The sequence below is a fragment of the Mercenaria mercenaria genome, chromosome 19, assembly GCF_021730395.1.
Source record: "Mercenaria mercenaria strain notata chromosome 19, MADL_Memer_1, whole genome shotgun sequence".
Lineage (NCBI taxonomy): Eukaryota > Metazoa > Mollusca > Bivalvia > Venerida > Veneridae > Mercenaria > Mercenaria mercenaria.
In genome coordinates this window covers 7,974,547-8,046,635 of record NC_069379.1, presented here as the reverse complement: position 1 = coordinate 8,046,635, position 72,089 = coordinate 7,974,547, and the positions used below count along the sequence as shown (strand labels likewise).

Here is a 72,089-nt window from a genome sequence, read left to right as displayed (position 1 = left end):
TGTAATAAGCCAAATCACGCAACTAGCGGAAGTCTAAAAAGTATTTACATTAAAACATCATAAGATAAAACCTTAAGGTGAAAAAACATTAACTACTAAAATGTTATACTATAGACTAATTGTATTTAAGCAACGTTCAGTACATTATACACGTAAATAGAGTGTACAAAGGCTAACTGATGGGGCAACAAAATGGCACGTTAACAAATACAGCGTTTATAAAATATGAAGGACGGTAAAACTGGATGATGTACAAGGTCAAAACAGAAATGTACAGAGGCCAAAAATACCCCGTGTACATGCCGTTATGTCTGAAACCCTCAGCTCCAAGACAAACTGTTTGACAAGTGCTGCCTGAGATAATATCTACCTAAAGGTTATATACACGTTAAGTGAATTAAACAAAAATGTATGACACAAAATGTGGCACTGACGGCATAATTGAAATGAAAAGAGGCAAAGATAATACACACAAAATTTGAGACAGAACAGTAAAGAGGCCAAAATACCCCATTTACATAGCCCTAAATTCCGAGCAATCATAAAGTGATGTTTAAACTGAGTTACATTTACGAATGCAGAAAATGGTATATACAAGAAGTAATGCATACAAAATAGAATTAACACAAGAAAGGAAGAATGAGAAAATATACATTAAAAGTGGTAGTTACGAAATGTACAGAGGCCAAAAATACCCCGTGTACAGATTATTTTGTCTGAAGCCCTAAACTCCAAGACATTCAGTTGACTATTCCGACTAAGTTACAGGTGCACAAATGGTAAGGAGCCCTAAACTCCGAAACCAACCTAAACCTGTAAGGCTTGAATTCGAATATATTTACGAAATGCCGAAGATTTCCATCGGCCCATCTGCTGTATAATTGTTTCGGAAATTCCCAGTGCTGCGGCAGTTGAGGCAGCGCCTATACGAAAGCTGTGTCCTTTAAACCTGGCTGTATCGCAACCACAGAAGATCAGAGAGTTTCGCAGTTGCACCGAGAAGGCAGAACGCGAAACCGGGTTGTTATCCAGAAAAGCAAAGAAGGGACCTGACACTCGGCCGCGTACTTGAACATAATCCCATAAAGCTTGAACAGGGCACATTTGCACATTACTAGGTTTTGCAGTAACATTAATTGTGGTTGACCGACCTTTGTTATGTTTATAGTTACTGAGTAAGATATCTGCTGAAAGCAAGGCACGATTTGAGTCCTGGTGGAAGGTTACGTCAGAGAGTGATATAACAGGTGTGGTGCCTGGACTACCTGTAATTTCTCCTATGCGCAAGAAAGCGTGGAAGGCTAACAAGTACATTGCTTTAAAAAGCTTACGTTCAAATGCCGAACCACTCGTGAATGTCAACGAACTAACCAGTCTAGAAAGCAACTCGGCCGAAATAGGCAGCCTTTTATCCGGTGAAGAATGTTCCTTCGCATAGCCTTGCAGACACTTCTTTACAACAAAATGCTGTGTTGGGTCTGTTAAACCAAGCAGTTTGTGCACATATGCAATTGCCGAGATGTAGGTTAACGTCGTACTTGTAGCCAAATGCCTAGTATGACAATCAGCTATAAAGAGCAGTATTGTATGGACGGAGACCGGAAAAGTTCTTGCAACACTAGGAGTCCGCTGAAGAAAGTCTTGAAATCTTGAGAGAGCTCTGTCATATACACGTTGTGAATTTGGTGAGAGAGCTTGCTTTAACAGTGTTTCTGCAACCTGTGTTAAAGTGACAATTTGTCCACTGGAATGTGTTCCGGTATTGGATCTGGAAACGAGCATGTCTCCAAAAATCTGGGAACCTGTTGACGAGATAGAAGGTCTGCTAAAGTATTGTTTGTGCCAGGCACATGTTTTGCTTGAAACAGAATGTTACACTTTAATGATATCATGACTAAACGGCGCACCAGACGCATTAACACCTTATCCTTTGAAGATTGTTTGTTAATGACATGAACAACTGCTTCATTATCTGAATTGAATATTATGCATTTGTTTTGTAAGAGAGTAGACCAAAGCTCCAGAGCCAGAACAATGGGAAACAATTCCTTCACAGTAATATGCATCGCATCCCAGAAAGTATCCGCAGGCCAAACACCGGCAAAATAACGATTTGAAAGGTAGCCACCGAATCCAATATTGCTGGCATCTGTAAACAGCTGTAAACTTTGCGAACTTTCCCAGCGGTCTGGCAACATTAAGGAAATGCCATTAAAACCATCAACAAAGATACTCCAGGCCGCTAAGTCTGCTCTTGCCTCTGTATTTAAACGAATCTTATGATGTGATTTTTTCACACCCACTGTCAAGTCAATGAGACGCCTGAGGAATGCTCGGCCAGGTGTTACAACAGAACACGCAAAATTGAGTAGACCTATCAAACTTTGCAATTCTTTAAGGGAGACCCTCCTCCTGACTTTGATACTATGTAGGGTGTCACGTAGTTTGTGTACTTTATCTTCTGGAAGGCGTTTTTCCATGCGGACTGAATCAAGTTCAATACCAACAAAAGACATAACAGTGCTAGGGAGTAAAGTTTTATCCTCCTTAATAGGTAAGCCAATTTCATCCGCCAACTGGAGGAATTTCTGTAGATCACGTAAACAGTTTGAATAAGATGGAGCAACAAACAAGAAGTCATCCAAAATGTGAGTGCATGAGTGTATTTTCAGCCTGTTCAGAGAGACCCATTGAAGGGCACTTGAAAAACGTTCAAAAAGGTGACATGAGTGGCTTAAACCCATCGGAAGCGTTTTATCATAATAAAACTCACCACAGAAGGAAAACATAAGTAAATGTTGTGATTGAGGTGCTATTGGTATCAGTCTGAAAGCATTTTCGATATCGGTCTTTGCCATGAAGGCGCCATTGCCACACTGCTTAATCAACGCGACAGCATCATCAATGTTATTGTATTGAACAGAGCAGTCCTCCCTAGGTATATGGCTATTAACAGAATCACCCTCAGGAAATGAAAGGTGGTGTATGAAACGATACTGACCAGGGTTCTTCTTTGGTACAATACCAATTGGTGATAGAATAAGATCGTTAAAAGGCTTTTCCTTGAAAGGCCCTGCAATCCTTCCTTTTGAAACTTCTTTGAATAGCAGTTGTCGTAGGATGTCAGGCTGTTGTTTGGCAGATGTAAGATTGGTAAAGGAGTCATTTGGAACCAAGGAGTTACCTTGAAAGGGAATATGGAAACCGTTTGTAAATCCACGTATAAGAAAATCTCTCTCAGCAGCATGAAAGCCGTTAAGCCAAAAGTCTAATATACAGTCAATCTTGTGTTAAGAGACCACCCAAGGGACAGGCAAAAAGTGGTCTCTTAAGACAACGGTCTCTTAGGACAAAGTACGGAAATTGGGCATAATATACTGGACTTAAGTTTTCACGTGGTTTTCACGTGGTGTATGTAAGAGACACATTGGGTAAGGATGCAGATAAAATACATGTTATTCATATCAATTTAATAGTTTGAAATTCTCTTCATTTTATGCAAGTGTTTCAGAATAAAGATTAACATATGCATGAAATATTTACATACATAAATAGAACTTTAAAGTGTAATAAAGTGTGTGTTTTACTTCAATAAAATCAGCTGAATTTCACACAACGTTATTACGTTTCAAGAACGAGGCATTCTCCTAGCAGTCACGTTCTTAAACCACTCATTTACCAAATTGTTTACATCCCCGTGAACAGTTACTCTCCTCGCACATTTACGATCACCTGAAACATTGTTTTCAATATCCTCCAACACTTCTGCTTTCCGTTTCAGAATGTTTTCGATCTGGGTTTTTGCTACGCCCATTTCTTCAGCCAATTTACGAGCACTTTTGTTCTTACTTAATTCCAACACACGAGCTCTATCATCTAACGTTAACACTTTCCGTTTAGACATATTCAAGATTAATCAATTACACATCTAGGATAACTTACAATACATGTATAACACGATATGCGATTTTCCTTATTTATCAAGGTCAAGTTATTATTGGAAATAATGGGCGGATCTTAAAAACAACGACGAGTTAGATTGGTCATATCGGTCTCTCGCTAATAATTATGCAGTGATTGCGGGATTCCATCAGCTGTTACTTACATTTCTCACCTTTTGCAATCGAGAATTAAGTGTCAACACATTCTCATAATTAATCGGTGGCAGTGTTTGATGTAAAGATGACTTAATATGGACATAGTTAAATTTTAGCGGTCGCTTAACCAAAAAAGGTCAGTCAATTTTGCCGAAAATCAGCGGTCGCTGGTCGCGTTAGACAAAAGTCGTTCAGCACAAATACTTTAATAGTAAAATTGTTCAGGGGGAATTCAAAGTGGTCGTTAAAGACAAATGGTCGTTGAGGACACGTGGTCGCATCCACAATATTGACTGTACTGGGTTTTATTGGAGTGACAACAGCTGTATTAAGGTTTAGGTGGTCTTGTAATGGTAGCTGGAACTGATTTGCTTGGGACTTGGGTTGTTTTTTGGATGGAAGATCCTGATGAAAGCCCTGTGGTTGGTGATGGCCCAGACTGTTGGGAGAAGAGAGGCTTCTTGGGACAGTATCGCTTGGAGTGTGATCCCCTGCATAACTTACAGATGTGAGAGAACCTGCAGACTCGGCGTAAGCATTGGCCATTGTTATTGTAGTTGAGGCACGGTAGAGGTGCTCTTTTGGCACGAAAGGACTGGTTGCTTTGAGATCGAAAACGGAAGCTTAGGCTGTCAGCCATGGCTTTGTTGTAAAGCTCTGCATTCGGATAGTCCCAAGGATGCATGTTAGGATCGGTTTCCCTAAGCTTGCGGAAAGATATGTCGTACTGAAGGGCTGCATAAGGACCTGCCTGTTTAGCCAGTTGTTGAATTGTGGAGGAATATTTCATCAATGACGGAGCAGCATGGGGCAGACGTTCCGTGTATATACCAGTAAATATGGTGAAAGCCTTGTGCCATCCTTCCATTGATTTAATGTCTTCTTGTTCGGCTTTCTGTAGGCCAATTGAACCATCGGGGTTTTGCCTGAATGTTAAAGAGCCGGATTCTTTCGCGGAAATCAATGATGCAAAAGGAAGGAACTGTTCGGCCCATATCTTGGCCTTCAACTTTGTATCGACTCCCACAGATAAAGCTATGCCAGGGTTATTAAATGATGGAAGATTAGTGTTCGAACCTGCTGCATCCAACGAAGAAAATGCCCCAATGGTTATTTGCCGTGTAGATTGATCTAGCTGTAATTCTTGTGTGTGTGTGGCACTGGCATCAGACTGTGAGGAAGATGAAGCTGGGATAATGCAGCTGCCCTGAATATTTTGTATGGATTGGTTTGCAGGCTCCGGTGGTGCAGTCACATGAACATCTACGAAAGTGCTTGGACCTGGTCCATTAGAAGCTTCAAAGCTACCAGTGGTTGAAGTGGATGTGATGGCGGGATGAGGTACCGACACACCGGTTGTATGATCAAGCGTAGATGATGTCTGTGAACTAGCAGCAACAGGGACGGGTTGTTGTCGAGGAAGTACCCCCAGATCATGCAGTGACTTCATAACTGCGGTTGTAACCTGTGGCACAAGACGCTCTGTAAGTTCTTCAATAGATGGCGACTCATTGGGAGTTCGTTTCCTTTTACTCATCCTGAAAGTCACAGAAAGATGGTAAAGGATTGGCCTTGACCAAGCGCGTAAAACTTAAAAATTGGGCCTGTAGATATGTAGCGATAAAAACCTGTGCGTTGTATATACATGATGGGTAAACATTTACTGGCTGATAATGTATGAAATAATTCATATGTGTTGAGACTAAAATTAATGAAATATTGTTGTATGTATTAATGTCACGTTAAAGTCTCTTTATGTTAACTGACATGAACATGACCGAAATGTAAGGCTATTATTGACTGAAGCTATGGCATCAGAGTTAAAAACATATACATATACATCTATCTATCAATCTATCTATCTATCTAAATATATAGATCAAAGCTGCCTTAGTCAAAGTAACAAATGAAAAATTTAGTTAATGGGTAAAACAGTAATTGTGAACCAAGGCCACATCAGTCAAAGTCTAAATGTAAATAAGTAACACCTGAAAATTCATTAATTTTTTTAAAAAGGCCCTACTAGTCAGATTTACATGTAGAATTTTACACTAACTGACAAGTCATTAAAAGTGGGCGAAGCCTATCTTAGACTATACGGAAAGTTTCAACCATAAAAGATACAAGTAGTGGTTTAAATAACATGAAATGTGGACCAAGGCCAGAACAGGCCATCATAAATTATGGCCCAAGGCCACATCAGTCAAAGTCTTTATGAAAATAAGTGCTTGTAACAGCCTGAAAATCAATTAATTGTGGACCAAGGCCACACTAGTCCATGTAAAATTAACATTGATTGATAGTGCATAAAAAGTGGACCAAGGCCACACATTAGGCTATTAGACAAGTATTGTTTGTTAACGGAAATTTAACACACTTAGTGATTTATAATCCATAAAATGTGGACCAAGGCCACATCAGACAAAGTGTAAGTGTAAATGTGGACCGAGGCCACACTTATCAGTGAAATAGGTTTAACATGGGGACCAATGCCCCTTTACAAAACAGTACTGCAGGACCAAGGCCATGCAATAGAATCATGCAATAGAATTATGTTTGAACTATATACTAACATAGTTCTTGATTTAAGCGGATACATCTTTGATATTGTTTTAATGCAAAGTTTCCGGCCCCGCTCCTTAGGAAAAAGACAGAGCTCGGGCCACAACCAAGGCGCAAACATAATAACGAAATAGCTGGACATTGATAAACATGCACCAATGCCATACCCGAAATTAGCGTAAAAATGCCATACCAAAAGTAGCGTAAAAATGCCATACCCAAAATAAGCGTAATTCTTTAAATGTAATTGTATATGACTACAGGTTTCACCTAACCTGAATCCTGATGTGAAAAAACGTTATGTAATTGAATTGTATTTGTTCAAACCTGTGTATATTGATAACTCAAATGACTTAATATGTAACATGCTTATGCATTAACACTTTCATATTAAAAGGAAGACTGTTTTATGTAACAACATTAATTTTGTCTTAATTTGTTACATGTCTGTGCATAATTTCCTTATTAAATCAATTAAAGGTAGTCTGTATTGTGAAGTACTGAATGTACGCAGATAGCTAATAATTATTGTACACGTAATACAGGTACTGTACACATACCTGAACTTTAATAAATCTACCTGTTGAAATAAAGCCGACGTTTACAAATATGTAATTCAAAAGGTTGAAAAATTGTAAAATTGGACGTGATATCCACATTGCAGGCATTGATACCTATACAAAATTGAGTAGACCTAAAAGACCAATCACCTTTATCGACATGAATAACAAAATAGACAATAAAACAAAATAGTGTAAGCCAAAAATTAAAGACTTTGCAAAAGCTGTCAATTGACACTAAACAATGCTAAAAGTTTATACAGTCTTGTTACATTACACCGGTTGAAATACAAATAACTTATGAAAGTTCTTGTCCATCCAGAAATAACCAACTGATAGAACTTTGTAAAAGAATGTCAAGTAAAACACGGTTATTGGTAATCTTTCATCCGGAACCAGCATTTGCACCATGGAAAAGTCAGTGATTTCGAACAGCCTGTACGACCGCACCTCTGACGTTGAAAAACAGACGTCTCATACCATTTTGGTTCAAATGTACCCCGTCAATATAAATACCACGTGAAACATCTGTCAGATGACGTAAATGCCAGTAGTGTATATTCTGGAAACCTGAACATTCCGCTTTGATTATACGATTAAAGTCTTTGACCCTATCGTTGAACAGCTGGCTGCTGATTGAACGTGTTCGCCGACGAGGCATTTGCTGGAGAATGTACACATTGTCCAAAGAATAGCGCAATGACCATTGGCTTGCCAGTGCCAAAATTCTGGCAGCAACAGCTTCTACCGAGAAATCCTGTTCGAGGGAATCCAGATCATTGCCCCCAATCCATAACAGGACACAACGGGGTCTTTCAGCACGAAGTAGTTGGTCGAACTGCTGAACAACAGGATTCTGACAGATTTTGCCAGAACTTATGCCATGAAATCTAACGTTAAGTCCTTCACGAACGTTCAAATTGTTTGAGTTCTGACCAGATAAATATTGTCCAAAACGACGAACGTGGGAATCCCCCAAAACAAGTATGTCCATCATTAATCCAACACGATATAGCCAGAACAAAGAAAGTTATTGTGACGTAACACGATTGTCCACTTCGGCGTAAAAATATCCTTTTATATCAATGTTTATATATAATCCGTTGAACGACAATGAAAGAAAACTAATATATAATAAATAACATCAATTTACGTTTGTATGTTGAAGAATTTCTACGTAATAAGCTTCTTTTACAGAAAATTAACGTTTTTTGTGTAATCGCATAAATTATAGACGGTGTAATGATAAAAGCTACGCGTGAGAAAACTTACAAAGCTAAAGGTTTAGAGTACTAAATTATAACTGTGTGGTAGGTTAAGTGTACTAAATTTTATTTCGCAAGTGTGAAAGATAGAGGACCCCGAGTACATAAACTGATTTATTCGTTTTTGAATAAATAGATTTATCTCAAATTTTGAAAAAAACCTGGTATAATTGGCTGTAGCCCTGCAAGTTTTATTTTGATTAGTTCTGGAAGACAAAATTTATGATCCTTAATAAATTTATATTACATATTATATACATATTGCTTTGGCCTTTATTTAATCCTTTGTTCCCTGTCTATCAGTCTGTACTCTTGAATCCCTTGGAAGATTTTGAAGAAACTTGACACAGTTATTCACCCCACTAAGAAAACACGCAGAACACAGTTTTGGATGGCTCACTTCAAAGTCAAGGGCACACTTAGAAGTCCAAGGTCATATTAAGTTTGTGACGTGTCTGCCCTGTAAGTTTTAAATTGCTAATCTGTTCTTGTCAAACCTGGTTTGAAGCGATATGCTTTCTTAGCTTTTCAGCTCACCTAAGCTAAAGACACATTGTGAGCTTTTTTGACCTCTCAATGTCGGTCGTGTGTCATGTGACACGTGTCGTGTATCCATCAACATTTTCTAAAAAAAGTCTGGAAAACCACAGGGTAGAATTACACCAACCTTCAAAGGAATGGTCTTTTAGCAGCCCCCTTTCAAAATGGTTTAAAGAATTGTATGGTTGCCATGGCAACTGAAAAGAAAATCTTTAAAAATCTTCTTGTCCAAAACCACAGGGCCTAGGGCTTTGATATCTGGTGTGTTGCGTCATCTAGTAGTCCCCTACCAAATTTTTTTAAAATACTTCCCCTAGGGTCACATATGGCACCAGCGCGGGGGTCACTTGGTTTATTTAGGCTAATATAGGGTAAACTTTGAAAATCTTTTTGTACAAAACCACATAGACTTGGGCTTTGGTATTTGGTATGTAGCATCATCTAGTGGTCCCCTACCAAGATAGCTCAAATTATCTCCCTAAGGTCAAATGTTGCCCCGACCTGGGGGTCAAAAATTTTACAGAGACATGTATATTAAAAAAAGTTTAAGAATCTTTTTGTCAGAAACCACAACACTTAGACCTATGATATTTGGTTTGTAGCATTGTCTTGTGGTCCTCAATCAAAATTGTTCAAATTGTACCCCTTTGATGAAAAGAGTCTTTGCCCTGGGGGTCCAAAGTTTATATAGAGTTATCGAGTATAAAAAACTTTAAAATCTTCTTGTCTGAAACAATACGACCTAGGCTTTTGATATTTAGTATGATGCATTGTCTAGTAGTACTCTACATTTTTGTAAACAAACATAATTCAGGTAAGTTTAATTCTGTTTATATAAATCTGTTTTTTATGTCAACTTCTAAATTGAGGACTGAAACGCATTGCAACCCAGAACATGGTGGATTAGACACGTGTAGGGGGAGATGGGGGCAGAAAATAATATGGTGGTACTGGTCAGGGAAAAGTATGGTTTAGTCATTGAAAGGTTAGGGAATTTTATTTTCTCAACGTCGTGGCGAACCAGATTATGATTTTACATTTTTTTGTATTTTTATGTTAGGCTGGCTGAACAATTTTGAAAATCATTTGCTCAAGTTATTTCAAAAGTTTTTTAGGGTTGAATAAACATAAAGTTGTAATGAAATATGTGATATTTAATTCTATCATATATGTTGAGGCAGGCTGAACAATTTTGAACATACATGTTTCAAATCATTTTAAAAGTTTTTTTTTGGCTAGCCTAACACAAAATTGTATGGAAATATGTGATATTTAAGTCTTTTTGTCAGGCAGGCTGAACAATTTTGAACCTATATGTTTCAAAAGTCTTTTTGGCAGGTCTAACATATAGTTTTATGTAGATATTTGACATTGAAAAATGTTTTTTGTATTTGTTATACTGGGCAATTTTGTAACACATTTTTTCAAATCATTTTTGAAAATTTGTTCGGCGAGCCTAACACAAAGTTGTTTTGATATGTGTGATAATAAACTTTTAAGTCTTTCTTGTATTTTGTTAGGCTGGCCAAAAACTTTCAAATCATTTCAGCAGCGTGTTTGTGTGGCCAAACACTTGGTTGTATGGAGATATATGATATTGAACAGTCTTGTATTTTTGTTAGGCTGGTCGAACAGTTTTAGAATTCTTTTTTTTTTAAATAATTTCAAAGGTCTGTTGGGCCAGCCTATCATGATTTTTGATATGATAGGTGATGTTGAACAGTCTCTTGTGTTTTTGTTAGGCTGGCCAAACATGTTTGATACTCATTGTTTCGAATCATTTCGAACAATGTTCGGCCGGCCTAACACAAAGTTGTACAGATATACGAGGAGTGTTCGATATGAATTGCTTATTGTCCTCTAGCTCGATATCCACGTGGGGCACGATAAAAACCAATACCTACCTGTATAGGGTTATTCAATACCTACACAACGGTGTATAAATGTTCATGTTAGACTAAGTGTAAGAGATAAAATTTGCCATTTGAATACACGCAATCATTGACCACTGTAGTAAAAATGGTTGGTAGAAGCGTCGACAAGAAAGATGAAATACGGGCTTACATCAAAGCTCGCTCAAAACTTGGTTGTTCTTTGAAGCAGCAGATGACTGAACTTTCTACTGCTTATGGACCTTCTTGTGTGTCTTATGACACAATTCGGCGGTGGAAAAAGAAATTTGAGTCTGGTGTAGAGTCCATCAAAAATGCACCGAAATCAGGTAGGCCAAAATCTGCATCTCGTAAAGAAATCGTTTCCAAAATAAAGGAAATTATTGAAGGAGATGCCAGATTTACAGTTCGTGATATTGCACGAAAGGTAGGCATATCACTATCAACGGTTCACCTTATTTTGAAGAAGCATCTGAAAGTCAGAAAGATTTCTGCTAGATGGGTGCCACATCTGTTGACTGATGAGCAAAAGAGGCAACGGATTAAAGTGGCCAAAAAGCTGCTTCAAATGTTTCCAAAATATGACAAAAAGCAGTTTGCCAATGTCGTCACAGGTGATGAAACCTGGGTCCATTATTTTGAGCCCGTCAGAAAGGTTAGCAATAAGATCTGGGCCACTAAACACAGCAAACGCCCAATAATTGCCAAACGTTCTTTGAGTGCAAAGAAGGTTTTGTATGCAATCTTCTTCTCTGGTGAAGGAGTCGCAATAAAAGTGCCGGTGAAAAAGGGCAAAAGCATCACCGGAAAGTACTACAAAGACGTAGTACTAAAGAAACTGAAAGAGTATTATCAGAAACGACGCCCTGCCACTGGTTTTAAACATGTCCGTCTTCTACATGACAATGCCCCCGCTCATACCTCCGCAATAGTTACGGCGTTTTTGAAGAAAGAAAAAGTAACTGTTTTGCCTCACCCCCCGCATTCCCCAGACCTTGCCCCATGTGATTTCTTTTTGTTTCCGAAATTGAAATCATTCCTTGCTGGGTGGAAATACCAGTCCCGACAGGCACTTGGATCTGCCATTCATCAGTACCTTATTACTGTGCCCTAATCAGCGTACCGTGACGCCTTCAAGAAGTGGATACATCGGCTGAAACTTTGCATTTCTAGCCACGGGGAGTACTTCGAGGGCATGAAATGAGCCCTTTTGGGCTAACTTGAAATTTGAAGTCTCCAGATAGTAATAAGCAATTCATTTCGAACATCCCTCGTATGTGATATTAAAATCTTTCTTGTATTTTTGTTAGGCTGGCCAAGCTGTTTTAAATCTTAATGATTTCAAATCATTTCGAAAATTTGTTCCTGTGTCCTAACACACGGCTGTATGCAGATATGTGATATTGAGCAGTTTTTCTTGTATTTTTGTAAGGCTAGCTGGTCGAACAATTTCAAAACTCATTTTTTTTTTCAAATTATTTCAAAAGTCTGTTTTGTCAGCCTATCATAATATTTATATGAGATGTGTGATATTGAACAGTCTTTATATTTTGTTTATTTGTTAGGCTGGCTAAACAATTTTGAAACTTACTGTTTCAAATCATTTCGAACGTTTGTTAGGCCAGTCGGTTGTGGTATTTGTATTAGGTATGTCATGTTGAGTCTCTCTTGTATTTCTGTTACATGTAGGTTGACCGAACAATTTTGAAACTGTTTCAACCCATTTCGAAAGTTTGTTTCGCTAGCCTATCATAATATTGTATGAAATATGTGATATTAAACAATCTCTCTTGTATTTTTGTGAGACTGGTTTTAAAATACATTTGTCAAATTATTTCAAAAGTGTTAAGCCGGCCTAACACAAACTTTTCTGAAGATGTGTGATATTGAACAGTCCTTCTTGTATTTTTGTTAGGCTGGTCAAACAGTTCCTTTTTTTGAAATTATTTCAAAAGCATGTTCGGCTAGCCTATTTTATTTTTGTTAGGCTGGCCGAACAATAAAGAAACTCAGTCTTTCAAACCATTTCGAAAGTGTGTTCGGCTGGTGTAGCGAAAAGTTGTATGTAGATATGTGATATCAAATACTTTCTTTTATTTTTGTTAAACTGGCCTAACAGTTTTGAAACATTTTTGTTAATAATTTCAAAAGTCTGTTCGGCCGGTCTAACACAATACTTATATGTGATATTGTATTTTTGTTACGCTGGCCAAACAATTTGAAACCTATTTTTTTCCAAATAATTTCAAAAGTCTGTTCGGCCGACCTAACACAGTTGTATAGAAGTATGACTGATATTGAACAGTCTTTCACGTATTTTTGTTGGGCCGGCCGAACAGTTTTGAAACTCATTATTTTAAATCATTTTGAAATTTTGTAAGGCCGGCCTAAATGGTCTGTATATGAATTGTTAGGCTGACCGAACGGTCTTTAGTTGTTTTTAAGACTGTTCAAATTTGTGTTCGGTCAGTCTAACACAGTGTTTTATCTGTGAAGATCTATATCATTTATGTTTTATCAAATATTCAGCTTTCATATTTATGTATTTTTGTTAGGCTGGCCGAACAGTTAATATCCTTTTTTTCAAATTATTTTGAAATTTCGTAAGGCCAGACTAAATGGTCTGTATATGAATTGTTAGGCTGACCGAACGGTTTTAAATTGTTTTTCAGACTGTTCAAAATTTTATTTGGTCAGCCTAACACGGTGTTTCTTCTGTGAAGATCTATATCATTTATGTTTTATAAAATGTTCAGCTTTCATATTTATGTATTTATTTGTTAGGCTGGCTGAACAGTTAATCTCCTTTTTTCAAATTATTTTGAAATTTTGTAAGGCCAGACTATATGGTCTGTATATAGATTGTTAGGCTGACCGAACGGTTTTAAATTGTTTTTCAGACTGTACAAAATTTTGTTCGGTCAGCCTAACACAGTGTTTTTTATGTGAAGCTCTATATCATTTATGTTTTATCAAATGTTCAGCTTTCATATTTATGTATTTATTTGTTAGGCTGGCCTAACAGACATATATTTGATGCATTTTATGTTCATTTGAAATAAAAACCGTGAAACACATCTTGTTTTTGTGAAGTTTTGTTCAACATGTATGAAAATATGGGTACATATTTACATGGTAATTTTGAGGAAATTGGTCATTTATTTGGGAATTTGTGTACTTTCCCTTTTGATAATGTACTCTGTTATACTATTTATATTGTACTTTGTGTTCTTTGGAACTTTATGGATATTTACATTTACAACATCCGTGCAGTCTGATCATGATCGGCACTATTCACCATTCAGTCAGTATCGTTTTGGTAAGCACCCATTTTAATAGTTAATGGTACTGTCCAAATTGAAAGACTGAGAAGATCATTATAGAAATTAAGCAGGGCAAGGGTTAACAACAGATAAAGAATGTAGAACACCCCTCCCCGCTACCCGCCCCCTCTTTATTAAATCTAACCGCTGCATTCACCATCGTTTGATATTGTCAAATAAAACTTTCGATTTCAAAGAATCAATAGAAATAAAAAATAACAATTATAAGATGATTAATATTTTTTGAATACGGAATGAATTGGTCCCCATTTGAGTATAATTGGATACAAAATCAAAGACTGGACATTGAACATTCGTTTTTAGCTTCATCTTTAAATCATATTGCAAGTACCAAGTGAGCTTATTACCGTAGTTGGTAAGTTCTGTGAGATCATGTTAGGAAATAAAATAAAACCTTTATAATTACGTTATAAATTCATGGAAAATATACAAACATGTATATTTTTTCTTAACCTAAATTTGTCGAGATCAAAATTGCTGCAAAAAAAAAAAAAAAATAGTTTATTAATCCAAAATCATCAATGGTAATACGCATTAGTTAAAGTATATCAGGTGTGGTTTTGCAAAGTTATTTTTCTTTATATTGTGGTGGATATTTACTATAAAATAAATTCCTGATCGAATAGATTGAAATACAATATAACTCTAACGTAATTTATATTGTGCGGTCAAGTCTTTTTGCCCTACATAGATTGCGCATGCGTGAAAATTATCTCCCGTTGCTAGGGCAATAGCTCTCTGTAAAAAGATCTATACTTGCGTTACCGTAAAGCTCGATTCTTTGAGCTCCCTTTTAGTAAAACGTTTTCTTAAAATGTCGTCAGATGACGTACTAATTATATGCACTACTTCCGCTCTAGATTTCCCTAGTATTCTCAAAATTGTATTTTAATGGCGTTTTTCGCACTTTTATCAACGCAGGCATTTGCGTGTTTTCAGCCCAATGTCCCCATAATTTGTAAATTTTCCAAAGAACCGATGTCATGGTGACGTTATTTCTATTTCCTATTCGCTACGTTATACTGGTTTTTTGGAATATTAATGCCAGTATTTCAAGTATCTTTCTAAAGTTTATCTATCGGAAGAATATGATCATTTAGAAACTTGAGTGATAATTTAGAGCAATAGAATGACGTTCTCTCTTCCGACTGTGCAGAGAAAAAACTTCTCGCCGATAGGTTTGCCTTGTTAGCTTCTGGCGGATATTTTCAAATCCATCACCATGTGCGTTACCGCAAAGCTCGGTTCTCGAGAAGGTCTGCTGTTAAAGTTAAACAGTCTGTTTGTGCGAAAATTTCATACATCTGTTAAGATTAGCTTTTGCGTAAATTTTATAAAGAAATTACCGATTTAATGAATCGAAACTATAAGCGATTAGTATTGATAAATAATGAATTGGGATTGTTTCAGGTATGTCTGCTTCACTACGATTGACAAAACTTGCACATCTACTTTCAAGCTGGCTTTTCTCCCGTAATTGGAAAAGTGGGAGAAATCCACCTGCGGGACCTCCAATGGGTTAGCAAAAATCCCATGGGAGGAAAAAATACTCCCATGGGAGGACCAACTTTGAAAACCTCCCATTAATTCATTCTTTAACATATAAAGATGGAAACGACAAATCATTACTCTATGGGACTAGAAATATCGTTTAATTTAAAAAAATCAGAGAAAAGTCAAAGGCAAAAGGTAGCTGAGTTTGCGAAAATTCCGGATTTGAGGACTAAATCCGGAGACTGTTATTATTAAATCATTCTGTAATATCTTCCAGGATGCAGAGAGGATATTACATAAACAAATTCAGTTTGGAAAAAATACAAATGTAATATTCATTGACATGTACATTTTTCCCACTGACACATCAAGATTTTCCTTCTGTTCCTATTGCAGACCAAGTTTATTCTACCAAGGTCTCTTGTTTTAAAACGACGTCAACGTCAATGTTTTTTACACTCATTTTATACCAAAATTACGTATTTGTTTCATTTCACACGTCAAACATGTGAGAAACACAATTCATGTCATTAATTCAAATCCCCGTCCGTAATTACTTTTTGAAAAAGATGTAAGAACATACGTTTGAAAATACAGAAAAAATAATGAAATACTAATACAAACCATGGACTACAAATAGTTATTTGCAAGTTAGGAAATAGTTTTCAGCGGACATAGAAAAAATGTAGAGATCTACAAGTCGCCCAACATGACAAAAATGAAAATGTTGGAGGCATTGTTTGATTGAGCCTGCTCTTGGAGGGTGTGACAATGGAAGCAACCGTCCTCGTCCTCTAGTCACGGGCTGAGCAGAACGTAACATTTATACGACTTATAAGAACCGGAATAAAATACAGAGACAGCCCGAGATGTATTCAGTTGAGATATTTGTGTAAATCAGACTACATAATATTCATAGAGGGCCCCAAGGTAGCTCATCTCACTTATGATTTACGTACCATGTGAAATAACAATTAAGGTCTACAATAACAGTTCTTGCAATTAGCTCAGAAAAATATTACAAAATAACATATACAAATAAACTATGAAATCGTCATATATACATTTGCGTTAAGGTGTTTATTTATTCTAATATTGTTAGCTTGTTGAATTTGCTTTAAAGCAGTAAGTATCACAATTTCTTTAATAATGCCGATATCGGAATATCAATGTAATTGACTTTAGGTATTAATGAGCATGACATGAAGTGTTTATTGTTTTAATTTCAGATGAGTCGTTTTTCTTAAACATCACGTATAGCTTTCACTGATATCTGGTTTCTTGGCAGAACATCAACATCTATTTTATAGATTGCATGATTCATATATAACGAAAAATTACTCTTCCATGTGAATACAGTTATAATTGAAATATTTTAGATTTGTGACCAAGGATTGCGAAACGTGTAGGAGCTTTGTTATGCCGGGTGTACAGTAAGGTATAACCTTTAACATTGTATGCAATCTTTAAAGTTGTGTTTTGGTGCTCGGCGATGGTTTCGTAGTATGATATATAAGTTTGATATCAGGTTATTGGTGATCAAAATAGAATTCAAGATAATAGTTGTCAAAACAGGTGTGTTGGTGCAGCAACAAAGGGAAACATTGCTATTGTTTGGAGGATGGCTGAAGATTTTTTTTTACAAAAATAGTTCACAATATAAGCATTTTAGAAGCGAGGGTCAAGCACATTTTTACTGAACGTTCTATTGTAAAGAAAGTTCGTGCTAAATGAGTCCACATTTGTTGAAACTAGACCAACAGTCAAAATTTTTCTATAGCGCAAAAAATGTTGCTTAAAAATTGTAATCCTGAGAAATTTTCTGATTTGCTTGCTTGAGTTAAAATTTTGGTCACCTGTTTTCAGCCCCAGCAATGCGTAGTAACAATTACTAAATTGTTTGAACACCCCTCGTTTATACCAACATAGCTAACCCCTTTTGCAATCTTAGATACAATTAGTTTTTCAGCTATTCATTTATTTCTTACAATTTTGGATCAAATTTATATCTGCAGCGTGTTTTCAGAATTATAAAATTTCACCTGTTTTGCCAATAAGAGCAAGAAAAACACATGCTAATATCAATCATTACAATCTCCATGTTAAAAATTCAGCGTTTCAATGTTTTGCCTGGATGAATATTTCCGCTATTCGGCCGCTATAAGGGTTTAACATCATTGTAACAAAATCAATTAATAAAGTACCCACTATAATATAATTTGGTATTAAGTATATGTAGACAAGTATTTCCTCATTCCTTATTGTTTTTTGCCCACATTTTCCAGAAAATTCCGACGAAAGAAAAATAAAGAACAGCTATTCCAACAAAACAAATAGCGTTGATATATGTCAATATCTGAAAAGAAAAAAAAAACATTCATAAACGACCACGTTAAATGAGATGTAAATATAAACTTTTATTCCTATAATTGCATATTATTTCCGACTGTATTACGCTTGCTATGATTACACTTTGAAATATAGGCAAACATTTGCTCTTACAAATACATAACATTAAAAACCCATGAATTCAAACTCGATTGACAAATGTTTCAGCTAAAATACGTCTATAAGTATTTGTCTGAATAAGAGATCTGGTATTAAATATTTATCTGTTTTAGCTTACTTGACTACGCTGGTATTCGTTAAACCATTGCTTTCTTTTAGCAACATCAACAACGGCATATCTAGGATCGTGATCTATCTTCCATTTTACTCTTTCCCATTTTGAAAACCATTTCATTGTAAATGTCTTCAGTTTTTCCTTTAACAGGCACTGGAAATTTTCCTTTTTCTTCTGCAAACATAATTCTCTCTTATTGACATTGATTACAGTTGTCACTTATTTCGACAAAGTATCACGATAGTAAATTTAAATTCTTATACATAACTAAGTATTGATTTTGATCTTTCAGTTGTTGAATCATAGATATCAATATTTACGTGGTACTGTACGTACTAACACCAAAGCTATTTACACTGATATTAACACGATCATACCTTGAATTATATCAGTACATCAGTGTGTTATATTCGATGAAAAAGAAGTGATCTGACTCGTATGTCACAAACGTAATCCTAACTTTATGATTTGAGATCAATAAACTAAAACTGAAACTGAATGATTTGATTAAACGCCTATTTTTATACAATGACATATTCAATGGTGTTATACAAATAATCTGACTACTTTAAAATATCAATGATGGAAAATAACGCACATAAAATTGAAAATTAACACCTGCTATTATCAAATATATACATCAATTATTTAAATAAATTTGAAACAATGCTATTAAGTCCCTAAAAATATTGTCTTAAAACATTACATTGTTAACCAATGTAACAAGTGATATACCTTTGCGTAATGCTAACGAAAGTTTATTCCACAGCTTTTGACCAATAATGCAGAAACTTATGTTGTTAAATGCGTTGCATTTGTTGTACGGAACAACATATAGACATTAAGAATTGTCTGACGATATTAAATCTTATCTGTTAGGAACATATTCTGAAAGCAGTTCTGTTAAATACATGTGTGAAATAACTAGACAAAACTAAAATTTCAGTGGCTGCTTTGGTTAAATACTTTCGGATGTTCTTAAAACGTAGGTAATTCAACACTGCTGTATGTCATTTTCGATTTACAGGATCTTTAAAGTTCAAGGATTCATCAAGAAATCAAAACGATTAACACGTCATTGTGTTTTAAGTTTAATATTATCACAATTAAGGTTAATCGAAATTGTAAAATATTTATTCATTTGATGTCTACTACCAACATAATACATTCAGTTCTTGAAGTGTTCATTTTCAGTTTGTTTCTTGTCATGCCGTCACTGATTGTAACTGCGCAACGGCCGAGGACTTCGACTGCTTGTGATTTTACGGAAGCAAAAGAGGAAGAAAGCTTTTATTTGCTAAGTGGTCATCAGCAGCAAAGACGTAGACTGATATGATGAATTTGGGAATGATATCAAAAAGAGTTCCGGCCAGGACCAAGGCGCCTGTATTTTAGCACGCTGTATTTGAAATATACAAGTTCATGATATATACGTATTTGATTCACCAAAAGTCAGTTAAAATACAGAACTCATGTACAATTGATGCATATGAAAACTGTTTTTTTTTTCAATAAAATCCAAGGAACATTTGTAATTTTAAGTATTTGTAACAGTCCAGCATTTGCATAATTTGCATAATATGCACACACAAATGTTGAATACCAATGGAAATGATATTGATTTTCTTGTCCAACCGACCGAAAAAATGATCTACAATCACACAGAGGGCGTATTACAAAATATACGAACTGCTTGGCATCGGCGCAATAGCAAAAAGAACAGTACGGGGTCATCCCATTCCCTACAGAAAATTCATACTGGGATCCCGATTTTTTTTCCACTAAAGTCCCGGTAAGATTCCAATACAATCAAATAGGGATCGCAATTTATCTCACTGGAATCTCAGAATATGTAGACTTTGTAAATAACCGGGACCCCAGGTCGTGAAACAAGTTATTACGTAGAAAGAACTAATGTCTTTGTACAGGTTTGAAATAAAAACCACATTTTATATATATTATTAAAAATGAAGTTAAAAATTAATTTATTGTAACAGTCCCCTTTGTTCTGTGTCTTTTTTTGTCATGAAACCACACAGTGATAATGTTAAACTACTCAAAATGATACATATGTAACTAGAGAGAAAAGAACGTTAGCATGAATAAATCAAACCTACGAATCATAGACATTAAATGACGCACATTGTTTAAAGTGCCATTATAAGAACAATGGTTTTGTCAATAACGACACGTTACAGATAACAATTATATACTAACTATTATTTGATGAGATACATGTGTGTGTGTATATTGATGAACATTTGGTTAATGTTTTTCATTTCTGAGGGCACTGTCTGACAGTCTTTTAAAGATATTGGGCTGGAATGGTTACCTAATAATTATCCTAATTGCCTTTCCTTCTTTTTAAATGTTATTTTTTCTATTACTTTAAAGACACTGGCTCTGGTATGCAGGGTGTGTGGACTGTGGTGATGATACTGTATGCCTATTGCCGGTAAGGGCCGGTATACATGGCTGAACCATTGATAGACTAGCTTCTATCTAACATAATAAGCTTTTGTATAGCTACTGTGCAAATCTCATGTGACACTTCACGCCTTTATGGCAAACCAGTTCCTATCTTTACAATGAGTTTAGAAAGCTTGATTAAATTATGGCTAAACGGACAAAGTGATAAGATAAAACATAGTTTTTAATAAATCAAAATCTATTACAAGAGAATTGTGGCTTGAGTCCCTGTATTGCTACTGGTACATTTTACAGAGAAAATGTCTTCTCGACTACTACCCAAGGACAGGGGCTCATAGTATCAATCTGCTACATGATAACGCCCCGTTCAGCCGTACTTCAGGAATATCTCAAGGAGTAATTCCTTGAGGGTTTACCACATCCACTGCATAGCCCTGTTCTCTCCCTTTTGGATTTCGGTTGAACCCTTACTAAAGTTATGTTTAATCGGGCGCCGCTTTGAAAAGCAAAACGCAGTCGGAAGTGCTCAATACCTGTGTATTAACAGTACACCGTAAAAGCGGATTCAAAATGCATTTCTTTGGTGACTTGTGTAAGGTCAGTACAGTCAGGCGAAGATTATGTTGAGGTATCACATATTCATTCCTTGGAAAATGACTGATGTATGGATAGCCCGCCACCGGTGCCACTACTTTGCTCATGTCCCTTGTAATTTTGACATAGCTCTTACACAAGATATATGCAATTCTTACTTTTCAAATACGATAAGATAAGTATTGTGCGCGGGTGCGTGTGCGTTTGTGCGCGTGCGTCTGTATGTGTGTTTGTGTGTGTGCGCGCGCGTGCTTTTGTGTTTGGTTTTAGGAAATTTTCCAACAGTTTGTATTTATATAATCGATATATTTTTCTTTTTTTGCTCACAAATAGTTTAGTTTGCACTGTACAAAGTTCATTTTCACTTTTTATCATCAATAAGTCATAAAAGGGCGCATCTTCCTCTTCAGGTGCACGTAATCAATATCAGAATCGAATTTAAAGTAAGAATTTAACAGTGTTTCAACGAAACACGTGTTCACATGAAATTCCAAAATTTGGTCGTATATAAATCGAACCGTGAGATTAATATTAACCCTTAATTTATCGATTTAAACAAGCGTTTAGTACATACTATAAATTTGGACTTATATTCTTACGCCTGAACTAAATTACTGGAGTAATAAGTTTGAAGCACGACTATTTAAAGAATAGACAGAGCATTTGGACTCATGTGTGCGTTGACGTCGGCGTTTAGGTCGAGTTAAGAATTTGTATGTAAGCTGGTATTCACCAGTCTGAAACTGCACCAACTATCTCACTATGATAAGTTACATAATACAGGTTCCTCAACTCTTGTCTGCTTTTTCACAAAATGTTGTTCCTTTTTACCATTTAATTTTTAGTTAAGTTTCAGTTTGTATGCTGGTACACGCTGATGGGAATGACCGATAACTTCAAAACTTGTCCACTGTTAAGATCTGACGGGCAATGCACATATTCAATAACTCGTCTTAGCACTTTTACAAAAGTTCTCTTTTCGACCTACATTGTACCAGTTTTTTGTCACGTTTTTGGTATGTAATTAAGTAACTCAGTTCCATTTAATTGGAATGGATTGAACTAAACACATATCTACTGTTAAGAGCTGATATGCAACGTATTGGGATCAATACCCTGTTTTGCAACTTTGAAAAAAATGCACCCTTGCCATATTTTATATTAATTCAATTGACAATGCTAAGTTAAGCGTTACTGTCTTCCGACAGGTCTTGTACACAACTATGTAAACGTCTTTTGAAAATACCTATTATTTACATGGAGTCAGAAAGTAAATATAATTAATCGTCATGATATACTGACCTCGTTATTACTACATGTCACGCCACAGACAAGTGCCATTATACCCCATGTAGTCACATTATACTAATGCCAATTTGACTAATCGTAGAAAAAAACTCCTCTTAATTTTGAGCGCGGAGAATGAAAGCAGAAGGTACTAGTTTCAGGTCTTTGGAATGTTGTGAGCAGGTGACGAAATCACGACCTCCTGCAACGGACGAGGACGCTCTTCCATTAAGCTACCGTGGAGATGTTAAGATATGAGCACGATTTAAGATATTTTAAGTATAACGTAATTCGATAAATGATGTATATCAATATTCAAACTAGAGAGACATTTGTTTTGATTTTACCTTATCTAAGTATGTTTGATACCACGTTGATGCCATGTCGATTATTCTAGCACGTTCAAAACGCGGATCTTCTTTAAGAATATTTTTTGCATCTTCCCATTTTGTTGATGTTGTAATTTCCTCGTTATCTTCGAGAAATTCATGGAAGTCCTCCTCCAAGCCTTTCTAAAATTCAGCAAAATGATTATTCAAACTAAAATGTGGTATAAGATCATATCAATTTGAGAGTCTAGCGGTACTAGAAAAACAAAATATCTTTCATGAAAAGAACTGGAACATATCGAAACGTGAACTCGGCTGATTTTGTAATTTGTTTTTGAAAAAGATACCACATTGTTTGAAACTATAATTGCAGGTACTACTTTAAATTTCAGTTGAATTATTTTTCTCCACCATTATGGACTGAAACATTACGAATAATTTAAAATGATTATTTCATTATATTTAATATAAGGCAAACATTTTTGTATATTTAAAAATGTCGTTCTACGGAGTCAAAAAACCATATTTAAGATAATATAAAAAAAACACAGTCTTCCCAAAGCGTAATAAAATCTGTAAAAAGATCCTTTGGAAGCAAAGAATGAAACCAAGAAGAATAATAGCAGACTCGGTTTGATTGAGCCTGTTCATGAGAAATAATGAAATCTGCAACACCTCTCACGCCCCCTAGCACCCACACCATGCGTTTTCTATTCATATTCAAGCAATACAGAGTGTCTATCAAAAATCTTTTTATCATGTACTTAGAATTATAAGATTTATCTTCAAATGGATTTAACATGGGACAATAAGAAGGTAGAATAACTAAACAAATCAAAAACTGATATACAGGAACCTACTTTTTCAGAGAGTAGTTGACAAGGTGTTTCAACACAGTTAGGTTTCTTTCCAATGGCTTGATCGGTTGAATTCTGTGAAAGAAGTTATTTATTTAGACAAAAATCAGTTAAAACAATTGTAATTTATAAATTCCTGACAAATTATTATAAATCATATCGAATTATTCATAATTATAGTGCCTCATCTATTAGTGCTCAGGTCAAATTTCACACTGTTATGTTGTCATATAGTTTATAGTGTAATCACGTGACCGTTAAGTTGAGATGGCATGAATTTATGTGCGGACTTTAAATGGATTTTCAGTGATTTGTGGTGATACTTTTCTAACAGTTTTGGATACATCCGTGGCAAAACAACAAACATTCATGTCATTGGGAAAAATAACCAAAATTCTGGCAAGAGAAAGAAGAAAAAAAACGAAAACCAAATTTATCAATTTTAAACGAAGGGACTACTGTATGTGGATTGTGCACGGGGCAGTCATGCGATATACAGGTAGGATGTGTACATAACCAGTGTCAAATTAAAGCCCTGCTCCCCGGCTATTCAAATTCTTTTGTGTGTATGCAACCCATGATAACAATAGGTAACCGTTAACGGCCACGTGCTACACTTTAGCACGCAAAACCACAGGTATTTCATATAGAATTTTATATAAAATAGACTCTATTTTGACAGGCGTCACTGTTCATAGTCAGGATTTTCATGCTTTTTCAGTGGCAATTTAATGTTATTATAAAAGGTAGGACGGGAGCAGGGCTTTAACAAAAGAAAGTGTAATGTTGAAAATAGCCAGAGGTTTTTTCAAATAACACTGATAAGACAGGAAGTGTTGTAGTTATTCGCCATTGTTTTGCAATGTGAACATGAATCTCATGACCAATAAGACATAGCCTAACCAAATGTTAAATTACGGAATGCAACAACATCATCCGTTTATGTATGGTACACCGCCGGTGACGCAAGTGCAATCACATACGCTAACATTGGCTCTACAATGATGGTTGACATTAAAACTCTAACATCGTCATCAGATCAAGTTGAAAAAAACGTGAGTAGAATAAATATTTGAATTTGTCGGGCATGGAATTTAGATTACCAGGTCTGGAAACAAGAGCTCCGCCAAGCGGGGCAATATACGCACGAAGGGTTAAATAACAGGATGGGAACAAAATGTAAAGAACTTCACTGTTGTAGCCCCAAGGACTGGAACAACAAAAGGAAAACTTAAAAAATCAAATCTAAGTCCACAAAAAATATTTAAAGTCCACAAAAAATCCTTATCAGGTACAGGTATGTAAAAATACACCTAAAAACTAGAGGTACCACCCATGTTATACCACAGAAAAGTGGTCTCGGTTTTTCCCTACGGCCAACAATAAATAAGTTTCAAAATAAGCTATTTATAATACTAATATAAAAGGGAAGTAATTCAAAAAAAAACTGTATGTGAACAAAACAGATATCTGCAAAATAAAAACAAGAGCACTGCAATACAGAGCAATATACACAAAGCAAATTCATATATGACCTTTGACCCTTAAGTGTGACCTTGACCTTGAATCAAGTCATCCGGAACACGCACTCTGCACGACATCTCAGTGTGGTGAACTTTTCTGCCAAGATACTTTGAAATCCTTCCAGCAGTTCAAGAGGTACAGAGCGGACAAAAAACAAACTGATTTGAACCTTGAAGCGAGTCATCCGGAACATGCGCTCTGCACGTTGTCTTGGTGTGGTGAACATTTGTGTCAAGTTTCTTTGAAATCCTTCAAGGGGTTTAAGAGTTACAGAGCTGATACGAAACAAACTGATATGACCTTTGACTCCTAAGTGTGACCTTGACCTTGAAGCGAGACATCCAAAACATGCGCTCTGCACGTCGTCTCGGTTTGGTGAACATTTGTGTTATGTTTCCTTGAAATTCTTCAAGGGATTCAAGAGTTACAGAGCGGACGCGAAATTGCTAACGGACAGACGAACACCTGCGTCATAACATAATACGTCCCTTCGGGCGTATAAAAAGTCAATGGGTATGAGCAGCAGCGTAAAGATATTGATGACACACGAGTTGACGCGAAAAATCCACAGATGGCACAAAAGGACATTGACAAACACTAAGATGAGCTTAAGAAACATAACTTTGAGTTAAAAAATTCCATCATTGATTTACAAACTTGTTCTATGAACGATAATTTGATATTTTACGGTATTACGGAACCGAATCATGACGAGAATTTAAAAGAGGGACGCGAATCCTTCGTCAAAGGGCTAATCGGTGCGCAGATTAATTTAGACACTACAAACATGAAATTTGTGAGCGGGGTATTGTTACTAAATTCCAGGATTACAAAGACCGCGAAAAGGTTCACAAACAATCATACGAAGATGACGCAAATAGGCCCTAAATTACACCAAACATGGCAACGGCATGCAGAGACCACAGATAAGTCGAGGCGCACAAAAACATTTCATGAACGATCGAAACCCAGGAGAAGAATGGTAACTCAGGCAACATGGGTGTACCGGTAAACGTTTTGTTAACAGGAATCTATTTAGGATATTTAAAGATGGAAAAGTATCCGATCCGCCTGCATACATGTTATATGAGAATAATAGGATGGTCATGAAAAACATAAAACTATTTTGTGGAACGTCAACGGGCTTACTCGCAAAATCAGCGACCTTGATTTCTTAAATATCTTATCTAGATATGATATAATATTACTTCAACAGACGTAGCTGAATAAAAATGTTTGTTAAAGTTATAACACTGGTAAAAATCACCGTTAAAATGAAACAAATAAATTTGTAGATTTGTAGAAGACAGTCTAATGAACAAATTCGCCCGTTAGTTAGACTTGGATGGCCAAATATTGTTGAGATACAAATGGATATAATACCATGAAATATTTAATGACCAGCTTTACACTAATTCACTCGCCAGGCTTCGCCGAATTCCGTAAACCAACGAAGACAGTGTCACGTGACAAAAATTTAAATACGTCGAAAAAAACAACAATGGCTGATCGGCCGTGATAGGATTTTGTGTAAATGGGAGGATAAATGCCTAAATTTACAAATTTATTTTGCTTCTCGATGCCATTTCTACAAAAAATGCATTAATGTTATAAGATTTAGCCTGTTGTTAAATAAAAGGAAAGACAGTTTACCAGAAAATGCGATACAAATGTAGACATGTTGTTGTTTTGTGTCTTAAAATAGATTAGCGCAGCTCTTTGTACGGTCTCGTACGAACAATCATTTAGCGTGGCTCGTATTACGGTCCCGTACGTTTCACAATCAATTTGTCTACATCTGCACAGTAGTCCCTAGCTAAATGTTCAGCTCAAAGATGTTTATATAATATGCTGTTACGGATCTCTGAGCTAAAATAAATCCCGTACTGACACCTAACACCTTCGTTCCAGAAGTCTGTCGTGCTATGATTTTATCAAATGCTGTGGACTCACCATTTACTATACAATATTTCTAATCAATTTTTCTTTTTATCTGCCAACTGGCAATAATAATCAATGCAACATAGTTTGAACTCAAGTTTCAAATTGGTACCCATGTCTGCAATATTTTGTCCGTCATTTAGTTGTCGCCTGGTCAGGGTACTCTTCATTTTGAAAAAATCAAACGGCTGTAGAGACTCGTTATTTATTGACATTTTCTGAGAAATTATATGTTGTTTTATAGATTTTATGTGATTATATAAATTCATAAATAGGTAAAATTTTGATACTGATTTTCAAAAATAACCACGTGCTCTGAACTGTTGCATGACATCATAAGTTTCTCACGAGAGACTGTGCGAGATGTTGCGGTTTGATACTGGTAAGTTAAAAAATGGGGTTTCGCCATAACTAAATGAATGCGAGCATCAGAAAATAAAAACAGTGTCAGTGAAGTTATGTTAGCCAGAACTAGATAGTCCCCATTGTCAATAACTGACTGTGACTGGAAGGCGACTGTCTGGTCGACACCGATGATTAATATAATCTGAAAAGTAGATCCCTCGGAAGCACCGAGAACAATACAAACAGTGAAAATCGCAGACTCGGTTTGATTGAGTCTGTTCATGAGCAGTAATGGAAAATGCAACACTGCCCACGCCTCCTAGCACCTAGATCCAGCCTTCATTGAAAACACAAATTAGTTTGCAATATTAAAATCAGCACTATTATATTACAAGTTACAGGTTAAAAGATGACAAAACATATATTTCAGGTTTAAACAATCTAGGCCAGTCCTTGTTGTATTTAGTGTTTATTATGTTATAGATCTAATATAGCCACAGATTGTGTGCTAGAAAGAGAGCACAAACACGTGTTGATAGTTCTACATTTTACTGACTACTGGCTATTTCAGGTATATGTGTGGCGGGAAGATACTGAGCATGCGCATTAAAACATTCTAAATATATTCACATATAATTCATTCAATATACAACACTCCTGTACTCTTTAAGAGTAGCACTAGATTTAAAATGATGTGGTAGGTTGTTGCAGAGTCTACTGGTTCTTAGGGAAAAATGAATTGTCTTGATAATGGGTGCGAGAGAAGGGAATATAAAAGTGAAGGGAGGGTCCTGAGAGTCTAGCCGGTACTGATCTACAAAAAAAAAAAAACAATGGACGAATGACGGATTTTATATAAAAGAATCAGGGATGCAAGGATGTGAAATTTCTCTTTGTTTTAACATTTGCCAGTACAGTTAACATTTCTGTGATGCTTCATGTACGATATACTTGATTTGAACATATCTGGCGGCAGCCTTTCTTAATCTTTCAGTTCCATGTGTTAGAGATTGTTGAATGCCAAACAGTTGAGCAATATTTCAATTATGGTTGAACATGTTTTATACGGAGTTTCTTAAATTTGTACATTTATCATGTGTTTGATCATTTCTTTTCATGTAATTTAGGGTCTTGTTTGTCTTTTTGTGATCTAACACTGCTGTTTCGCCTAAATATTAAGCATTTTTATAGTTTTAAATTCATGGATATGTAGCTTATAACGAAAAGCAATGTTTTTTATTTCTTTTTATATACCCTAATATTTATAGTGAGATAATCTACTGTATCATCAACAACGAGTCTTAAGGTGCTTTTAAGTGAGCCTGGCAGGTGACGGACATGTTAAGAAAAGGCAAGGCCTAAGGACATACCCTTGCGGTACCCTTGATACCAAATGTGGCATATCTGATTGAAGACCTTTTGTGTTCGTATTGTATTTAAAGGTATCTGATTTCTGATCTATCTGTCAGAGGGGGGCTTTGTCTCACTCTGTCCCTCTGGTCAGATCGCTCTGTGTCTGTAGTAATAGAGGATGAATTATGCGCCCTGTGTGGCTACATTTGAACTATGTAAAGCGCCTTTGAACGTGAAATTGATCATGAAAACGGCGCTATATAAATCTGGTAAAATAATAATAATAATAATAATAATAATAGACAAGACTGTGACAGACTGGCCGTACCGGCAACAATAACTATTAGAACAAATCAACATCCTTTACAATATTTACAAATTTATTTACATAAAATGATTATTAACAATGAATAGATGATATGAAAACTGATTATAAGAAAGAAAAAACTAAAAGTTCAGTATCACCAGATATAAAGTTCTTATAGTTCCATTCTAATGTGACGTGGCACAGTTCTTTAATTTAATTGCGAACTTTAAGTAGCACAAACAATATAAACACGTATCTCTAAATCAAGTCCCTTTAAACCGTTAATACGTTGATTCCATATTGGCTCCCTATGGTGGTAGGTGATTGCATCCCTGAGCTGACTTCAGAGGAAAACAAAAATCAGCGTCTTTGCGGTTTACGGCACAACCATGGGACGATAGCTCTGCGCTGGAAATATCACATCCATGCGAGTGAAGACAAGTGAACCTCGGGCATTGTACTTCCGGGTTATGAAATCACCAGGAAAAATCGTCTGGCGGAAGAAGCTAAAATATATAACATATGGTAAGCACCATAGCAAAACAAATAAGTCAGGGCATAAAACTGCTCCTTTGGGTACACCATACCTCCGTAGGCTCCTATAAATAATACGTACTACTTATACAAAATATATGTGCTACTAAGTTCAGACGCCACATGATAAAAATACGTCACTAATTACTTCCATTATTACCAAAATTACTTACTTAAAAGACTAAAGTTAAAGTATGAAAAAGATATGAAAAGTATATGATGAAACATTATAGATACGGACATGATAAACTGCAGCTATTATTTACAACTACAAATTAACCAAATTCAATGTAAATCAAACGTTTTACAATAATTTGTATCAATATAATGTCTAATGTCATATAACAAAACGGACATTGTATATATGAGCTACAGACTGGCACTAAATTTCATATTACAATAATATTCTACATACATGGTAATAGACTTGCCATATAGATTTATACATTACAGTACAATGCAGTATCGGCGTTCCATAATAACGAAATGTTTGACATATGCTTTTGAAACAGAGTACTTAGTAAATATCATGTTACAAATTTCAGTACAAGTCTTACATCTTACATAAACGAAATGTTTTAGATTCCTCTTTCAAAATAATTTACAAAAGTCTGAAAAATTTAATAAATTATCCTGACACCGAAACTAGCTAAAATCATATGCCGAAAAGTTAATGTTATAGAATTCTGTAGAATGCACAAAAAATTACCAAATAAAAATCGTCATTCAAAAATCATACGAAAATCTAACAAATAAACTTCCTACTTTGATCGAGCATAAATTTCAAGCAAGAATAATTACTCAGACATACATTCGTCTATTATGTCGGAAGGTGGTGTGCGCAAGGCATATCTAGTCCAGTCTATTTGAAGGGTAATGTCCCGCCAAATACTAAATTTCATGGGACTCACGGTTAAGCCGTGTACTCCGACTATTGCTATTTTCACGGGATTCACGATATAGCCGGGAAATCTGACTACTTTGGCGCGGATTGAAATTGACAATTTAAGGCCCGTTATAGTGGTTTTTGAGATAAAAACATAAATTACTGAAGTTTGTAAAATATTAACTTTCTTATTACTGAACCGAATTTAATGAAATTTACATGGAAATTTAAGTTATGAAATACAGAAAAACATAAGAGGTATTTTACGCGTGAAATCTGACATTTACCTCAATATCTCAAAAAATTACAAAAAGATGATGCAATACCTGCATTTACACTACAGATAAAATAAGGCCCGTATATCAGTTTGTGACACAGACGATTGTGATCGACTTTGACAAACGATTTGATAAAGTCCATTACTATTAGGTCTGTCCATTTACTACCTTCAAGGTAATCAAAACTTCTTGACTAAAATTTAACAAAACTTGAGATTCACAACTGTGTTTTGAGCGGAAGCTATGTTGGAAGGAATTAAGCAAATTTTATTATCTAGATGATTAATCATATTTGATACTAAAACATGCCCCATCAGTTGGAATTAAGCAATTGTAAGTAAGAGAATAGGTTTGTGATTGCTGGCTTTGCTTCGTGGGACCTTTATGTATACAGGGACAACGATAGCCGTCCTCCAATATTGTGGAACACTGCTGATACCAAGTAAATACATGTAAATGTTAGTCTCATTTTTATAGAGGAGCAGTGTTTAAGGTGTGGGCGGACATTGTGTTGTAAGCTGTTTTTTGTTTTTGTTTTTTTTTTTGTTTATTCGCATTCTGATGAATCTAAGTGATTTTTTTTGCATTTGATGTGATGTTATCAACATATTCTGACCAAATGAGATACATTGTGTACATGTATTTACTTAGTTTTACGCTCAGATATTTAGCAGCGTCTTTCAGTGAGTGAGAGAGAGAGAGAGAGAGAGAGAGAGAGAGAGAGAGAGAACTTATTATTGTTAATAATTAGTTCTAGTCTTACAATGTATCAACCGAAATATGAAAGAACTAGAATGTGTCTGTAGGACACAGGGTGTGCCCCCCACTGGTATATTTGTTACAAATAAGGGGAAATCATTCAAATGTTTGCAGTCTTAATGGGGTATAGCCTCAAAAATATATTATGAAATGGATTCATTATTCTATACCACATACTTTTTGAGCTATGAGCATCACAAACAAAAATCCACTATTTTGGCTATTTCAAGGGCCATAACTCTGTAATAAACACGAAAATTCTCAAGAAGAATGCCAAATGTGCAAGGTCACTTATGATAAAGACTCAAGCAAGGTTTCATGAATTTACATTAAATACTTTTTGAGTGAGGCACATAATTAGGTGAAAATGTGCATTTTTTTACTATTTCAGGGGTCATAACTCTAGAAAAAAAGAGGTGGACCAAGATGAAAAATAGGAGGTGCGCAAGTTCATATCATGATAAAGATTCATGCAAGGTTTCATCAATTTATATCAAATACTTTTTGAGCTAGGCGTGTCACAAGATGAAAATGTGCATTTCTGACTATTTCAGGGGCCATAACTCTAGAAATAGAGGGCATACCCAGATGAAAAATAGGAGGTGCGCAAGTTCATATCATGATAAAGACTCATGCAAGGTTTCATTAATTTATATCAAATACTTTTTGAGCTAGGCGTGTCACAAACTTCGGACGTACGGACGGACGCACGGACGGACGCACGACGGACGGACGCACGGACAAGCCCAAATCTATATGCCCCCACCACTCATGGGGGGGGGGGGGGGCACAAAAAGTAAGCACATTACATGATACTCAAACGATGATATGAACTTCTAAAGATGACATTTTTACTTTTCACACTTACTGCATGTATGTCATACGATGACAACAATATTGCATGCATAAATGAAATTAGCCCTTTTCTATATTCGAAATCATTTCCTGTTTATGTGCGATTGAAAATTAAAGAAAAGTAACGAAATCGGTTGAAAACATATCGGGTGAATGACTTCAGTACAATGTAATACAAAACTACCGTATGAATAACCACCTGCGGTTTATTTCACTATTCATACGGGACCGTACGATTAGCCCACTTCCTTTAGCGTAGTCACGGACGTATCCGAATGATGGCGGTTGTGTCACTGAAACCGAAAGTAGTATTTTATATCCGCCTCCATCAGTGGAATCTGTCAATTTACAGGTAAATTTATCCAATCAATGTCTTCGTGAACGGATGTTTTATGCGTTGCTGTAGAAAAACGACTTTCCAAAAAATTTCGCTACGTAATCTTCGCTGGCCAGTATTATAACTTTAATCTTGATATTCAGTGGTATATAGGTGATGACATATTTGCTATTAAATCACAAAACAGTAATAGAGGACGGTGTAGTGGTCGACTTTCATTATATTGTAAGAATTCTCTTAAGAAAGAAAAATTTAGTTGAAGATCAAAATCAACAAAAAATTATGTGTTTAATTTTAATAAAGATGTCCTTTTATGTTATGCCTATATTTTACCTTTAATTCAGTTGTTATAAACCAACGCGAATTTGACTTTTCTGAGCAAATTGAATCTGACAGAAATGTACAAGTAATTCAGAAGAACATTTTTTCTAGGGGATTTGAATTCTAGATCGTCTAATCTCTCAGATTAATTACACTTTGACAGTTATTCAGATGATGACGATAAAGATCTGTTGAATTTCGATGACATTCCCGCGCGCGTTAATAATGAACACGTGATAGACACGAATGGTCGTCGTCTTCTTGATATTTGCAAAAGTACATCCCTATGTATAGGATATAAGAAGAAAACGATCCAATTTGTAAAATACTGGACTGTCCGAAGCGCGTCAGTATTTTACTTATCGGATCGTTTGAGTCTTAAAACATTGTTTTTATGACATAACCATTAAAAAAATACGTGTAAACATTTGACGTAAACTTTTCATCAATTAATTCGGTTTTTATTCACTTTACCGCATTTAAAAACAGTTGCTTTAGGATTATGAAATACCCTGTAGATCCTAATAAATGTTTACACATTTTTCTCATAATGCACGGTTACGATTTTCTCGTGTTTCTCGCCTTCGTAATATAGGACTTCCGTTAGCTCGGGATTCCCTTGATGCTTTCAATTGCGTTAACACATGCACGGAATAAACAGTCGTATTCTCACGAATGGCGGCGGGAGAAAAGAAATTTTGTGACATTTTTGAAAACAAAAACTGGATTAATTTAAATTCATGACGAGGATAAAGTGCTTCTGTTCTTTTTATTTAAGCGTGTGCGATGAAACTCTCTATGTGTTAAAACTGACAAGGGTATGGCGGATGAGAATATTTCACTGAAAGTGTTGTTGGAACCGGACAGCTGGAGAAATTGACTGCTGCATGTGCACTGAATGAGAAAATGGGTGATATTTTACATGCCTGGCAATATACTGTTGTTGTGATTTATTAGTTCAATGACAGTTCTTTTGGGTCGTACATGAATTTGTCGTACAAAAATCTTCAAATCTAGTGCAAGAAGACTTACAGAACACACACTTTCGATTTATTATCGGATACAGCTACTGGTAGGTCAAAATCATTCTAAACTTGTGATACTATTTTCGTTCTTGTTAACTGGTTAATACACGGAGCACAACGGCGAGCCGGAAGCTGAAAACTAAGGAAAAGTTGCTTTCAATATGAATTTTATTTGTGCACCCAAAAATACACTTATTTAAGTTGTTAACACAATGGAAAATTTAGATTATTGGATAAAATGTGTTAGTAGGATCTTGACTAGTCACTTTTGTCATTCTGAATGGTATATCGAGGAATGAGCTTGCCATTCCCAAGAAAAATCACGTTGTGGTTTAGGTTTTTATGCCCCCGAAGGGAGGAATATTAGTTTTCAACTGTCCATCCGTTCGTTAATTAGTTAGTTAGTTCGTTCGTTCGTTAGTCACAACGTTTACTTTTTGCATGAAGGCACTTTACTCACGAACGACTGCACACAGGATCTTCAAACTTCACATGCTGATAGTACTTATTGAGTATACCACCCCAGGTCAAAGGTCAAGATGCTGCGGGGGCATTTGTCAACATTAGTGACAGCTCTTGTTTCTTCAGTATTTTGCTTGAGGCTACACTGGAAGTAATAGTAAAATATACTTGAACTGTAAATTCCTACGGTTAAGGTTCATTTAAAATGTTTGAGACTGCCACACTTTGTTTCTCATAGAGGTTGTTTTGTTGGTGTTGATAATATGTCTCTTATATCACATGTACTTTGCTTGTCCACATTCTGTTTTGTAAAAAAATATCAAACTTCTTTTCAAAAATTATTTTGACATTAGGTAGGGTGGTCGCACGAATCCGCCATATTGAAAATCGTATCTGCCGTAGTGGAAAATATATCTTTTTTGGTGCATGTTTTCATATGATTAAATTCGTCCTTATATATAAACTATAGTATCAATATACAAATAAAGTTTTATTTTTTCAAATGTAATTCACCCTTTTCCTGATTTAATATGGAATTCGCGTAGAAATTGCAGTTAAACAAGGTTATTCAGGCTTACTTCCGTGTTTTGGTCCTCCATTTGCAAAAATTGAGCCCTTTGGAATTGGTGTTTTCTAACGAATTTATCACGTATTTCTATTCCAAAACGAGGCTAATCACGTAAACATGTCTGCTGACGAAGAACATTGGTAAAAAACTTTCGAGGGCCATATTTATTGATATTTTAGAAGGGTTTTAATAAAGGTGGTAACTTAAACTGCAAGATATTTGACTTGAATGAGGTCTGACAACAAAATAACCATGAAAAACGCATTTTTCAGTGATTTTTCCATGCCATGCAAGCGTTTCATATAAGCTTGAACCCAGCGCATTTGAGCGCAAACTTGTTTTTCAGATGGAGTGCCGGGCCCAATTTCATGCGAGACGTCGGCCATTTTGCTTTTTGCCGAGCGGATATTTTATGTATTCACCGTGAAATATTTTACATAATTTTGACAAAATAGGACGAAAGGAAATATCAATAAATGTTCAAATGGATCTAAAATAGTTAAATATAGTGTTTATTTCTCGGTTTTACGAAAGTTTTCATCAAATTGATTGTTTATTTCTAAACGGTGCTGGGACTATTCTACCGAAGGCAAATAGTCCCAGCTGTATTTTTTTCAATGCTGCTTTTTTTCGTTGATGGAAATTAGCAGTTATACCTAGGAAAAGTAAATTTTAGTTTGTAGAACTTATCCATAATGTATATAAACTCATTAACTTGGCCTTTAAGAAATGCTGTGTTTATAAACAGCAATTTGGGCAATGAGAGAAAGTGAAAACGTGATTCACAAACTTTCAAAGTTATATTAGTATTATACATTTCTAAGTTTCTTGCAGATTGAATAATCTATCAGTTTATGGTAGCAGTAATGTAGAAACTGGGGCCTATGCCACAGCCCCAGTTAACTAATAGTATTAGAAAAATAATAAATATATTTGATTTTAACCAAAATACGAGTTCGGTTTTTATAGGAGAGATCGCCCTGACGTCACACATCAACATCTGGTGGTGGGCAAAACAAATATTTTTACATCGTTTGTGTATGGGATCGGAATTTTTTATTTTTAATACTGGCCATCCCTCGCAACCAACCCCATTGCCACCACATTCTAATCCCCTCCAAATGGCACAGTGTAAAACGGTCACATGAGAAATCAAAAACTACTGACTAGTTTTAATATGTTTCTATGTAATTCTTTAAAGAAACTGAACTATATAAAATATATGTGACTGTTTATTTCAGCACTGTCAATAGAGATAAATGTTTTTGTGGAACCTCTTTAGATAAACATCCTTGGGCCCCAAATTCCTTGTGCGTTCCATGGGAAGTTGAAGTTCAAGAAAATACCCAGCTGTAAGTTGTTAGAAATTATAATCATGGTACTGTATTATATCTGGAATACAAATTTTATTCCAAATCATCATGTTTATTGTCTGTATTTCTTTTATACATTACTTCAGTTAAATACACTTACTTATTTCAGCTGACAATTATGATGAAAGCTTTCATGGTTCTACTATAGTTAGATACACTCACTAAATATTTCAGCTGACAATTATGATGAAAGCTTTCATGGTTCTACTATAGTCAGATACACTCACCTATTTCAGCTCAGTTATGATGAAAGCTTTCATGGTTCTAGCCAGGGTTTTGTTATAGCTAGGCTCTCAGAAGTTATAGCCTGCTACACTTTTTAGTGGTACAGTTTATCACAAAATGCATATAATTTATTTCATTGTCATAACTCTAGCAGGACTTAGATCACTGTTTTTATTTCAGTGAAGACACATATTTGGTTAATCCGGTTGAAGATAATCTGCGTAAAGAATCGGGTAACACTAACAGTATACCAGATTGGTTACAAGGAAATACACTGATGTAAGTTGTTGTACTTAAATGTTAAGGTAATGTTTTATTACTCAGTTACTGAAAATTCAAAATAAATGTTCATATTTTTAAAGAAATTTCACGTTGTTGTCACCAAAGCAATATTTCTCTGTTTCTTTTTGCATTTTGGATACGACCTTAACATTGTAAATTTTAATACTGTTTGAGATTTGTTTGTTCAAATGAATAGTATTAATCAGCTGACTGGAAAAAATGGAAATGATATTTATGTTATCTTTTACTTAAAATTTAAGTGATGACCCAGTTTTGTTTGGGAATGGTAGTGTTCCGCAGAAGAAAGAATGTACTTCCAGTGTCGAAGATCTGAAAGATAAGGTAAACTTCTTATTAAGTAGAAGCCAATAACCCGATAAAGCTTGATATATGTGTAACCCTCTGCTTTGGTAACTGGTGTAGTTGTATATTACTGTAGATTGGGGTTTTTCCTTGTTTCTTTTATTTCATATCTACATAAACAAAAATTTTTTTTCAGCCATATTTGAGTTGCTGCTTAAATCGTTTTAACTTGACTATAGGAAGAATATGGAGAGCTATTCTATTCACCCCTGGCGCTGGCGTCTTTCAACGTCCCCACCTAAATTTAAAGTTTTTTTTACACATCTTTTTTCTCCTTGTCTCTGTATTACTTGACGGATTTGCTTTAAACTTAAACTAGTTAAAATCAAGTTAAAATCATTATCACTCACATCAATTAAAATATTTCTTTCACCTTATCACCCACATTATTTAACACAAGGTGCATAACTGTGACACCAATTTTTCATGAATTATGCCCCCTTTTACGTAGAATTTAAGGATGAAATCGGGAGGGGGGTATTGAAATGGCGTTGTCAGTCCGTCCGTCCGTCCGCAGCCATTTCTCAGTAACTACTTGGTAGAATTTCATGAAACTTGAAATAAACATGAACCAACATACTGCGATGATGCCCTTCAAGTTTTATTTTTGATTGGTCAATTTCCCTCAGAGTTATTGCCCTTGATTTAATGAAAAATGCACAAAAATATCCGTCCACAGCCATTTCTCAGTTACTAGCAGGTAGAATTTCATGAAACTTGAAATAAATATGAACAAATATACTTTGATGATGCCCGTCATTTTCTTTTTTTATTGGTCAATTTTTTCCATATAGTTATTGCCCTTTAATTGTTTAAAAATCCACAGATCTGTACATAACAAACCAACCAATTGGAAGAATTTCATTAAACTTCTTTCATTCTTTTCCATGAACATTTATTATAAACATGTGATGTTGTGTACCTACACCTGGACGCCACCGTACCTTGGTCACACCCCCTCCCCTCCCCGCTCCCCCATTTTTTTTTTTTTTTTTTTCATTTTTAGTTTTCCATCAATATTTATAATCAACATGTAAACTTTTGTATCCTCCCCCGCCCCCCCCCACCCCCACACACCCCAAAAAAAACATTCATTTTGTGTTAATTTGATTTTGACTAATGAAATTATTTGCTTCTTGGTAACATTCTTAACTTTTTGCTGGATATATTTTTTTGCCGTTCCTCATCACTGACCCTTTCGGCGGGGGATACCAATTCATCGAATTTGCTTGTTTTAATGCATTTTTACTATATATCTTAATTATTACTAAATGGATTTGATTCAGACTTTATGTAGTTGTTCCACTTCATCACATACAGCATATGGCACAAGGTGCATAACTCTTGCAACAAAATATTTCATGAATTTTGCATAGAACTTAACTTATTTAGTGTTTTGATACACTGTATCTTTATCTCTCTTATTACTTAATATTTTTGACACAGACTCAAGATATTATAGTGCAATATCTTCCTCCACCATTGGAGTCATAAAACACTCCAGTGACAGGGCCAGCTTCCTCAGATGTGCTGTTTCACTATCCAGCATCGAAATAGTCAAGCGCTTTGTCTCCTGTGACAGCTCTTGTTATAATATAGTATTCAATCTACAGTATGTATACTTAGTGTGCTTATGTAACCATATAGTCTTACATTAATAAATAAAAATAATCACTTTCCACTAATATTATATATACAGTAGTCTTAGTTACAAATCTCATGCTTGCTTTTTATATGCCTGAAGGGACGTATTTTGTTATAACCCGGTGTCTGTCCGTCTGTCTGTTTGCAATTTTGTGTCCGCTCTGTAAGTCCTTAACCCCTTGAAGGATTTCAAACAAACTTGGCACAAATGTTCACCACATCAAGATGATGTGCAGAGCCTGTCAAGGTCAAGGTCACACTTAGCGGTCAAAGGTAATATGAATTTGTTTCATGTTTATATTGCTCTGCATTGTGGTTCTCTTGTTTTTGTTTGGCAGATCCCTTTTTTGTTCACTTTCAAAATTTTTTTGGAATGACTTCCCTTTTTGGTTACTATAAATAGCTTATTTTGTAATTTTTTTTATAATTGGGCGTAGGGAAAAACGAAGACCACTTTTCTGTGGTACAACATGGATGGTATCTCCAATTTTGGGGGGTATTTTTACATATCTGTACCTGGTAAGGATTTTTTTTGTGGACTTAAGAGAATTCTTTTTTTAATTTCTTCACTTTGTTCTTCCTGTCCTTTGGGTTTCAATTTTCAAGTTCTTTAAATTTTGCCTCCTTCCTCTGATATAACCCTTCGGGCATATATTGCCCCGCTTGGCAGATGGAACATTATTATAATATGCATGACTATTAACCTTCTATAGTAGCTAGTTAATTGTTTCCTTATTTCAGGAAATTCTTCGTCTAAGACTTGAAAATAGGTTTCTAAGAGACGAACTTGACAAATACAGGGAACTCAATATTAAATTTAAAACCCACAGACGAGAGTTCAAAAAATTCAAAGAACAATTTGAAAAGGAAATGAAAGATCATTAAAAAAACTGTTCTTTTGAAAAATTTTATGAAGTATATCAGATTTAACTTTTCAAAAGTTTATAAATATTGAATATGGAGCCCATTACTAATGAAAGTGTTTTTTTAATGGTGAAAGACTTTGGTAAAAAAATGACAGTTAATAATATTGTTAAACAGGTAAAACAAGCTAATATGCCTTTGCCAACAGAGCAAGCTATTGAAAAGAAAATAAGTAGTGTTGTTTCAAAGTATAAACAGTTAAATAAATCTAAAAGCAGAAGTAACTATGAACAGCAACTGAAGACATTAAATGAAACTGATTTTTTGATACCAAAATGTTCACCTGTAGCACCAAAGAAAATGAAAGTTCAAACAGACAATTCAAAATTTATGTGTCAAGCCTTAAATATTGCCACAACATCTGCCATGACCGAGTTAAATTCTTCTAGAGAAGAATGTGACAAACTTATAAAGTCAAATAAACATTTATCTTCTCAACTCAGAAATGTCCGGAGACAAAATGTTACACTGAGATCAAATTTACGTTCTGTAAAATGTCAACAAAAAAGTATCGAAAATTTGAAAAGAAAATTGAAGGAACAAACACATGAAAATAAACTTCTACGGTTGAAAGTTTCATACGCAGAGAAGAAGGTTTCAAAGTTGAAGAACCATCTGGATATGACTAATAATAAAACTTGTGCTCTTGAAAATGATGTGAAAATTTTACAGGAAACTGTTGAAAGTCTACGAAATGATCTTCAAGAAAAAATGTCTATTGAAAGAGACTTGATTAAGGAAAATGAATGGCTTTCTACTCTTATAGATGATAATAGTTTATTATATACATTTGATAATGATAAAAGGTCTTACACCACAGACATTCAGAAATGTATATATCAGCTGTTAGACCATAATGTCAGTGTCAGAAAAATTTCATTTGTAATTGAAACTGTCTTAAAATTAGTAAAGAAAGTGCCTTCTAAATTACCTTGTAAAACAACTATTCTTAATATGAGTCTTCAGAGACTTGCTCTATCTCAAGTACATATTGCAGAAGTGTTCTCAGCAGAAGAAAACATTTGTCTATTAACAGATGAAACCAGCAAGAAAGGAAGTAAGTACATGGGATATGAAACTTGTGACAGTAATGGAAAGTTTTGGGTTTTAGGTTTAAGAGACATCAGCACTAAGTCTGCTAGGGACACACTGAATGTATTTCAAGAAATACTTTCAGATATTGACTCAATAAGTGGCAGTGAAAATGACAAATCTAGTCTTATACTTAGGCACATAGTTGCAACAATGTCCGATCGGGCTTCAACTGAGATAAAATTCAACACCTTATTAGATGAATTTCGTTTAGGAATTTTACCGTTACTTCATGATACAGAAGGTAACCTTATTGATGAGCAAGGAAAAACAATTTCTCCCCTTTTAAATTTCTTCTGCGGGTTGCATAGTTTAGTGCACATAGCCGAATGCAGTAACAAGGCTCTGATTGAAGCTGAAAATGCATTATTTGGTGATAAAGATTTACCTAAAGCAGACCCATTTTTTAATAATTCTCAAGAAAGTTGTGCAACACGATTAACAAGAACAGCATCGAAGGCTTTTGCAGCTGGTGCAGACGAAAAATCTGGGTGTTATTCAACATTTTCTATTTTTGTAAAACCTTTCCTGAAAGAAAAAGGCTTGAAAAGTATTCCACTGACCCAGTTTAGAGGTTCCCGTTTTAACATTTTATTTGCAAATGCTGCAAGTGTATTTTTCCTACGTAAACAGATGTTGCAGTTTTTGCAACAAAGTGGAGCAGAAAACAGGCTTCTGAAGTCTGTGCTGAATGACTTGAAAATGCCAGAAATTTTAGCAGGGATAAAATGTTTAGGACTTATAAGTGTTTTCCTAACATGTCCACTTTGGCGCACTATTGAAGACAAAAATATTAATATTTTGGACATGAACACTACATATCTTGAATTTTTGACAGTTGTTGAAGAAGCAGCCGAGAACCCCAGAAATTTCATGGAAGGACATAATGTTTTTGGTGAGAACACAGTATATATTTGTAGAGATCACATAACTGAAGAACTTCTGAAACCATCTGAAGTTGATGATATTTGTGAGCTATGTCTGAAAATTATATTGCCAGCTATAAGTATGGTATGTAAACATTTATTTGCAGCCGATTTACCAGGTGGAATTCATGCAAATATGGACATTCAAAATAATGAACTTCGTGACAGATATAAATGTGTCCCAAAAAGTAGTGTTTTTGCAGAAAGTGTATTTGGACAATTAGATTATATACTGAATCAGAAACCAAATGTAACTACCATTGCCGTTGAATCGTACCTTATGTTTGCTCAAAACAAGACATCTGAATGGTTGAATTTAAAAAGTACTACTGATCAAACATCTTTAATAACTCAAGCAAGGAAAGAAGGAAGAAATATATTAAAGAAATTTCATGAAAGAAAGCTACAAATAGCTGAAGAAAGGCGCCAGCTACTGAATGAAAAGATCAGAAAAAAGGAAGAACAAGAACTCAGAAAGCAAGCTGAAAAAGAGACATTCACTAGTGAAATAATTGAGTTTGGCCTGTGGCAAAGTGAGATTGAAGTTGACAATCAAATAAGATCATACACTTCTAAATCTCATAAAATTAGGGCAATTAAAGCTCAACTTAGATTTAGGCAGCATGTTCTTCAACAGAAAACTGAAGATAGTTCTGTTTATGCACTGTCAAAGTTGATTAATGGCAAGCGTGTGCAGTTAACAGTGCAAGAATTGTGTGATAATGTTAAAAAACTTGTAGCAGCAGCATTGAATCTCGCGACCCAGGGTAACTTGACAGGGGCTACACATATTCTTTGTGGGAAGAGAGTCTCACATAAATTTCTAGATGACGATGGAGAGCAGTGGTATAATGGCAAGGTGATATCTCAGGTAGCCTCAAAGTTGCATAAGTTTTTACAATAATTTCAGATAATGTTCAATTATTTACAACTTTTCCCCAATGCAGTTGAAATTAACAAATCATTTAACTGCAGTTGAAATTAACAAATCATTTAAACAAATAGTAATAATAATTTATGTGAAAGGCACTAAAACGATGCTATGGTTTATTATTAGTCAACATACACATAAGTTAGTACAAGATGCTTAATAATAATATCTTAAATAATTAGTATTATTACTATTACATGAGTCATGACTCATTTTATAAATAACTGGTCCATAATTTGTGCTTTATGACCAGTTTATATTCAGCAGTAAAGTGTGCTAGGCTAAACTCAACATTTTAAGAATTATGAACATTTTTCTCTGATATCATGTAATAAAACACTTCTTGAATAGCTAACTGGTCAATACCTCGGGCAACAGTTTTGACTACTGTGTCTAGCCATTCACTAAGTATTTTATGTTAATTTAAATGTATATTTTCTATGGTATATATTTATGTATTTAGTATCTATAACAAAAAAGTAACTCACAGGGAAAATATTTCGATTTTTTTTTAAACTACTACAATATCAACTACTTTAACAACAGAAATCATATTTTTCAGGTACCTGGTTATCCGGAATGGTATAATGTTGTGTATGACAGGGAGGAAGGCATTATCTACACATTCAAATTAGAGAAAGATTATGAAGATGGAGACCTAAGAATTGTAGTTTAAGTATGTGTAGTAACATTTTTTTGTCTTTGTTGTCTGGGTTCATCGGAAGTGGCAGAATGAAACCCAGATAGTGGATATACTAAAATTGACGTAACTTTTTACCTAGTAACAGTAGAGCTATAAGGTTTACATATCTGATTTTGTCTTTAAATCAGCTTTCCAATGGTATATAACATGTTATATTTCATTCAGTTTTTGATTTTTCATGTGACCACCCTACATTAGGTCTATACTTATTGTGTGCCTAACATATATTTCCAGGTACTCCCAGTGTTAAAATTGCTACAATGCATTTACATTTTGAATTTCGAAATGTTGCAGAAATTGCAAAATGAAAGTGAAAATAGAGCTGACAAAGTGACAAAATATTCCTATATTACAGAAATATGTAAGTTGACCGTATTTCAATACTGGGAGTACCTAGATAAATATGTTACAGACATACAAATCATATTTAAAGTAAAAATATTTTGAAAAAGAAGTTTGATATTTTCTACAAAATAGAACTGTGACGACGGAAGTACATGTAATTTTAGACAAAATACTTCTCAAAGAGGCTTAGCTCTGTATAATGCACACTTTTGGTGAACCTTAATGCTAAATATTACTGTCAATACGCACAACAAAAATATCATTTGCAGACATTTAAATGAACATTCAGAAACGTGTAAGCATTCAGTTAGTTATTTTCTGTGCGCAGATTCACAGATAAATTCTGAAAATGTGGATTGTGACATAAGAAAATACGGGCTATGTATGAGAATGGAGTTATTAACTAAACTTTCGTAAATCATGAATTATTACTATTTTTCTATGCTCCTCGAAGGGCGAGCATAGTTGCCACTCTGTCTTTCCGTCCGTCCGTCACTCTGGAGTATAACTTTCATATAAATTTTAGAGCCAATTAAGACGAAGAGCATTGTCAACGAACCATAAGTCTACCTTACCTAGCTTTCGAATTATCTCCCTTTATTATACAAAATAAGGTTCACGGAAAGTTTAGTGCCAAAGAACCATAACTCTGCCTAGTTTTTGAATCATCTCTCTTTTATACAATTAAGGCTTGTTCGGAGCATTACTTCCATATAGTATTATCGGCATTTCATTGACACTTGACAAAACTGATAAATGCCATTGATGGGAGTTGCGATGTCAAAGAACCATGCCTCTACCTTACCAACTTTTTGAATTATCTCCCTCAAGCACATGCATCGGGGAGCCTCATTCGGTTTTACCCATTCCTTGTTGCGACTGAAATACGGTTAAAATGTAGTTAAACACAAAACAAGCACTACCAAATTATCATCAGTGTACATATAATGTAACGTGACGTTACATTATAATGATGAGTCGATGAGCGATACTAGTTTGTATTTTTATAATTAAATACTGTTGGTAAGGAATGTGAAGTCATTTTATTTATTTGATTTATAGACTTCCATCTTGTGCCGAATCTTTTCATCCTTTCATTGTCAAGTTATTATTATCATTTAGATAAAGTATTAGTGTATTACACATCTGCGAACAAATAAATCTGTATAGAATCTAAAACCTGTAACATGACTTGCTCCATGTCCCACACGCGGAATCTTTTTAGCATACCAATAAACGGACCGTCTCCTGGCGGCGGGTAATTATGACATCATTGCCAATAAAGTTATGTTAATATATAGTTTATACCTATTGTGCTGTAAGTAACAAGGTGTCAACACATTTTGTATTATTTCATCACTTATAGTTTTAAGGTGAATTTTTGTCTTTAATAACTTTTTTTTTTGTTTCCATACAAAAGCTGTCATTTGCAGTATTTTTCTTTAGAAAATATTGTATTTATAAAAACAATGTATCTGACAAATTCTTTTTTTTTTTTTTGCCTTTTTTGCCATATCAGTTCGTGGTTTTCAACTTGAACATGAAATGAATGGCAATTTTACTGGAATGTTAGGAATAAATTTCGTGATATCACTCAACCATGCAATCCACGGATATTAGTGACCTACGAATATTAGTGATTTCACAGTATAATTTATTACTTTTTGCTGAATAACTGTTATTAATTAATTATTTGTCCGAGAACCCAAGTAATTAATTGTAATTTAATTGAGAAGATTTGACAGAATAATTGTAATTGATTTGTTATTTTATAAAATAATTAGACACAAGCCTTGTTGGTTGCTACGGCAACAGAGCTAAAGTTAGCACTTTTTTATTTTCCATTTTTTTGCATGTTTTGACTTCACTACTTTCACTTCTCTACGGTTGATGGCAGAACAATTTTATAATTGACACCAATAACAGTAATGTTCCTGGGAAGACAGTTTTCATCACAGCTTACAAAAGTTGAACTATTGTCAGTGTTAAAATGGATTCCACTCACTTTGTTTTGCATGCGAAAAAGATGTTAAAATATATCATTGCCATGGCAAGCAAAATAATGTGAGAATGTAAAATGAACTTTATGATCTTATATCATTATTCTATGTTTCAAAGGTTTAAGCACTATTTAGCGGAGAGAAAATCAAAAAAAGAAACTGCACATATTTTTCACATAAACATATTGGCAGTGGCACCACCTTAAACAGCTATAAGGGAGGCTTCTCATATACGTGAGAAAACCAAAAAAAACAGATTTTGTTTAAAGAAATTTTTTTAGCACCCCTTGCTTTGTTTTTTTTGTAGTTTAAAGCTTAATTTAACAAGGCAGTCTAAAACACAGCTAAATCCCCCGCCACTGCTATGGATAGTGAAAGGGTAAACCTTTGAGTTTAGCTGTGATCTTGACCTTGAACTGACATGGCTGACTCATGAATTCTGCACAATGTCTTGATGAGGTGATCATTTGACCAATGTTTCATGAAAATCCTTCAAGGAATTTAGGAGATACAGAGCTGAAACCTTTGACCTTCAGTTGCGGCCTTGACCTTGAGTTATCATAGCTGACTTATGAGTTATTGATGAGGTGATCATTTGATCCAAGTTTGATGACAATCCTTTAAGGGGTTAAGGAGATACAGGGTGGAAACCAAATGGAAGGCTCAAACCTTCGACCCTTAGTTGTGACCTTGACCTTTAGCTGGCATGGTTGACTCATAATTTCTGCACATCGTTCTGATGAGGTCATCATTTGACCTAAGTTTTATAAAATACCTTCAAGGGGTTTAGGAGATATAGAGCGGACACGAAATGGAAGGCTTTCAGCTGTGACCTTGACCTTGAGCCGACATGGCTGACTCATAAGTTCTGCACATTGCCTTGATGAGTTGATTGTTTGACCAAAGTTTGATGAAAATCCTTCAAGGGGTTTTGGAGATATAGAGCGGACACAAAATGGAAGGCTCAAACATTTGACCCTAAGTTGTGACCTTGACCTTGAGCCGGCATGACTGACTCATAGATTCTGCATATCGTCTTGATGAGGTGATCATTTGACCCAAGTTTTATAAAATTCCTTCAAGGGGTTTAAGAGATATAGAGCGGACACAAAATGGAAGGCTCAAACTTTTGACCTTGAGTTGTGACCTTGACCTTGAGCCGGCATGGCTGACTCATGGATTCTGCACATCGTCATGATGAGGTAATTATTTGACCCAAGTTTTATAAAATTCCTTCAAGAGGTTTAGGAGATACAGAGCGGACACAAAATGGCAGGCTCAAACGTTTGATCTTTAGTTGTGACCTTGACCTTGAACCGACAAGGCTGACTCATGGGTTCTGCACATTATCTTGATGACGTAATCATTTGACCCAAGTTTCATGAAAATCCTTTAAGGACGGAAGGACGGCCGGAAGGACGGAAGGACGGCCGGAAGGACGGACGGAAGGACGGACGCATACTATTCCTATAATCCTTTCGCCACGGCGGGGGATTAATAAAAACTGTCGATAGTAACACTGACATAGATGTTTTTTTATTTTTCAAGGATTGGGAGCCGTCTGCCCATATAAATCCTACTAACGCATTTAGTCTCCAAGGTAAATAATGTGTAATTGTTTTGGAAATGCTCATTCAAAAGAGTTTTTATTTTATCTGTCGAATATCAGAAAGAAGCAATTTTCTTAAAATATCAAATTTATGTCATTCATATGAGAAATGGTTTCCTATTATGCCAAATTGTAGCGAGTACTACCTTAAAATCAAATTAAACCTCATACTTAATAATTGAATAAAAATCGATTATATAATCTTCTCTTGTTTATTACGATCAACTCTATACATAGTTGTCTCTCTTCTACCGTCTAAGTCAATGAAGATCATTTCTAGAGATACAAATGTAGGTGCAGACCAATATACTTCCGCTATCTCCGCTTATTACATTTACGGGAGATGCTGATCATAAATATCAGGACTGTAGATACTGAAAAACGTGGGAGTAGAGACTTGATTTTATACCAATTTTAAGTAGCGGTAAAAATACAGTCATCTTTAAAATTATTTCGACCAGGTTACATACAGTGTAACAGCATGGTTTGGTTCGGTTTTACAATAACATACAATACAGAAAGTCATATGATGATACGCATTTGAATTACACAAAATGATTATATATCCCTTTGATGGTTAAAAAATATCAGAGATTATATTACTCTCAACACTATTAACAATTTCTCGGATATATGCGTTTTATGACGTGTACCCCTTACGTTTGACCCTGTGGCATAATCATTGTGACATCGAATTTCAAGAAGCGTTTTATATCATTAATACATATAGTTAAGACAGTGATGTTCTAAGCAGGAAAATGAGACTATAATCAATATGGAAGTAGTATGTTAGTCTCTTAGCTTTCTCACCCTTACAGTCTAGTGTCTGCCAAATTTTGTACTTTGCACCACAAAATGTTTTTTATAACTGTCATTGCATGAAAATTACTCCCAAGACGCTTAACTAAATTTATGCATTTTAAATAAAGAGATATATTCTATTTTCGTTTTGGCCACAAACGTTTAATACTAAGCTTTAAACTTACTTGTACGATTAGGTCCGGGTGAACTCCGAAGCGTGTAGCCCTATCAGCCGTTTTGTAAGCTCATTAGTCAATCGTATAGTGGATTTTATTTAGTACATAAAACATGAGGTACAAAGTTCTTTAGATATGATGTATTCATTCCAAAGCCCGAAATTATCCTGAATTAATTAATACATTAAATCTCTCTATATATATGCACATTTAAAATGAATATTCTATCTTAAATTAACTTATCCATAGTTCAGAAATAGTTTTTCAAGTAAAATAAATAAAGTAATAATATTTTTGAATCGTAAATGCCAAAACTGAGAGACACCCTTCATTTTACATCTCTGTGCGAAAGCGGAGGCGCTCTGCAGCAAAACTACTGCTTAGCTAAGGTGCTCTCCCCATCCTACCTCTAAGCCCGTCCAAGAAACTGGGGTTATATAGCAAAACCGTAAAGGATGATGTGTCAACTGCTGATCATTTATCATGCCGTGGAATTAATACATAATACATTCTAATAAGGTATATTTAAGGAAAACTATCCAGTAACATTTTATAATTATGCTAAATATCCGCACGCCGAACAGATACCACTGTGGCACTTCTCATAGTTTATTTAAAATTGCTGACGCTTAAAGTAGCGTCGCCCTTACTATAGTAAACAACTTTAAAGAAGATAAATTATGTAAAATTTAGAAAATAGTTAAAATCAATCAAAACACTTCTTATTAATGACCATAACGATACAGTCATAGTATTATAAGCGGGTGCGTTTTTTCTGATTAACTATATACCGACTGGTTTATTACGTATGTTTAAACATGCTAGTGATTGAATAATTAAACAGATGTGATTTGTTTATTTTCTTTATTTTGTCGGAGTTAAAGTCGCACCAATTATAGGTAATATGGCGACTTTTCAGCTTTGATAGTTTAGGAAAACCCTAGGAGCCCCTCTGTGCATTATTTCACTAGTTGGCACCTGAGTAGTACAACCGATCTTTCGTAATGGTTTCCTCATGTCAAGAATTCAACGCCCCGAGTGAGGTTGAATCCCGTATCGATGTTTGTGATTTCCTTGTACACACAAAACTAACATCTTATTTCCGTGTACACACAAAACTAACATCTGATCCAGTTTTCCACACTAATGTCTGAATTTTATAATGGTTGAGTTACGTAATTCTAACCCTCAAGGTATTTCTTATTCATGTGCGTTTTTTCAATGTTATGCAGACAGGTGCACGTTTTCATATCATATATTTATATAACATTTATATGTTAAGTAATATTAATTAAAAGGAAAAAGATTATCAGCCTTGCATCGAAAATATACACTTGGTGTTTAGCGGACTAATATTGAGCTTCTAATGTTACCCCGAACCCGTGTATATTGCTCGATATAATACCCCAGTCGCAAATACGGCGCGGATAGCTACGTCTAGCTACGGACAAAAACGTAGTAATCCGTATCGATCCGTACCTGAGCCGTACCTCAGAGTAGTCATTTGTATCAATCCATACCAAAAACGTGGTCAAAACGTATTCAAAACTTATTACAAACTTGCAAGTTTCTCCAACTTTTGAACATGCTCAAAAGTTTGAGCGGACCGTAGCCATTTGAGCTTGACTTTAGTCCAACTTGGCTGAAACTTATTCATCCGTAGTTGAACGTACTTAAACGTAGTTATCCGTGCTGTTACGTACCTCGCCGTAGCCGAACGTAGTCATCCGAGACCGCTCGTACGTAAGCATAGTTCAACGTAGTTTACCGCAGACCCATCCGTACGCTGGGCAGGTTGCAAGGTGCAGTAAAAAGTAATTCAACGTAGTACCTCATATCTATCCGTACTTATTCACGTCCTGTATTGTTTTGTTTGTTTCCTGTTTCTCACCATTTTCCCGTACTAAGACATACTGCTCCGTAGTTATACACCCATCGACTAATACTATCCGCACCGTACCTCAACGCACGGACATATCCGTATGTGTGAATGCAGCTTAAAACATAACTTCTTAATATCTTGTATACGTGACATACACATTTCATTATTGTAAATTGGCTATGTTACTTACTGTTAATAACTAGCTTATGAGATTAAGAGTTATGTGGTTAATACTAGATAGGAAATTGTAAAATAATAATGGACACAACAATACTTAATAGTAGTACGTTATTTACACTTTCACGAAATCGTGCAATTAAATGCCACAATTGTTTAGCTACGGATTGCACAGCTGAAATAAACAATTTAATTGTAGGAAGTTAACCTTAATTCTAACACGACAAGCAAATAACCCACATACATGTAGAGCACCTTTTTCGGGTTATTCTGCAATAAACCACTCGCGTGCAATAAAGTCATCCGATCCAGGCGCGTAGCATGGCCTTACAAAGTAGTTACCATATTTTCTAACACTGTTGATACTAGTATGTCGTGTTAGAAACGAACTAATAGGTTCCAAAGTGTGATTTATTGTGGAATAACCTGAGTTGTTCGTTCTTATGCGAACCAATATATCACTCAGGCCAACAACCTTTGATATATATATATATATATACTTACGCATAAGAACCAAACACTGCAGTTATTCTACGATAAACCACGTTTAGAAACTTATCATTTCTTAAATAATGTTCAGTAACGGTGGTAAAGGATCTCGAGAAGTATTTCAATTCAATAAAGCTTTCTTTAACAGTAAACGAACAAACCTCAGTTGAATGGTATGTTGGCTGCTTAGAATCAAGAAGTCTAGTACGTTCGTCGGTTTGTCCTACTTGTTGACTGCTTGCCTGTATCTCAGACTTACTGCCTTCAAGTGCATTATCACTTGACTTATGGACTTTTGTTTTCGTTTTAATCTGCAAATATTAGACTCACGACATCAGTGTTATATTGTAACATTGATATGTTCAGCATAATAGATAGTTACTGACTCATACAAAAATATCTATGAAAGAGAAATCCCGATTGTACTGACCAATTTATTTACCTTTCTTGAATTGCCTATTTACCATTTGATTGTTGGGGACATTTCGTCTTGGCCTGATAACTGATACAGCAAAATATGCTATGGATTACGTTGCTTCATTTATTTTTTACGAGAAGAGGTTATTATGGATGAAATAGGACGTAGATGCCAGATGCCAGTCTGCGCAAATATATTTCTCCAGTTAATCCAGTAAAAAAAGTTTTATGCAAGTATTCAAACTAATACCTTACGAGGGGTGTTCCAATAATAATGTCATTTGCCTTTGTTTTGCTAAACTACAAGTGTTTTCGTCATTTTAAATTTCTCTGGCCCTCAAAATACTCTCCACCTGCCTGAATACACCGTTTGAGTAGCTCAATCCAACTTTGAAAGCAGAATTCATTCTCTTTAATGGGAATACCCATTAGGTACTGATAAACTGCAGACCCAAGGGCATTTCGCGACTTGTATCTCTTTCCAGACAGTTGGAATTTGAGTTTTGGAAACAAGAAAACGTCACAAGGGGCCAGGTCTGGTGAAAATGGAGGATGCGGAAGGACAATAACTTTTTCTGATGCCAAAAACTCGGTCACAAGTCCAGCCTTATGAGCGGGGGCATTATCATGCAAAAGTCGGACGTACACGAGTCCTGTGCTTGGGCGGCGGCGTTTGTAGCAGGACTTTAATTTTTTCAGAACAACATTTTTGTAGAACTTTGCTGTTACCGTCTGCCTTTTGGTACCGGGATTTGCATTACTGGTCCCTTATTATCAAAAAAAGTCACATACAAAACTTTCTTTACCGTGCGCTGTCGCTTGGCAATACTTGGACGTTTTGCATTTTTAGTGACCCAAATTCTGTTTGAACGTTTCCGCTTTGGCTCAGAATAGTATACCCATGTCTCTTCACCAGTAACGAGGTTGTCGAAAGCTTTTTTGTTATATTCGGGATACATTTTGAGAAGCTATTTAGCATTTGCAACATGCTAACCTGCTCTCTTCTGTTCGTCTGTTAGCAAATGGGGTATCCATCTTGCATTTATTTTCCTGAGGGGAAGATGTTTCTTTAAAATACCATGAACTCGTGCTAAAGAAATGTTCGTCAACCGTGCTAAATCCCTCACGGTATATCGGGCATCTTTTTTCAACATATTACTGATTTTTTGTATGTTGCTTTTCGTCGTTGTTGTTGCAGGACGACCTGGACGAGCAGCATCTTTGACTTGCTGCTGACCGGTTTTAAATTTGGCAACCCACCTACAAATAGATCTGTGAGACATTTGACCCTCCCCATAAATGTCGCACACCTCACGATGAATATCCATAAGCTTTATGCCCAGTAATGACCGACCTTTTATATAGGCCCTAATTTCAAGCACATTTGTAGCTTTTCTACCAGTCATTTCATGTATAGTGTAATGAATACGCTATAAAGCAATGTACACTGTATCAATGTTAGTGAAATTGTGTGCGAGATTTTTACCTGTGTAATGCTTCAGTGATTATTCTATCGACCCTTTGTGGTTTAGAGTACATAGCGCACGATATTCACGAAATAATGCACAAATGACATTATTATTGGAACACCCCATGTAATCTATACGATAATAGAAAGGTTCGTTAAAATTACGACAGCAATTAAAATATCTTAAAAGGTAAATGGAATAAAGGAGAATACCGAAAATGGTGTGCATTCCAGATTACGGTTATTAAACTTGCATCAATTTAATAGGCTACTTTTCCAGCTTGCAATGGTAGTGACAGTGATTATAGAAAACGAAGTATTTTCATGCACAATGGTACAAAAATCTACCATTCGCTAGACAGTTGTAAATGTTATATGCATGGGGAATTGTACACTTTGAAAGTGGTTTTAACTCAGAGACTTAATCCATTCAGCCAATGAGGCTCAAGTTTAGTACCTGACTCGTATATCATATGAACGCCAGAATGTTTTGGATACCTTAACTATCATTTTACTATAATGTTACCATTCGGAGACAAATTTATAAAACTTATCTGAGGAGTTGATATAAAACAATTGTAGAATGTCATTTATGCTGTGCTACTTTCATAACGTGTCAATGTCGGACATGCATGCGTTAAATTTTAACCGTATTCCACATCCAAATTGTTGCATCATGACCTGGTTATATCAGAAAGTTAATAGCACCAACAGTTTTGTCATTATGCAATATGGTCGACATGCAGCTCAGACACATATACAAAAATGGTGTTAAGTTATCTCAAAGGATAGAAACTATCTTTATTACCATGATTACGAACTATTCCATTACAAAGATAACCGTCTTTTTGACGACAATTAGCCTCTGCTTTGTTTCTCTTAGTAAATACTTTACTTACTTTTTCCTTTTTTGTTTTTCGTTCTTTCATTTCTTCTTTCTCTTCTTTCTCCTGGTATTAAAAATATGTACATGTATTTTGTACATAGTTTATCTATAACAATTATAGCCAGGGGTCACAAATATTACCATACATTAATAACAATGGAAGAACGTCCATTTGTATCAACAATAATTCAGGCCGTTTGCTTTGAATACTTTAAAGGAACATGTTTCAATAATTTGAAATAAAGATGAAGAATGCATTTACAAAAGATGTGTTGTCTATAGTCATGTACTTATCTTTACTGCATTAGTCATGCAAATTTAATTTTGTTGTCGTTTCGAAAAAAAATATCTATACTTTAAATCATAACTCCAATATCTATTCTATAAATAATATTTGCTATCTTTTTGACAACGTCAAGGAGCCAACGCCCCTGTGATATAATATTTTATTCTTAACATTTTTAATCATCCAAACAAAGATTTGCATATTGTGTTTAAAGAAAAAGAAACTCTCCTATAAAATCGAACCCTCCACAACTGCCAGGCATCTTAATCCAAAATAAACATGTCTGGTCCGGTCTGATAATGGTCCATAAAACCTCTATAGACTTGACATGTAGTTCGTTTATGACTTCGTTTAAACTGCTGATTCTTTTAGTAAGCAAATATCCTTTTATATAGATAAATTTTATGTTTCTAGAGTGTAAGATGTAAAACATTGTTATTCCTTCCATTATAGCTGTAAAAAGTAGAGGAATTATTTCAAGGAAATAAGTCAAAAAGATTGAAACATGCATTTAGAACTTTAATAAAATTTAATACGACATTTTTTTAGTTGCCATGAAAACAAGATGGCCGCATTATTTATCAAATATTTAAATGTTCATCGCTATCTCAGTAAAAAAGACTGGAACAGTTTCACATTTAAAACAGTAATGCAATCAAACATGTTTGTAAGTTTGTTTCCTCATCAGTTGTAGCACTATCGACCAATGTCCACTTTCAGTGCCTAAACCTCATTGTGCAAGTATATAACACGCCATCCGAGCGAATTTCACCCGCGGTTGTCTACGCCATACATTAGTCATGTGACTAATAAAGTCGCAAAAAGTTGAAATTGTACTATAATTATGAAATCGTGAATTTGAGAAATCGTAAATTATTGAAGTGGAATCATGAAATTGTGGAGTTTTATGGTGAAATCGTGAACTGGAAATCGTTACATCCTGAATTAGTGAAGTCGAAATATTGAAATCGATAAATCGTGAAGATTGTCGGGAATTCATGAAATCGTGAAATTGTGAATTTATGAAGTGGAAATCGTACATTCAGGAAGCAGAAATCATGAATTCGTGAATTCATGAAGTGGAAAACGTGAAAACTCGAAGAAGAAAGCGTTAAATAATGAAGTGGAAATGTCAACACGTATCTTTCGTAAATAGTCCCTTTTTTACTTTATAATTAATTAGGTCATAATTTGGTTCGATATTTCTTGTTTTTGTTCTTAGAATTTGAAAAAGGGGTATGCTTTAATAATTCTTGTATTTGTTTTCAAAATTTACCAGAAATCGATACCTGTCAACTGTATTTGTGTTTTCAAAATTAACCAGAAAGGGAAATGAATCATAATGAATGGCATTTTGTCTGACATCATTCAACCTGCACCGCTTATTCATGTGGAGAGGTTGATAATTACTTACTGAGAACAGGCGAAGTCTATTACAGAATCAATGAATATGGATTATGTTACCTTCCCAATGTTTTTATTTTACATACATGTAATTTGTTTTTTTTTTAATATAATCATCACACAATACATATAATTACAGATCTAACTGAATGCTACAGAAAACAATGCCAATTACTTTTATTAGGTTCTCAAAATTATCATTTACTGTATCTGATGAAGTTTTGTAGTTGCAACAAAATATAAAAGAGTCAACAATAATTAAAAAAGAATGGAAAAATAAAGATTTAAATTTTGTTTTGTCATCTCTTTTTGTTTCGTCTCTCAAGCTACACTTAATCATGTTTTTTAAACTGTCAAAAGAATATGAATAATTATATTTAAGGTTAAATACCCTACCCAGTAACATTATACTGACACCGGGCTGACAAGTCCTAGGACTACCGTCTTGAGTGCCAAGTGAGGAAGCTTCTAGTACCATTTATTACGTCTTTTGTATAACGCCACCGGGCATCGAACCTATAACCGGTTCCGCTGGTGTGTGACTTTCTACGGGTTTTGCAAAATGCCAATTTTTGTAACATAGCACATGTTGCACAAACCTATGTGCAAGGGAAATCTGATACACATTTTTTCTATTCGTCATTAAAAATGCTTAAGTACCTAAATGCAGATCAAGAATATAAAAACAAACTTTAAAGCGCTAAACATTTTTGTTCGGATATTTTTTGCGGGGCTTAGATTATCCAAGCCTGCTAAAATTCTCGAGTCATATATAACATCAAATATCAGGATACTATGATAATAACTAATATTGTATTTCATAAATAAAAGAAATTTACTTATTAGATGAATAAATATGTTCTGTAATTTAAGTTATATGTGTATTGTCAAACTTACCATGGTAAAATTTTGCCATGGCAGAATCTTGCCATTGCAAAGTTGCCATGGCAGAAACTTGCCATGGCAGAATCTTGCCATGGCAAAATTGCCAGTTTTTGCCATGGCAAAATAAAAAAAAACTGAGTTATCGATATGAAACAACATATTTCTACCAAAACATTCGTTTGGAAATAGTTAAAATCACTTTTTAAGAAAAATATAAAAAAAATTGGCAAAATCATGAATTTTCTTGCCATGGCAAAAGACCGATTTGCCATGGCAAAACCGCTTTTGCCATGGCAAATGTAATTTTCTCGTACTGATTAACAAAAAACTAGTAATGATATCATATCAAAACATACTAACTTTAAAATAGGTGGATTAATGTAACAATTTAAGGCAATTTTCGTTTTTGTAAAGCGCGTATAAATATGGGCTGAATTTGCCAAATACCGGCGTGGCAAAGGGAAACCGGCGGCTATTATATATTTATAAAACATGTATACGCATATTTTGCCATTAAGCATGATTTTAGCTACTGATACTGATTCTGTTACCGACCCATTGTTACATAAATAAGCACCATTAGAGAACTGCGCCCTAAAGTCCCCAACCAACATCTCCCCAACCATACACCTCCAAGAATAAATCTTTGGTTATATATACCTTAATAACAAAGTGGCAGATCACAGCGTTGACTATCAGAACAATTCCAACAAAGGCAAGGTTTGTTAGCATCCACACATCAAGCTGTGTAAGAACTGATACTGGTGGCAGTTTGTTGTATATCGCAGCCCACTGCATTATGAGCTGCGTTAAGACGCCAGTGATTATAATGATGCGGGCCTCAACATTGTCGTCGAGAAGGAAGGAAGTAAATGATACTATTACCAATATAACTGGAGGTGCAACATACATAACTTGAAATGATTCCGTAGGTCGTTTGAAGATAATTTTTGCGACAAGCGTTGAAAAGTTCCCAACTGAAACAAAGCATGTAACATTATTATAAGTATTGCCTTATATTTTGTGCCCTGTCATCTGTATTGACACAGAGATAACAATATTTTGAGAAGTTTTATTCTACATGTTCTGTGCATAAATTAACCCTTAGCCTGCTAAATTTCTAAAATGGCCTGATCCGTCGTACAATTTGCACAATATCATTTATTATTCGAAGGGATGTTCACTGAAAGTTTACTTACTGAATAGCGAACAATAACCTGACTACACGGATGTGCAGGCTGATCTTGGTCTGCACCGGTCGCAAATGCAGAAACTCTTACCCAGAAATCGCAAAGTATCAAACTTTAAGAATTTTTGCATTATGTATTGTTATCTAAAAATGACTTTATGTAAATGTATTTTTGCATGTATAACTTATTACGTACTCGTTCTATGTGGAGGTAAAAAAAGAATTCTATTCTATTTTTTATTCAGAACATTTTTTTTAACCGAAAATAATAAACCACTGAACATATATAATAAAATCCGCATTAACTCATTTTCATAACAGTTGAAAAAAAATGTACCATTGCATTTAGTTTAAACATATTTTATCCCCAGTTATACATATACAAATTAAATACATACATCATTGTAAGTAGGAAAGGGTAAGAATAAAAGACACATAATTTATAGTGCAGTGAACTTCTATGGATGTTAAAAAAAGCTTGCATATCTTTTACAGATAAATTCCATCTTTTTGCCCGCTACACATAGCTAAAAGTACAACTTACCAGATTTATGTTTTACATGTGCATTTTAAGCGTGTACAATGAAATAGCACAAGCTGTCGTATTCTGAATTTCAATAACTCGGGAGTTTAAAACAGTACGAAATTTAGAAATGAAATGCTACTCGTATATGTGCACTTACAATAGCGCAGAAACGTACATTTGCACATTGCATTTTCATTTCCTATCAGAATATGATGTCAATGAGTCCATTATTTTTGACCATTTAGTTGCACTAGCACTTTTTCCGACCTTCTCAGTTAATATTGCGCATATTCCCTGCTGACGGTCACAATGTGTCATTTTCAGCATTTCATTCTGTCGAAAAAAATTGCAAATAATTTGAACGTTGACATACTTTTAATGTCTTTATTCTTTATAGAAAATATGCCAGTGTACAAACAAGATCGAATTTTACACTGTTAATATTTTAAGGATACCAGCACTGTATTATTCGACATTATGTTTAGGAAAGGGGCATTTATTTTAGATTAAAACATTTTATCTCGAGTCCATATAATCTCCTGCGCATGACAAATTATAACTTCCCTTAAATAATGCACAAACGGAAACAAAGGATCGCCTCCATCATCAAAAGCTAGAAAGCCGCCATATGACTAAAATTTTGTCAGTGTGACGTCATTCTCAACATCCGTCTGTTTCATTTTTGTAGCTCCACACTGGGAAAATGCTACATGCTTGCCTCAGTATGATGATTTTTGTGATTACAACCTTTTTCTAACCACCACAGATAAATGTTACATTTATCCTACAGATAGAGGACCTTTGTTTGGTCGCGAGAATCGATCTCAATGAGTAACGCATAAAGTATTTTCAAAATATACGACGAAGTTATGATCTGGACAAAGAATTAGCCGGACAGATGGACGGACGGACGCACGCACGCACGCACGCTTGCATCCACTTACACATGAATATTTCCCTGTATCTATATGACATGAAAAATTTTGTAATTTAAGTCACATATCGTATCACTGTTGGACTCACTGATGAACCGAGTAATATAAGGTGAGGGTCGGGTCAGGTAAGTTAGGATAGAGTAGTATTATTTCGTTGGGGACAGACAAATATATCATAACTTTTCATTACTTTCATCATTTTTTATTTCAAATTTGATTATTAATAATACAATCGCGTTTCGTTATTCCGGAAGGTCAAACTTGATACGACGTTTCTTTTTCTTTTAATATCTTTTGTGTATGGGGGGAAGGGGGTGGTGATGTTCAGATAGGCGAAAAACTGAATGCTACAGCGGCTATTTTTTATATATTACAATTTATTTTTTAGCAATTCCATTTTTATCATTTTGGAAGCGGGTTACGTTTATAATAGTATAGTAATGAAACTGCGGAAGGCCGTGCTAATTTTTAAATGCCAAAATGTCGTGCTCTTCAGATAATATTTCTTGCACACGAGATAAGTTTTCCAGAGCACGAGATAAAATGTCGTGACCACGAGATAAGAAGCCGTGCGCGCGAAATAATTTAATCTTCAAAAAATAGATGAATGTCCTAAACGTACCACCGTAGTATTAACATCTGCTTGAAAAAGATTTTAATCACAAATGTACGCCTACGTCTGAATTTTAGTCATCATTGTAATAATAAGCTAATAAGCGTGAACTGAAACTGAAATGATCAAAACTACGACATCTCTAATCATCAACAAAATAAAGCACGAGCTCCTACTTAAGTTACTAGCAAAGGTAAAAGTACATGTATCAAATCTTAACATCTATATACCAATACCTATCACTGCAAAGTATTATAATTTAAAGGAAGACAAGTAATTGTCAAACACTACTACATTTTAGAAAACAAAAAGATGCGGTAAAATCTTCCTGTAAGACATTGTTTTTATCACTACACTTGATTAAATCTGTTATGTCACATGTTTGTGTGATCTCACTGTAGTCATGAGACTCTTCTTTTGTTTGTTTGTCTTGGTTTTGTCAACAGTGTTTCATTTATACAACGTCGGGCAGTTGACCTTTTCAGCTTCCCTGGATTCTGTACCAGTACAAACATGTTCCCCGCTAAGTAACTGCCAACTTCCCCTAATGAATCCGAGCTCACAAACCCGAGATCCGCAGATCTGCGCTCTCACTACCAAGCGAATCGGGCGGGCTCGAGATCCTTCTTTAACGTTCATCAGCTTTTACATTCTCTAGTAAAAAAATGAAAAAAGGGTAAATTTATAAATGACTTTGATTGCCTACATGACAGCACATTTTTGCCAGATTAAACAAGATCTGGAAAAAAATTGTTATAAAATTTATTCATGAAATATATTTATTATTAAACAATTAAGAATTGAGAAAAATGAAGTATATTTATAATAGTCATGCATTTTTAAGCATACAGAATATACTTACGAAACGTTGTATCTAAAAACGCACTTTGACGTCACTTTTTGTTCGTCGGACAGGGGACAAAATCAATGATTGAAAAAATACTAGATGGTAAAAGTTCTCAATATTTTTATCAAACATAATTTTATCTTGAATATATAAAATTTTGGCAAAAAACTTTCGAGCAGTTTTCCTGGTAATTTAACGAGTGTGCGATTTTTTCAATAAAACTTAAATTTTGAGAATGTCGTTTTTCTTCATTTTTACCATCGTTTTGACAACAGAAGTGTCAAATACTATCCAGCCCCGTAGACCTTAGTGTAACACACATAAATATGTAAGTTTCGTAAGTTTTAATGCCGTAAATTGAAAAATGAACAAATGATAGATAATAAACCGACTTTGTATCGCTTGTTAACGTGGCGCCAAAACAGACGTGCATGGTAGTGTTTGCGACGTCATAGCTAAAATGTTTCACTTATAAGCAAGAAAACAGCTACACATTCATGCCGGGGATACCTTCTACATTAACATCAAAATCATATGCGGGTTGTAAATAAATTACAAAGTGCTATTCCACCTTAAAGGTAGTTTATGAACCCTGAAAAGAATATTTTGAATGAAAGGATTTTTCCATATTTCGGTTATAAATACAACTGACTGAAAAGTAGTATCCAAAACAATAGTCTATGATGATATGCATCATTTATCAAAACTAATGCTCCACTGGAAGCTCTTTCTGAGCGTTTATTTATAAAGTTATACATTAAACATTTTTAAGATATTCTCAAAATCAATAGGGTGCCATCTACTCTGCATGAGTAATCGTCCTACATGTATGAAGTTCCAACATTTTCTGGATTAATTGGTACTCAAGTTATTGATCGGAAATTGTTTTCCAAGTTCATGCCCTTGTGACCTTGAACTTTGACGGAGTGACCCCAAAAACAATAACGGCAGCCCTACACAAAAACAAATACTCCAGCAGCCCTACCAATCGATGAAGTTAGAAGGTTTTAGGTCAAATGGTTCTCCAGTTATTGATCGGAAATGAAGTGTACGGACGGAAGGTCGGACAGAGCAACAGCAATATGTCAGCCCCAGAGGGAGTGGGGGAGAAATAATTACGTGTTGAATTGTTAAATGAATTGCTTGTTCCATTATTAGTATGTTGTGGGTGTGGCTTGTAATTAGGGATGTTTTACAATGCAGCTGGAGCTTTTTCTATACAGTTGTTGGTTTTTACTGTGTAACAAAGGTTGGCTGAATTTTATTGAACAGTTACAGAATCTGTTTGAGTGAAAGCATCATTGTGCTGTTTTGTTAGATTTGTACAGATTAAGTCATTGATAAATAGGTAAGTTTTCTAAGAGTGTTGGATACGTGAAGTTGGCATTGGCAATTCGTCTAACTTCTTGAATTCCAATAGTCTGTATGAATTTGATTTGAAGAGCCTCCTTTTCAATTTTTCATGTCTTACAATCACTATACTTGGCTGAATGTAGCTCGCTGCAATTACTACTAAGCAATGGACGACTGTAAGGGTCATGTTCATGACAAGGACATCTCGGCCGCTCTTTGGGCAGGTGTAATCACCTTTGCAGTTTTTCTTGTTGTGCGTGAAATTAAAGCAATAGTAGCATTGAAGAGGATTTGAATATATGTTATGATTTTTATAATGTGATATCCAACTTTTATCACTGAAGGGAGGAAAGATATGCCAAAATTAAGAATGATAGTATTTCTGTTGATTTCTTTTCCTTATCTTTAAATTTTGATGCGTCTAGCAACAGTGGCCTGTTATTCAGTGACGTCATGCCCCAGCAAAATCAGGTCAGCGGATGGGATGTCCCCCGCCCAACCCACTCCGCCCCGCACACAACACACACACACACACGCGCGCACATGCATACGCACCCCCCCCCCCAACCACCCACACACACACACACAACCTCCTTGAAAAATTCAGAAATCGATGAGCAGTGTAGTTATATGACAGGTTGAGAAAGATGTTACACTTAGTAAATTGTAAACATGTTCTGCTTTTTCAACTTCAGCTAGCAAATCCACTTACCACCTATACTTTGAAGAGGTTTTTTCAATTACAAATGGAAATAGTCTTTTCATTTGAAACAATTCATCTGTAGATTGAACTAATAGAAATCTCGGAAATACCATATTTGATGTGTATTGTCGGTGAGAAGGATACTCACCTTCCGTGCCGTCTGAGTCTGTATCGGAAAATGTCCGTTTGTTTTTAGTTTGATTTTCCAATTTCAATTATTTAGATTCGTCACTCGTTGCCCCAATCTGCAGCGGAGTCCAACAAGGGAACAGGTTAGCAGAGTGGATATCCAGATAAAAGATGTTAGGAATACTTAAGTTACTTGGGGTCATCAGGTAATTATAATTAAACAGTCTAGGAAATATGACCAGATAGTTTTTGACGTATTTTTCCTAGAAAACTCGTAAATAACTGACACTAGGGACAGGGCCTCTGTCACCCCAGGGGTAAAATGATCAATCTTGTTAGAGAATAACGGGACAATGTTACATACAAAATATAAAAGAACTAGGTCTTTAACTTTCAGACAAGAAGATTGCTTATGTGAGTTATTGTGATCGCTCTGTGTCCGGCGTCTGTCTTCTGTCTGTCGTCTGTCGTCAGTCAACCTTTAGCTTGTGTATGCGATAGAGACTGTATTTTTCAATTGGTCTTCAGGAGACGCGGTCAGAATCAATGCCTTGATAATATCTAGGTCGAGGTCGAATAGAAGTTATCTAGTGTCAAAACTAGGTCACTAGGTCTAATAAAAATATCCTTTTGTATGCAGTATAGGCTATATTTTATTTCGATTGATCTTCATGAAATAGGTCAGAATAATTGCCTTGATGAAATCTAGCTTATTTTGAATATGAAATATCTGAGGTCACAATCTTGGTCACTAAGTCATATCAAAGAAAAACCTTGTGTATGCAATATAGACTGCATTTTACGCCGGATTTTCATGAAATTTTATCAGAATATTTGTCTGGATAAAAATAGGTCAACTTAGAATATGAGTTATTTAGGGTTAAAACCTAGGTCACTAGGTCAAATTAAAGAACACCACTGTGTGCTCAATAGGGACTGCTTTTTACGTTGTATTTTCATAAAATTTATTATAAATAATTCCCTTGATACAATCAAGGTCAGGCTCCTTGCCGGCGGGGATATAGAAAATGCCGGCTGCATCTCCATGTTACGACTCCCCCAAAAATGGAGCTACCTGTTTGCCGTGGGTGGCGACCCGTAAGCCAGACAGGAGGGTCCTGGATGTTGAGGTGCCCCATAGCATCCCGGGAAAATGATGTGTGCTTGTTTACACGTGTAAATCCCCTTTTTGGGATGTGGGTGCCAAACACATCTTTGACTTCTGATTCGGTGTAGACGTGATTTTGCGGTCGTATTGGTCCGATACGATCAATCGGCTAGTCATGCCAAGCCCTAGCAAATCTCTTTAATTGCGTTTGCATCTACTTGTTCTTCACTTTAAATTACATCTATGTGTTTTCATTACTAGATTGTACAATTTTCTGATTTTTTTGCAAATTTATGTTATACAAATTTAATGTCTCTCTCTCTCTATTATCATCTCTAACTGCGCTCAGCAAATTCAATTGTACGTTCACACAGTTATTAAACACTTCACTGTTACATGTATTTCCATCTTGTTTCCTAGAAGGCGGTGGCTTTAGGTCAATTGGTTGGGTAGAGTAGCAATCCCTTCTATCCCCTTATTGTTTTCTGCAATACAGCTGGTAATATCAATTAGAATGTGTTTGTAGGATACAAGGTGTGCCCTCACTGGTATTTGTCACAAATAAGTGGAAATAATTCAAATGTTTGCAGTCTTAATGGGGTATAGCCTCACCAAACATTTTATGAAAATGATTTATTATGCTAGGCCCTATACTTTTTGATCTATGAGCATCACAAACAAAATATCCACGATTGTGGCTATTTCAAGGACCATAACTCTGTAATGTAATAAGACGCCAAGTGTGCAAGGTCACATCACGTTAAAGACTCCAGCAAGGTTTCCTGAATTTACATCTAATACTTTTTGCGCTAGGCACATAATTAGGTGAAAAAGGTGCATTTTTACTATTTCAGGGGCTATAACTTAAAACATAAGGGGTAGAGCCAGCCAAAATATTAGAGTTGTGCAAGTTTATATCATAATACAGACTTATGCAAGTTTTCAACCATTTATTTTAAATACTTTTTGAGCTTGGCATGTCAAAAGGTGAATATGTGCATTTTTTACTATTTCAAGGGCCAAAAATAGGGGCGGACGCAAATAAAATATAGGCGGTGAGCAAGTTTATATCATGATTAATATTCTTCAAGGTTTCATGAATCTATATCAAATACTTTTTGAGCTAGGCGTGTCAAAAGGTGAAAATGTGCAGTTTTGACTATTTCAGGGGCCATAACTCTGACAATAGGGGCTGAGTTACTGAGAAATGGCTGCAGACGGACATTTTTTTTTTTCAGTAAATAAAGGGCAATAACTCTAAGGGAAATTGACCAATCCCTAAAAAAGATGACGGGCATCATCGCTGTAAATTGCTTCATGTTTATTTAAAGTTTCATGAAATTCTACCTGCTAGTTACTGAGAAATGGCTGCGGACGGACGGACGCACGAACACACGGACAACGCCATTTCAATACCCACTCCCGATTTCATCGGCGGGGGATAATAAACGACCGCATACGGATCAGACTCTGATGGCAAGGAAGGTGAGAATTCTTCTCACCGACCATATGGCTCAAACACCATTTACCCTAGATTTCTTCTGATTCAGTCTACCAACAAAAAAATTATAATGTCGAGTATCTCTACTTTTCTGATTGAGTAAACACTCGAGAGTGTCGCTGTTGCTCCAATATCAGTTAAGAAACTACGTACAGGGGACCTGCTCGTGGAGGTTGACAAAGCAGGTCATGTATATGATTTACTAGGCAAAACGTCATTTCTTAACCACCCATGCAAGTGTATCCCACACCGTTCTCTGAACTCCTCAAGGGGGATCATTCGTTGTCCTAATCTTGCAGGAGTATCGGACACAGAAATTGTGCGAGAACCTGCTGCGCAACATGTCACTGTTACTAGATGCATCAAAATTAAGAAATTAGGCAAATAAATACAAACGAACACTATCATTCTAACATTTGGCGTTCATTATATCCTTCTGTTATCAGCATTGGCTATCTTCGTATAAAAGTTTCACTTATATTCCAAATCCTCTTCATTGTTATAATTGTTTCAAGTTTGGCCACAACGAAAACGCTTGTAAAGCTGACCACATTTGTCCAAAGTGCTGCCAAGATAATTATTCTCATGAACATGACACGTGTAAATATCCATTGCGTTGTGTGAATTGCGGCGAACCGCATTCAGCCAAGTCTCGAGACTGCAAGACATGGACGATTGAAAAGGAAGTTCTCCATGTCAAGTTCACACAGGGCATTTGATTTCCTGAAGCTAGACAAATTGCCAATGCTAAATTCGCATCTCCATCACTGACATCGACATATTCTTCCATAACAAAATATAGCTCAAACAAATCAACTCAATGTATTGATGCGTCTACGCAAACTGATTCTGTGCTTGTCCCAAGTGTTCAAAACGAAAAGCCAAAAGTTGCATCAAAACCTGTTCAGACACCATTAGTTCAAAATTCAGCTGCTAAGTCAAAGCTACCACCAGCTGTACAAAATGTACCGACGTACTCAAATTTGCAGTCGTCAAAGCAAAATGCTATGTTAAATACTAATCAACGTAGGGTGAGTCAAACACCTAGACAAAAAATTGACTTGAAAACTGATGAGTTTGGAAAGGGATCTGATGATCCCATTCAAACCCATAACCGGTTCCCTCTTGATTTGAACCGGTTGACGGGGGAGATGATAATGATCCGCCATTATCTGCTCCGTCCAGTTTAACTAGCAATAAGTAGGGGAAGATCAAAAGGTTCCCTCCCGAGTCAATGCATCACTAATACCTTTTTACATTTCCAGTCGTTCAGTTTTGTTTACCATTGTAAATGGCAAATAAACTTATTCAATGGAATTGCCGTGGACTTAAAGCAAATTATAATGAAATTCTCCTTCTCTTATCAAAATAAGATCCTTCACTTATGTGCCTTAGTGAAACATTTTAAAGGAAACGGACAAAATAGCTTTCAAAAAATATTCAGTGTATAGCTACATTAATACTAACACTGACAGAGCTTCTGGTGGTACATCTATTATTATTTATAATGCATGTCCGCACAGACAAATTGTTCTAAATATAAGTATGTATTCAATCATATGCAATAAACGTTACATTGCATCGACCAATTACTTTCTGTTCAGTTTGCATAGCTCCTAAATTTAAACTAAATCTTGAAGATCTTGATGATCTTATAAAACAATTACCACAACCATTTTTGCTTATGAAGATTTTAATGGTCATCAATTTTGGAGCTGTTCTGACAGCAATACCAGAGGTCAATTATTGAAACATTTATTGAAGGAAATGCCTTTCTTGATTTTTGAATGGATTACATGGCAGTGACCATTTTCCAATTATTATTTCAAATACTTCAAATCTGCCTACAGACCATCCTTCATATTTCAAATTTAATAAAGCTGATTGGAAGCAGTTTCAAACGTTATGTAAGAATGATTTCACTTTGGAGAATTTTACAAATGTTAATGACACTATTGATTGGTTTTCGGTTCTTCTGTCCGATATTGCTGACAGTTCCATTCATAAAACTTCAAGAAATGGTAAACATAAAAATAAGCCTTGGTATAATGATGACTGTATGACCGCTGTTCGAAAATGTAGAGCGGCCATAAAAAATTCAATATACGGCCGACAAAAGGAAATCTACAATCAGATAAGATTCTAAGACCAAAATCTTGCAGAACAATAAAACAAGCAAAGGAAAGATCATGGCAATCATACGTTTCAAAACTTAATATCAATTTATTTGTATAAAACAAACACAATTTGCCGTCATTTTGTGTTTGCTATTTTTGTTCGCGTGACGTCACAATGGCGTCTCTCTATCTGGTTCGCGCTTTTTGTATTTATACTTGAAATGAAAAAAGAAATAAAAAAAGAGAGAAAAAAATAAGGTTCGGAAAGAAACCTCCAGTATTGTCACTAACGAAACTTAAGAGTTTCAGTTAGAGGAACACGTCTCCGAAGCGCAACAAATCCAGTTTGCGCAGCAAGTCTAGTAAAAGGAGCAAGTCTTATTCGGAGGAGTAAGTCTTCCAAGTGCAGCAAGTCCAGGTTGCGCAGCAAGTCCAGTAAAAGGAGCAAGTCTAATTCGGAGGAGTGTGTCTTCCAAGTGCAGCAAGTCCAGGTTGCGCAGCAAGTCCAGTAACAGGAGCAAGTCTAATTCGGAGGAGTAAGTCTTTCAAGTGCAGCAAGTCCAGGTTGCGCAGCAAGTCCAGTAAAAGGAGCAAGCCTAATTCCGAGGAGTAAGTCTTCCAAGTGCAGCAAGTCCATGTTGCGCAGCAAGTCCAGTAACAGGAGCAAGTCCAATTCGGAGGTGTAAGTCTTCCAAGTGCAGCAAGTCCAGATTGCGCAGCAAGTCCAGTAAAAGGAGCAAGCCTAATTCGGAGGAGTAAGTCTTCCAAGTGCAGCAAGTCCAGATTGCACAGCAAGTCAAGTAAAAGGAGCAAGTCTAATTCGGAGGCGTAAGTCTTCCAAGTGCAGCAAGTCCATGTTGCGCAGCAAGTCTAGTGAGAGGAGCAATTCAAATTAGAGGCGCACGTCTAAGAAGCGAAGCAAGTCTAAGAGGCGAAGCAAGTCTAAGACGTGAAGCAAGTCCAGGAAGTGAAGAACGTCTAAGAAGCGAAGCAAGTCTAAAACGTGAAGCAAGTCTATAAAGCGCAGTACGTCTAACAGGCGCAGCAAGTTTTAGGGGTACAGCAAGTCAAGTATATCTAGGAACCACGTTTATATCAGGAAACCTTCATCGTGTATACTGCTTGGAAGATACCTCAGATATTGTCTCCATTATAGTTAACCCAAAAGTTGACAAATTTGGGGCTCGTCCGGGATTTACTATAATAATATTGCATCTATCATAACAAGCATGATCTATTACGATGAATGGTAGAGACTTGGCGAGAGACTTGGATTGTCCGGTGGAGACTTGATCCTTTTCATCAAAGATAAGGAAGATGAATGTATAGCAAGGGAAGAGAGAGCTCAACGACGTGATGAAGAAAGAAGACAGATGGAAATGAACTTTGAACTGCAAATGAAGGAGGGAGACTTAGATATTGAGCGTTTGAGGGCCAACAGAGTGGACAGTACTGATACTTGTAAGGCGTACAGACCTAAGATTCCAAAGTTTGTTGAAGAGCACGATAACATTGACGCATACCTGGAAAGTTTTGAGAGATATGCTCAGAGTCAAAAGTGGGAAGAGGAGAGCCGGGCCATAAGTCTTAGCTCACTTTTAACAAGAATGGGACTGGAGGTGTTCACAAGCATGCCACAAGAAGAGACCTGTAATTACGATTCTCTCAAGAAAGCGATCCTAAGGAGGTATCAGTTGACTGAAGAGGGATTCAAATCTAAATTTCTAAACCAGACCAAGGAGAGTCGGTCTTCCAGTTTGTGTCAAGAATGAAGAGATACTTCAATCGTTGGACTGAACTGGCTGGAATAGAAAAGACGTACGAATCCTTATGTGATTTAATGATAAGAGAGCAGTTTATTGAAGGTTGTTCGGCCGAATTAGCAGTGTTTCTGAAAGAGGGAACACCAAATTCGATGGACGAGATAACACGTCTTGCAGAGCAGTACATCAAAGCACATGAAGGGACACCTTCAATATTGTCGAAGAGTGTTGCGCCACAAAGAAAGCACTACTCAACCAGTCATAAGCAGTCCAGTCGAAAGACGGAAGAGAAGAATGGGTTACGAAAAACCTGCTTTATATGTAATAAAGCAGGTCATTTAGCGCGTGACTGTAGACAAAACAGCAAGAGTAACACTCCAAAGAGTTGCTTTATCTGTAATAAAGCAGGACACTTAGCCAGAGATTGTAAGCAGATGAGATCAGCTCCAGCAAAGAATGATCAGAAGTTAGCAGCAGTGTGTGTTCAAACAGAACTAGAAAACAGTCCATTGAAAAACAATACTGAAGACGGAAAATTGAAGATGGCAAGTGGGGAGTCAGTCCCAATACTTGCAGGAGTTTGTACCATTGACAGCTTAAAAGGGGAGAGGAACTTGGAGGTACAGAGAGGATTCGTAGGAACAGAAGAAGTGAAAGTGTTAAGGGACACTGGATGCGAGTCCGCTGCTGTAAGAAGAGACTTAGTCAAAGAAGAGCAATTTCTAGGCAAAGAAATAGTGATGATCACAATAGACAGGGACGCCAAAGTTGTACCTATGGCGAAGATATGGGTCGACACTCCGTATTACATTGAAGAAATTGAGGCAATGGTACCAAAGTCGTTGATTTGTGACACCTCCTGGTGTACTTGATAGACCTGATCCTGAATGGAAAAAGAAGATTGCTGATACATCAGTAGCTGCGGTTATGACAAGATCACAGAGTAGAAAAGCAGAGCTACCAACAAATGCACTGAATGTGCCGAAACCCTCCTGTGAAACAGGTGGAGCGGTAGATGATGAAAGTCTTCTAGAGTTTCCAGGATACACAAGTGGTGAAACATTTTGTGATGTCAAGATCTGTGAAAGACTTACTCAGGAACAGAGAAAGCAAGTCTTAGATCTTCTTCAAGAATTTAGTGAGGTGTTCTCCGAACAACCAGGAACAACTCCTCTCATACAGCACCAAGTCGAATTGATTGACCAGAAACCTATCCGAGTGAAGCAGTACCCAATACCATACGCTAAGCGTCAAGATGTGGAAGATGAAATTAAGAAGATGCTGGAAGCTGATGTTATAGAACAATCTGTGTCCGAGTACAATGCACCTATTGTAATTGTGAAGTAGAAAGACGGAAGCAATAGATTCTGCATTGACTTTCGACGCCTTAATTCTGTGACCAAGTTTGATACCGAACCTATGGCTAATGTGGATGATATTCTGGCAAGACTGAAAGATGATACGTTTTTTACAAAGATCGACTTTAGTAAAGGTTACTGGCAGATTCCAGTTGCTGAAAGTTGCCGAAGAATGACAGCATTTTCTACAGACAAAGGGAGTTACCAGTGTAAGAAAAATGCCATTTGGAATGGTCAACTCTGGGGCGACCTTCAATCGTATGATGAGGAAGCTGCTAGCAGGATGTAACCACGTTGATAATTATATCGACGATATGATAGGACATACTCCAACTTGGAATGATCATCTTGTTATGCTACGAGACCTCCTCCAAAGACTTAAAGAAGCATGTCTTACAGTAAAACCATCAAAATGTTTTATTGGGTTTGGCAATATTGGATTTACAGGACATATGGTTGGAAATGGAATAGTTCAGATGGAAGAGGAGAAACTTAATCGCATAAGGCAAGCAGCAGTTCCAAAAACTAATAGACAAGTTAGGGCATTTTTAGGATTAGCGGGCTATTACAGAAAATTCATACCTTCATTTGCCTCTAATAGACTTGACGAAAAAGGGACAGCCGAATTATGGGAAGCAAGTCAAGATAGTGCTTTTAATACCTTTAAGGATCAACTCACCAGATCGCCTATTCTTCGACTACCAGATTTTTCTAAACAATTCATTTTACAGTGTGATACTGCAGCAGTATGAAGAGGGTTTATTTCCAGTTGCCTTTTCCAGCAAGAAGCTGTTCGATCGTGAGAAGAACTACTCAGTTGGAGAAAGAGAGTGCCTTGCCATAGTATTCGGAATAAAAAATTCCAGAAGTATCTTTACGGGAAGGAATTCGTCATACAAACAGACCACAATTCTTTAGCATATATCCAGAAATCAACACCAGATAATGGAAGATTAATGAGATGGGCATTATTTTTGCAGTCATATAAATTCCGTATTAAGGCAATAAAAGGATCAGACAACATCTTTGCAGATTATTTGAGCAGACAAGATGAAGATGATGAAGACAGTCCAAACATTACAAAATCAACAGAGGATAGGCAGACAGAATAAATCAGATATTTTTGCCATTATTTTGAAATATGGAATATTTCTTTAGAAGGGGGCTGTTGTCAAAAATATCAATTTATTTGTATAAAGCAAACACAATTTAAGGTCATTTTGTGTTTGCTATTTTTGTTCGCGTGACGTCACAATGGCGTCTCCTCTCTATCCGGTTCGCGCGTTTTGT

At 35.6% G+C, this 72,089-nt stretch overlaps 2 protein-coding genes across 2 annotated transcripts; both read right to left on the bottom strand.

Annotated features, from left to right (window-relative positions):
• Nucleotides 1-3,281: 3,281 nt before the first annotated feature.
• LOC128550890 (uncharacterized) lies at nt 3,282-9,513 on the bottom strand. Its single transcript, XM_053530865.1, has 2 exons — nt 8,373-9,513; nt 3,282-5,635 (listed from the first exon to the last, which is right to left on the bottom strand). The coding sequence occupies exon 2, from the start codon at nt 5,632-5,634 to the stop codon at nt 4,426-4,428; it is 1,209 nt and encodes a 402-aa protein (XP_053386840.1). The 5' UTR covers nt 5,635; nt 8,373-9,513; the 3' UTR covers nt 3,282-4,425.
• A 6,798-nt stretch (nt 9,514-16,311) lies between these two features.
• LOC123543078 (ligand-gated ion channel 50-like) lies at nt 16,312-57,643 on the bottom strand. Its single transcript, XM_053531525.1, has 7 exons — nt 57,318-57,643; nt 54,096-54,146; nt 51,473-51,622; nt 23,878-23,949; nt 23,036-23,200; nt 18,381-18,551; nt 16,312-18,110 (listed from the first exon to the last, which is right to left on the bottom strand). Exons 1-7 carry the CDS (start codon nt 57,567-57,569, stop codon nt 18,006-18,008), a joined length of 966 nt encoding a protein of 321 aa, XP_053387500.1. The 5' UTR covers nt 57,570-57,643; the 3' UTR covers nt 16,312-18,005.
• Between the last annotated feature and the right edge of the window lie 14,446 nt (nt 57,644-72,089).

What these genes read in the sequence shown, in the direction of transcription:
- LOC128550890 (XM_053530865.1), bottom strand. Translation starts at nt 5,634, where the DNA reads ATGAGTAAAAGGAAACGAACTCCCAATGAGTCGCCATCTATTGAAGAA.
- LOC123543078 (XM_053531525.1), bottom strand. Translation starts at nt 57,569, where the DNA reads ATGTATGTTGCACCTCCAGTTATATTGGTAATAGTATCATTTACTTCC. An exon ending in ATCAAACATACTTAGATAAG is followed by an intron (nt 18,552 to 23,035) that starts GTAAAATCAAAA and finishes TTATGTTTGCAG; the next exon opens with AAGAAAAAGGAAAATTTCCA. An exon ending in ACGAATACCAGCGTAGTCAA is followed by an intron (nt 18,111 to 18,380) that starts GTAAGCTAAAAC and finishes TTTTCTTTTCAG; the next exon opens with ATATTGACATATATCAACGC.